The sequence below is a fragment of the Pleurodeles waltl genome, chromosome 9, assembly GCF_031143425.1.
Source record: "Pleurodeles waltl isolate 20211129_DDA chromosome 9, aPleWal1.hap1.20221129, whole genome shotgun sequence".
Lineage (NCBI taxonomy): Eukaryota > Metazoa > Chordata > Amphibia > Caudata > Salamandridae > Pleurodeles > Pleurodeles waltl.
The window spans coordinates 192,639,689-192,711,777 of NC_090448.1; positions in this window are offsets into that span (position 1 = coordinate 192,639,689).

Consider the following 72,089-nt stretch of genomic DNA (forward strand, 5'->3'; position numbering starts at 1 on the left):
ATGTTCTTTTGCTTTTAACGCTATTACTTTGTGTAAAATTTACCCTAGCATCCATTTTGGATGCGAGGAGGCATTTTCCCACTAAGAATTCCTCTTCCCTCATAATTCCACCAAATCTCGCGAAATTTCTTGGTAATTCCACAATTACACTATACAGAATTGGTTATGCCCACCACTAACTCTGATTATTTATGAGGGGGGTGTTTGAGTATGGTGTTGTAGCCATGAATGCAGCAGAGTTGTGTACACAGCAAAAGGATATGTGTTCACCATGTGAACAAACGGATGCATAAACACGCTCAAACGTTTAAATATTATCTGAGGACATTAGCTTGAAAAATATGGAGATTTTAGAGAGGGGCATTTCTTTTTAGAAGGCAGACGAATATTAGAAGGGGGCAGTGTGAAGCCCCCTATAGGAAGGTCAAGTCTGCTAGCACCCTTCCACTGTCTAACAGAGCAAGACAGCTGTATTTACACCATGCTCGAACGAGTGAAGGCAGGGCTTTTGGCTCCCCGCACAACATCTGATCATAAAAAAGGCCCATAATGTGCAAGTTGCGTGATCAGTAGAACTCAAAACAGAAATCCTTTCAAAGATGAAACTTTTTTACACAAGGGAAAGGTCATCTTCATGGCAAGCATAAAAGGGTGGTTAAATAACAGTCAATGCAGCATAGGAAAAACCCCTTAACCGCTTTGGTGCGGGCGTCGGCCACTGGCCGACGCCCACACACCCTCCCTGGTGCGGGTCACGACCAATGGCCGACACCAGGAAGGGCATTAATAAATCCTCGGGTGCGTCGCACCCGAGGATTTTTTTTTTTTTTTTTTTACTCCCCCCGGGAGACACGGAAGCTACTGTGTCTCCCCCTGACCCCCCACCCGCCCCTTTCGGCGCGCTGACGTTTCAAAGGTGTTTTCCCCATCAAAGCAGGAAGCAGCCTTGCGGACGCTTCCTGCTTTGATGGGGGAAAACGGCCTTTTCCACGTTCGGGAAGGCCTCGTAAGAAAGGGGAGAGTCTCCCCTTTCTTACGAGGCCTTCCTGAAAGTGTTTCCTGGCCCCCGATCGCAGCACAGCTGCGATCGGGGGGCCAGGAAACACTTTGAAAAGGCCTCGTAAGAAAGGGGAGACTCTCCCCTTTCTTACGAGGCCTTCTGAAACTGTTTCTGGCCCCCGATCGCAGCTGTGCTGCGATCGGGGGCCAGGAAACACTTTCAGGAAGGCCTCGTAAGAAAGGGGAGACTCTCCGAAGCTACCGTGTCTCCCCCCGCCCCCACCCGCCCCTTTGTGACGTCAGCGCGCCGTGAGGCGCGCTGACATTTCAAAGGTGTTTTCCCCATCAAAGCAGGAAGCAGCCTTGCGGCCGCTTCCTGCTTTGATGGGGGAAAAAGGCCTTTTCCACGTTCGGGAAGGCCTCGTAAGAAAGGGGAGAGTCTCCCCTTTCTTACGAGGCCTTCCTGAAAGTGTTTCCTGGCCCCCGATCGCAGCACCGCTGCGATCGGGGGGCCAGGAAACACTTTGAAAAGGCAATTTTTTTTTAGATGTTGTAGGGCAGGCACCTGTGTTTTTGGTCCTGGATTTGGCGGCCATATAGAGAAACACACTAAACCCAAACATTTCTAGAAACTAGACATTCGGGGGAGTCCACAGAGGTGTGACTTGTGTGGATTCCCCAAAGTTTTCTTACCCAGAATACCCTGCAAAGCTGAAATGTTGAAAAAAAAATAAATTTTTCTCGCATTTCTGTCACACAAACTACAGGAATATGCTGGGATCCACAACATTCCTACCACCCAGTGACTCCTCACCTGTCCTGATAAAAACACTACCCCACTTGAGTGCCTACACCTAGTGCCTGTGTCAGGAATGGATCACCCCAAGGTCAACAGCTGCCTCACGTAAGGACCAACATTGACCGTTGTGTGATCTATTCCTGTCGCAGGCACCAGGCCTAACCACACAAATGAGGTATCATATTTATCGGGAGAATTGGGGGAACGCTGGGTGGAAGGAAATTTGTGGCTCCTCTCAGATTCCAGAACTTTCTGTCACCGAAATGTGAGGAAAACGTGTTATTTTAGCCACATTTTGAGGTTTGCAAAGGATTCTGGGTAACAGAACCTGGTCCGAGCCCCACAAGTCACCTCATCTTGGATTCCCCTGGGTTTCTAGTTTTCAAAAATGTGCTGGTTTGCTAGGTTTCCATAGGTGCCGGCTGAGCTAGAGGCCAAAATCCACAGGTAGGCACTGTTTTCTATGAAAAAATGTGATGTGTCCACGTTCTGTTTTGGTGCATTTCCTGTCGCGGGCGCTAGGCCTACCCACACAAGTGAGGTATCATTTTTATCGGGAGACTTGGGGGAACGCCAGGTGGAAGGAAATTTGTGGCTCCTCTCAGATTCCAGCACTTTCTGTCACCGAAATGTGAGAAAAACTTGTTTTTTTAGCCACTTTTTGAGGTTTGCAAAGGATTCTAGGTAACAGAACCTGGTCCGAGCCCCGCAAGTCACCCCTCCTTGGATTCCCCTAGGTCTCTAGTTTTCAGAAATGCACAGGTTTGGTAGGTTTACCTAGGTGCCGGCTGAGCTAGAGGCCAAAATCTACAGGTAGGCACTTCTCAAAAAACACCTCTGTTTTCTTCCAAAAATCTGGATGTGTCCACGTTGCGCTTTGGGGCGTTTCCTGTCGCAGGCGCTAGGCCTACCCACACAAGTGAGGTATCATTTTTATCAGGAGACTTATGGGAACGCCGGGTGGAAGGAAATTTGTGGCTCCTTTCAGATTCCAGAACTTTCTGTCACCGAAATGTGAGGAAAACTTGTTTTTTTAGCCACTTTTTGAGGTTTGCAAAGGATTCTGGGTAACAGAACCTGGTCCGAGCCCCACAAGTCACCCCTCTTTGGATTCCCCTAGGTCTCTAGTTTTCAGAAATGCACAGGTTTGGTAGGTTTCCCTAGGTGCCGGCTGAGCTAGAGGCCAAAATCTACAGGTAGGCACTTCTCAAAAAACACCTCTGTTTTCTTCAAATAATTTGGATGTGTCCACGTTGCGCTTTGGGGCGTTTCCTGTCGCAGCGCTAGGCCTACCCACACAAGTGAGGTATCATTTTTATCGGGAGACTTGGGGGAACGCCGGGTGGAAGGACATTTGTGGCTCCTCTCAGATTCCAGAACTTTCTGTCACCGAAATGTGAGGAAAACTTGTTTTTTTAGCCACTTTTTGAGGTTTGCAAAGGATTCTGGGTAACAGAACCTGGTCCGAGCCCCGCAAGTCACCCCTCCTTGGATTCCCCTAGGTCTCTAGTTTTCGGAAATGCACAGGTTTGGTAGGTTTCCCTATGTGCCGGCTGAGCTAGAGGCCAAAATCTACAGGTAGGCACTTCGGAAAAAACAGCTGTGTTTTCTATAAAAAAAATAGGATGTGTCCAAGTTGTGTTTTGGGGCATTTCCTGTCGCGGGCACTAGGCCTACCAACACAAGTGAGGTATCATTTTTATCGGGAGACTTGGGGGAACATAGAATAGCAAAACAAGTGTTATTGCCCCTTATCTTTCTCTACATTTTTTCCTTCCAAATATAAGAGAGTGTGTAAAAAAGACGTCTATTTGAGAAATGCCCTGCAATTCAGATGCTAGTATGGGCACCTCGGAATTCAGCGATGTGCAAATAACCACTGCTCCTCAAAACCTTATCTTGATCCCATTTTGGAAATGCAAAGGTTTTCTTGATACCTCTTTTTCACTCTTCATATTTCAGCAAATGAATTGCTGTATACCCAGTATAGAATGAAAACCAACTGCTGGTGCAGCTCATTTATTGGCTCTGGGTACCTAGGGTTCTTGATGAACCTACAAGCCCTTTATATCCCCGCAACCAGAAGAGTCCAGCAGACAAAACGGTATATTGCTTTCAGAAATCTGACATCGCAGGAAAAAGTTACAGAGTAAAACATAAAGAAAAATGGCTGTTGTTTTCAGCTCAATTTCAATATTTTTTTATTTCAGCTGTTATTTTCTGTAGGAACACCTTGTAGGATCTACACAAATGACCCCTTGCTGAATTCAGAATTTTGTCTAGTTTTCAGAAATGTTTAGCATTCCGGGATCCAGCATTGGTTTCACACCCATTCCTGTCACTAACTGGAAGGAGGCTGAAAGCACCAAATATAGTAGAAATGGGGTATGTCCCAGTAAAATGCCAAATTTGTGTGAAAAATTTGGTTTTCTGATTCAAGTCTGCCCGTTCCTGAAAGGTGGGAAGATAGTGATTTCAGCACCAGAAACCCTTTGTTGATGGCATTTTCAGGGAAAAAACCACAAGCCTTCTTCGGCAAAACTAAATTTTCACTGTATTTTGGCTATTTTCTTGGTCTCCTCCAGGGGAAACCACCAACTCTGGGTACCATTAGAATCCCTAGGATGTTGGAAAAAAAGGACGCAAATTTGGCGTGGTTAGCTTATGTGGACAAAACGTTATGAAGCCCTAAGCGCGAACTACCCCAAATAGCCAAAAAAGGGCTCAGCACTGGGGGGGGAAAGGCCCAGCAGCTAAGGGGTTAATGTGAGATCCCGATGATGAACTGTACCAAAAACACAACAATCACAAAAAAAAGATTAAGGGGCATATTTATACTCCGTTTGCGCCAAATGTGCGTCAAAAATTTTGACGCACTTTCAGCGCAAACGTTGCCCCATATTTAAACCCTGACGCCCGATCCGGCGCACCAGGAAAATGGCGCTATGTGCGCCAGTTTTTGGAAGCGGCACCCCGCCCTGCGTTAATGACATGCAGGGTAGGCGTTCCCGTCCAAAAACAGACGCACCTAGCGGTGCGTGGTATTTATGCTCCAGGGCAAAAATCACTCCCGCGCGGCAGGCGGCGCAAAAAAATGGCGCAAAGCACGAATAGCGTGAAATTTTAACGCCTGGGTCAGGGCAGGTGTTAAAATGGGGCAAACACACCTGTACTTAATCAGAACACACAGAACAAACAACAGAGCAGCAGAGCAGCAGAGCAGCAACAGGGAGACATGGAGGTGCTTTTTCTTCAACGTGCACGTAGACGCAGAGCCCTGCAGCAACAACAGCAGACACAACAACAACAGCAGGGACCCCAAAGACAGCGCAGAAGGCAGGAGAGGATATTCCGCCCACGAACAACCCTGCATGGCCTCAGGGAACGAGACATCATCCAGAGGTACCGGTTGAACTGGCAGGCCATTCAGCAGCTGCTGACAAATATTGAACAGCAATTGGCCCCCACTTTAGTGACTCCACGCACTATCCCAACTGAAACAAAGCTGCTTGCCGTACTTCACCTGCTGGCAACTGGCTCGTTTCAGACAACTGGTGCCCTGGTTGGTGGAATCTCACAACCATCTTTCTCCGCATTCCTGCCTAAAGTACTGGATGCCATCATTGGACTGACACCCCGCCACATCTGCTTCCCTAACACAGTGCAGAAGCAGCAGGAAACAAAACAGGGGTTCTACGCCATCAGTGGCTTTCCGCACGTCCTTGGTGCAATCGACTGCACACACGTACGCCTTGTGCCACCTGCTGCAAGTGAACACCTCTACCGCAACAGGAAGCACACACATTCCATCAACGTGCAGGCCATAGTCGATCACCAAGGACTGATCAGCAACATTGTGGCTAAATATCCTGGGAGTGTACATGACGCATTCATCTTCCGTCACTCCACCATCAACCAACACTTCCAGGATGGACGGTATGGCAATGGACTACTTGTTGGTAAGGACAAAAATCTACTTATATACTCACTGCACAGAAACCCTCTAGGATAAACAACACATACACCACAATAGCAACACCTAGACAGGAACACACTGAGGTACTCACATCACTAGCCATGTGTCACAAGTCACCATTGAACCTCTCATACATTTGAATTTACTCCACAGCTTAGTGTGAAGACATTCATGACTGTGGTTCCTAAATGTCACCTTGCAAATTGGAAGTCTCACAATAACCTGTACACTAATACAATGCATAACTTTTAAGGGATGGGATGGCCTGGCTATGTTCATATGAACATTTCTAATACCCTTTCATGTTTCAACTCTGCATGGAACTATCATCACACCCCCAGTGAGGACACACGGACACCTGTGTCACAAGTCACAATGCAAGGGAGGGCACACTGTACTTGAGAAACCAATACATCCTGCTGACAAACAGTTAGACAACAAACACTTGCTCAGCCAAGGAAAAAAAACAATGCCAAAGTTTCCACCAACAACCATAGGTTGTCACATTAGTACACAAAATAATCACAGACAACACAACACAACTACTGCCATCAAAGATACGTACAACAGTGCCTCCAACATCCAATTGATACCATTCTGTGTTTCTCTTTCAGGTGATCAGGGGTATGGCATCCAGCCTTGGCTAATGACACCATATGGGAACCCAAATACTGCTGCTGAGCGGGCATACAATGACGCCACAAGAGGACATGCAGCATTGTGGAGAGGACCTTTGGGATCCTAAAGTCAAGGTTCCGCTGCCTTGACATCACTGGCGGAAGCCTACTATACTCCCCAGAGATGGTCTGCAAAATCATACTCACTTGTGCCATATTACACAATATTTGTGTACAAAGGAACATTCCCCTCCTTGAACCGGACCCAGACATGCCTGAGGATGATGATGAGGAGGATGCTGGCCTGCAACAGGAGGGGGAACAACCTAACACCGCAGCAGGAGTGCGTAGGCGCCAACAGCTTGTGAACAATTTTTTTACTTAAGTTATTATAATCACTTGTATTCCACACTTGTAAATAAACACAGATAACAAACACCACATCATGCTTTGGCCTATTCATTTCTGACCACCTTTAGTTTGAAATAGCTGAAGATGAATTTCGTCTCATTGATCAAGAATGCCATTAAAATTCATCACACCAAAAATAAACATCACAACTGTATGCACAGAGGGTAGGATGTGACATGTTACATTACCATACACAGAGCCCAACAAGAGTACAAATGTGACAATTACACATGCCGGATCCAAACAACTGAAACAGTCTCAGCCGCCATGGGGATTCTGACACCCCCTACCGCCATCCTGTTCCTGGCGGGTCTCCCGCCAGGAACAGGATGGCGGTAGGGGGTGCTGTGGGGCCCCTGGGGGCCCCTGCAGTGCCCATGCCAATGGCATGGGCACTGCAGGGGCCCCCGTAAGAGGGCCCCACAAAGAATTTCAGTGTCTGCTTTGCAGACACTGAAATTCGCGACGGGTGCAGCTGCACCCGTCGCACCTTCCCACTCCGCCGGCTCCATTCTGAGCCGGCGTCCTCGTGGGAAGGGTGTTTCCCGCTGGGCTGGCGGGCGGACTTTCGGCGGTCGCCCGCCAGCCCAGTGGGAAAGCCAGAATGACCGCCGCGGTCTTTCGGCGGGAACCGCTTGGCGGGCGGCGACCGCCAACCGCCGCGGTCAGAATGACCCCCTTAGTCATATGAAAATGGTATGCAACTTAGCTCCAAATCATCATTACTGCAAACGTCAAATGGGCTAATGAGATGAATGAATGGTCAACAGTCATTCATACCATATGGCCTTACATTCGCCCGCTGCTGCAGGTTTGCCAGGATATGATAAAAATACTCCATGGATACAGTAGCTATTCTGGATGGTCAAATCCTAGGGTGCTGGGGGCCTAACTCCACCTCTACCACCCCCAAAACATACAAGAATCATGTACTTGTGAACTAAACACATGCATAAGGCACATGTGTGGCCTCCATGTCACAAGTCCTACACAAATATGAAACACAAAATCATAATGGGACATGGTCAGCCCCATAAAAACTGAAAGTGACTCTCCCACTCCCTGTTAGGACTACAGATAAAAGCATCCCCATCATAAAGGTGGGGACATTTTGGAGACGGAATACATAATGGTATCAAAAACATCATTTCAAAATAGCCATCAGCAATTACACCAAATATGTTGTCAAATATGGTCAATACATTAGTTAACGTATCCCAAACATCACAGTGTGAAGGCCGTCTATACATAAAAGTACGGACATTTGTCATATACAAACACAAATGTGTCTCACATCGCACCGTTTGACCATGACAAATCACCTTTCCAAAGCTAAACACATGAAGACATTTGGATACATTTGCTCCATATTCTACGCATACAGCATGGCCGTCATAATTTGTTCACGTACATGAGTGCACACAATGCAGAGTCAGATACAAATGTATCCAAAAGTGTCTTGATATTTCACCTTCAAATTATTATTTACATCCACAATATTTTTGACTCTGCATCATGTGCACTACTGTACGTGTAAAAAAAAACACGCCCATGATGTATGCGTGGTGAAATTGACGCTACATGGACAATATGTTGGTCATTTCATGTACAGTATTAATTATTAATATTCATATCATATTTTTTCACTCCGCATCATGTGCACCACTGTACGTGTAAAAAAAACGACGCCCATGATGTATGCGTGGTGAAATTGACGCTACATGCAAAATATGTTGGTCATTTCATGTACAGTATTAATTATTAATATTCATATCATATTTTTTCACTCCGCATCATGTCCACCACTTACGTGTAAAAAAAACGACGCCCATGATGTATGCGTGGTGAAATTGACGCTACATGCCAATATGTTGGTCATTTCATGTTCAGTATTAATTATGAATATTCATAACATATTTTTTCACTCCGCATCATGTGCACCACTGTACGTGTAAAAAAAACGACGCCCATGATGTATGCGTGGTGAAATTGACGCTACATGCACAATATATTGGTCATTTCATGTACAGTATTAATTATTAATATTCATATTTTTTCACTCCGCATCATGTGCACTGTAATGCGTCATAAAAAATTGACGCACAACTGTGTATGCGTGAAAATATGACGCATAACGGGAAAATAAAAACGGCGGCCATTTTATGCAGGAAGTGATGTAATAGGATATCCTGTTTACAAAATCTGTACTGGGAGGTAACTTTCACTTTCACTTTGCAGTCTCAGTTTTCTCTAGACTGTGTGGTTGTGTGAAAGGTGTTGTCCTGTGTTTTACTGCTCTAGTGTCCTGTGTGCCTTGTATTTTGTCTTAGTGTCAATCTATTATTGTTGTATCACATTGTCTCAGTCTGTTTAGTGTTATTTTGTCTATACCTGTGATAGTTTGTATTGTCTGTGGGAGTCTGTTGTGGGTAGCATAGTTTGGGGGGTTAGTTGGGCTATTTTTCTACTTCTCCTTTTTCTTTCACACCTCTACCTTTCCCCATTTCCCCCTTTATATTTTATATTTTGTTGGTACATTCTTATCCCTCTCAATATGTCAGGTAGACCTCGCCTGTCCAGGATGGGGGAAGACAAATTGGGGGGGTTCATATGGCTCGTAAGCCATTTCCTCCCACTAATGCTGGAAGCTGGGGGCCGTGTGATACAGGGGTATCACACGGAGGCCAGGAAAATCCGGTGGGAGAAGGTGCGCCATCACCTGGTCCGGGTCTATGGGAGTCTCAGGAATGTACACCAACTCAAGCACCGCTGGGCAGATCTGATCACCAGGGAACAGGACCTGCTGGACCACCTGGGACTCCAGATTGGTGGCCATGTTGGTGAGTAAAAAACAATTACATGGGAATGACAGAAATCGGTGTGTGAACATGTGATGGTTGTTAGCGAATCTGCAAAATAAGTAGCTGAGTGTGTGTAATGCCAGGGAAACCTAGGCCCATGGTTATACACATTAATCCCCATTCTTGCAACACATGTACACGCAATGACAGCTTTATAAATTCAACATCTATTTGTATTATGCTAAGTCGCCCCCTCTCTGCGTCCCAAAATGTTTAAAATGCTGCGCTACAAAGGTATACATATGTGTCCTAATGTGCATTTGTTGCAGAATGTGTATGAAGACCTATGCTACCAGTCCGATGGATCATTTTTGCAACACATACCTGATGCCTGTAGCTGCATGTAATGTAGTGTTGCCTTTGTGTCAGAAAAGCAACACGTGAACGGCTCCATTTGTACTCCACTGGTCATAATGGCCAGTGAGTACGTCATGTAGAAACAACATACCTACAGATGCAGACGCCATAGCTAGACAGAAAATTGGAAACACATGATGATGCTATACATGTGTGTTGCCGTCACGTCACATGAAGTTAGTCATGTTGTTCACACATATGTCACATGTGTGTCTGGTTGCTGTCTGTTGACCCTGTCCAAATAGCCTGTTTAATTGTGAGTGGTCATGCAGTCCTCATGGAACCAGTTTTGGAATGTCTCTCGGGGATGCACATGCTGAGATGTATGGATAACATTATTGTTGGGGCATACTAATGGAGGATTAACTTGGACGACACCTGACTGTCCTGACCACTGCATGAGTGTAGTAGGGTGTGACACTGGAGCAGGAGACTCATCCAATGTTAATGTTGAATACAAAGTGATCCATGCAGGATGAGCATGTGTGAAAGTCTATCATTACCATGTCATTTTCACACAGTGTCATTGTAACAGAAATCTTTTGTCCGTTCACCCAGTCTGAGTATCATCTTTGTTTCATGCTTTACAGGTGGACCAGCCCCGTACACCGTGGGAGAGGTGGCCCATTTTGACGACCCCGATACCTACAGTGAGTGTCGCCTGAGTGCTATTTACATTGTTTGGTAATGACGCATGATGGATTACTGTGTGTTCAAGAGAATTCATGATTTGATGTGCTGGCCGTTCATTGGCTTTGTTCTTTTAGTGTGATATCAAATTAGAATTATGTTTCTGCAAAGCAATACGTAGTCATCTCTCAGATTGAGGGGCTGTAGCCCATTCAATTATGGCGGCAATTGGGAATGGTATGACTCATTTCGAATAGACTGGTCAATGTTATATTTGGTCAGGGACTTGCCATGAACTGAGTCTGCATATCAGACTGACAGTCTCCCAGATAGCTTAGGCACATGGCATTGATGACAAGTGCTTCTTCCTAGTTGAGGATGGACTGTGTACACTGTAGGTTGGATCTTCCATGGGCATGTACTTCCACAAGGTGAACTCGAAGTGTGTGTGACTTGAGTGCAATGCCCTAGGTGTTCAGCTGAATCATGTGAATGGGTGTACTACCTCCCCTGTGTGTGTTGTTAAACATGCCTCACTAATAGTATGTTATGTTGGGCTAAGTCATAACATTTTGACATGTGTGGACCTGGGATGTGACAAGGTTGGGCTGACTACAACGTGTTGCTAGCCCTTCATAGGTGTTGTGTGTGAAGGCACATCATTGTTGCACTTTCTGTACACTCCTGGGTGTGCATTGAACATGGGATTGTTGGTTGTTCTTCCCACACCACCCACAAAGACTGGGATGTTACTGTGAAACAGGGTACCTAGGACTGTAGCAACCAGTATGTTACACGTACTTAACACCTTTTGTGACTTGAGTTAGTACCTTGGGCCAGAGTGAGAAAAATGTCTACACGTTGCAAATGGCATAAATATCTGTGTGGGATTTGCAAACGTCTGTTTCCTAATCCAAAATGTCTTTGGTGGTCATGTACATATGAGTAAAATGCTTTTCAAAATTGATATAATGAAGGGTTTTACCAGACCTACTTGCAAATCACAGTGGTAGGCAATCCCATTTGCAACCGAGTACGTGGTTGCAAAGTGAGTAGCTGTTATCATCCACTTGAAGTGGATGGTAACCACCTTGCTGACTGGAAGGGGTCCTCATTGTAAAGCTTCAGCCTTTGTGAGTGGACTAAAAGAATCCTGCGCAAAAAAGCCAGTGGTTTAAGGGACCAATAATTACCGTGAAAATTTCCAAGTACAATTGTTGTGATTTAAAAATAATTGCAGCTCATTTTTCTTTCCGGTAAACGGCCTACACTTGGGGAGAAATAACTTGCTTAATTTAAAAACAGTCACGTCTATGGAGTTCTGCTGGTCCCAGCAGGCCACCATCCCCGTGAGTGCCCATGTTGCTAAGGTGGGGCAACTTGGAACCCACATCATTGATGTTCATGAGGTGGGTTTTATGGACCCCATAGCGACTCGCAGACGGTGTCAGAGACACCGTTCTGCTTTGCAATTTGCTAGTTGATTTTCCTAAATTCCTACATCTGACACCTAGTGTGGACACATGATTCTGGGCCAGGGGTTCAATCTTAGCACACAACTAATTAAAAATGTTATTGAGTGAGGAGTGTGAGTGTAATCACATAGAATGACATATGTACTGAAGTCAGTATGCGGAAGAGCTGGTGCCATAATGTCAAATGCCTTAGGTATGATTTGGATGAGTAGTTTAGGGTGATGTCATCCATCATGTAGAGACATGGATATGCTAGGTGTGATATGACCTTAGGGATGCATGATTCACATGTACTTCCTCTGAGCATTTCCGTGAACTATGTTGTAACAATTGCTGCATACAATCTATTTCTAGTAATCGACAAATGAGCCATTGTGGGATTCAACCCACTGTAAATTCAATGCTCAATATTTCCCTTTTCTCTTCACAGCTGCAAACCTGAGTGCCGCAGAGCGCAACCATTTTGAGCACAGGGCAATGAGGTACAGGCACATCCTGCAGGTGCAGTGTGGGTATCGGAGGATGGCCCGCAGATACAATTCCGATCGGGCCTCCGGGGCGTGGTATGCCACACCACAGGCTCCACCAACGGTGCCACCTACAACCACCAGGTCTGCCCAAGGGGACCCAGCGACGGACCAGCCATCTTCCTCAAGACCTGGACCCAGCCGTGTGTTGGGAGCAGGGCTGTCCCGTGGCCACTCCACTCCAGCGACAATCTCCACCTCCACCGGCACGCAGACCAGCAGTGACCCTCCAATTGACCCTGCAGCCTTCCAGGCATTGTCTAGGAAACTGGACAGGTTAATTCAAAAGGTGGACAACCTGACGGAGGACATGGCGGAGGTTAAAAAGAAGGTGCGCTCCATCCGGCGCACACTTCAGAGGGCAAATCTTTAGTTATTTTGCCCTCCTGAACTTTTACCCCTCCCCTCTCCCCTCTTTCCTCTTTTCATACTGTTAGTTGGGTTTGGGGGGTTAGTTATAGGATAAGTATAGGTAACTAGCTTAGTTAGTGTTAGGTAACAGGGTGGGGGGTCCTTATACTTTCTATCTAATATTTTTGTGTGGGTGGGTGGGTGGGGGGCAATGTTGGGATTCCTGTTTAATAAAAAAAAATACAAAAAAATATATAAATATAAAAAAAAAAAAATACAAAAAAATATATGTTTGTTTAGGATAGTATAGTATGTGTGTGGGTTAGTAAGTGTTGTCCTGCATGTGTCTTGTCTCTTAATGGTGGGTGGGGGGTTGATGTTTAGATCGTTTCGTTACATGTGTAGAGTAAGTTTCGCTTAGGTTAGTTAGGGACAGTTGTGGGTTAGTAGTAGTCAGGTTAGATTAGTGTAGGTTTACCTTTCTCTTAGTTGCCTCTTTTATTACTACTTTTAAATAAAAAATGTGTTAACCCTTTACCTGATGCGTTAGGTGCTACCTTTTCATGGCCTTGACATCAGTGTAGCAGAAATGTTAAGTATGACATTTGTGTTCCATGCTCCCTATCCCCAGGCTTATGAGGTTTAACATGCCAGCTACCCGTGTGCTAACTTGGTAAGTATCCACCATGTTGGAGAGCCACCATTGGTAGTGTGCATTGATCATCAAGGTTTGGGGTTGGTATGTATCCTACTTCACAAAGAGTGCTTCCAGACTTGTTATTGTAGGTAAATAGATAGGTCGGACAGCATTGTGAAGTTCAGGGAGAGCTTTATAGATGATGATTTGTTCACACTCTTGTCTTGTTGCTATCATTGCTGACCTACATCATGTGTGTACTGATTCAGCATGACTTTCCTTCATGGAAGTATACGCCGTAAGGGTGATTGATGCAGTGTAATTTGTTTATCATTCCTTTCATTCTACAGCATAATTTCTAATTTTAGTATTGCATGGTGCCTACATTTCTCAGCCACCATTAGTTGTGTAGAATAGCTATAGATGGTGCATCATTCTGTCCAACACAGCATGATTGTGTGTGCTTAGTCCCTTCATCAGTTATTTTCCTCAGTATAGTAAAGCTATGATGCAATCCTGGCCACTGCACAGATGATTCAGTATACATGAAATCAGGACAGTAGTATAGAGAATGGACATGGTTTCCACACAGCCACTTTGGAGTTATCTACTGCACAGTTGAATTTTGAAATGACACAGAGACACAATAGGTGTGCAAGTGATATTTATTTATAAGTGGTGTTGTGCAAAATGTCCATTCACCATGTTTGCTGACTCCTTTCTGGTGCATTATTACATGGTGATCCTACAGAAGGGGTGTGGATGATGCTCCTGACATGCTGGGGTGATGTCACAGACAGTGCAGAGGAACATGAAATGCCAAATGGTAGGAGAGAAACATTCACTGGCAAGGTGGACAAGTCATACAGTGGATTGCCGAACAGTCATTGAGGTTAGTTGTAGTGAGACTGGCATGTGTCAAAACGTAGGACCTTGGTCAGAGTAGGGCATGGTGCAGGGACTAGGGCTTCCGGGTACTCTTGCGTGTGAATGTTATCTGTTCCATGTCTTCTTCTTCTGATGTGTGTGTTGCCTGGTGTGTCCTTGTTGTTGTTGGTTGTGAAGGGGCAACACACACCTCAGTGTTAGAAGACATGGAGGCAGACATCCCGGGGGCTGATCCCTGTTGAGTAAGGAAGGGCAGTACTGCAGCAAGGAGGGCCTGCTGGTTTTTCAGAATGGCAGCTACATCCCGATGGTAGGCAGCCAGGTCGGCCCTGAGGGGTTCTATGTTGCATTCGTGCACACGTTGAGTGGCTTGCAGTTTGAGTTGTTGTGTCAACTGGATGACAGCTGTGCCAATTTCCTTCAGTGTTTTTGAAATGTCCTCCAAGAGAAAATTTCTGGCTTGCATTGCAGCTGCCTGATCAGCAGTTGACAACATGCACGAACGCACCCCCTGAAGGCTGGCTGCCATATTTTGCATCCCCACCCGCACCTCCTTGGCCAGCTCCCGCTGGACCCCAACGACAGTTCTTTCGAAGCTGGTGCCAGTGTCGTCAGAGTCCTCAGCTGTGTTGGAGCTGGCAGGTATTACAATTGGGGTGGCGGGGGTTCTCCTGTGGTGGCTGCTTCTTCTGTGCTCCTCCTTGTGACTGAAGGTGGGGTTTGGAGGCTTTCAAGGACCATGTCAATGGTCTCTTGTGGGAGGTTGATGGTGTCGTCATCCATGTCATCAGGGAACTCATGGACAGGCAGATCAGCAGGAGATCCGTGTTCCTCTGCAATGAAACAGGGTACAATTAGTGTGTCTGTGTTGTGACAATTTTGCAGTAAGATACAAGCCTTTGGATGCCTTAACATTGTACTCTGTGTTTGTCTAGGTATCTGCTGTCCGTCATAGGGCATTGTTGTAGGCCTATGGCCCACCTGTGTGTCACATGTTTGATATGGATCTTTCAGACATGTCTGCCAGGTCGCCTCTAGGTGTTGCTTTGTAATTATTTAGGAATAGGTGTTTTTTTCTCCTACTCCTCACTCGGTGTTTCACTATTGTTATGGAGGGACATTTTGTAGGGTGGGCTCTCATTATCCAACATGTGATTCTTGGCTTTCTAGGCAGCAGGATAGCTAATTGTGTGGGGGACTAAGTTTGACCCACTTGAAAATAACTCTGTCACCCAGATATTCAATTTAGCTAAGACTAACTAGCAGTGCCTCTGGTCTCCCACATCAAAGGAATGTTTAGACATCCGAGCGCATGACATCTTTGGAACTTCTCAGGGAAGTGGTGGTCACTCAGGTCCTACACATTTGTATCTTTTCCGGTAGGTTCCCATACACAAATGACATAGACAGTATTAGTTTGATATGAAGTTTCATTGTACAACTGACTTGTAGGAATTTAGGTGTGAGCCCCATTTACACAAACAATACGCACTGTTAGAATTGAAATAGTCCGCAGGAGAGTAATACATTAGTACACAGCTTTCATGGTGCCTAACTGTTTCTACTCTCCCCCTGCATGTTCTATGTATAGCACAGCTTGTTAAGTTTGGAGGTTGCCTGTCAGAATCACAGGGGAGACATCATCCCTCATATCAGAGGAATGGGCTAGGATCTGGTTGTGCATCAGCAGCAAGGCAGACAGCATCTAGTTGTTATTTTCTGTTTGGAAACTCCCCCATGCGTGTCTTGGGACAAGGGAGTGAATGTAAAAGACATATGTCATGGTGATGACAAAGTTTCCCTAAGCAGGAATGCCAAACCTTGACCCCTACCACATCTATCAGCAACGTACCAGACGGTATCCTTGACTGGGGCACAGAGTGAATATGTTCTGGCAAACTCCAGTGCAGAAGTAGGCAAAACAGTGTGATTTGACTAATTGACAACACCTTAGGACTGACTATTTGCTACATTAACTGATAGGAAGGGCAATGAGAATCATTTAGTGCAAATTGCTCTGAGGCACTTAGATGTGAGCAAATGAGTATAAGTACATTCAGGGTAAGATGCACAAAGGCCTCCAGCCTGAGGCTAATGCGCAAAGTATACGTTTCACTTGCCACACTACACTTTGACTGACTGTGGGTGTTGTGACTGCCCTGCCAGCACACTTGCCTCTCAGGCCCTGCCCCATACACTTTTTATTCACATTGCATGATCTGTACATGTAACGTGGCATTACCTATGCATGTCAATGTTAGGATGTGGTATGGATGTAAACATTCTTGATGTTTTGAGATGATGTTGGGTGATGTGTTTTGAATTGGATTGGCCTGTTTATCGTATGAAGGTCCTATTTGTTTGTCCGACTTTGCAGGTGTGTTTCAGTGACCAGTTGCCTGTGTCCCCTCCTCAATGTTGTTGTCTGAGCAGTATGACATTAGTGATGTAGCCTTGTTAGCCAGGCACGTGAGGGACCCTGACGTATGCAGCATGTGTGTATCGTTAGTGCTGTGTGGCTCCTATTGCTGTTTACTTAGGCTTATGTATGTGTCAGTTATGGACATTCGGCATTTGAGTGTACTGGTACCTTTGTCTTATTTCTAGGAGTAATTGCAGATGTCACCCTCACCCCCTAATTTAGCTATGTATGTTCCAGTGTGGGGTTTCTGCCATTTGGTACTATAGCTGCACAGAGATGAGAGGTGTTATTGTCAACTGTGTTTGCAGTTAAGTTACAGTTGATGTATTTGCTACTGCATTACAGATAGGGACCTAGTTGATGTAGAATAGATTTTGCAATACAAGTGCCTGGATGTGGATTTGAGGTAGTGTCCTTCCCACCTGTCACTGCTTTCCCTTGGCTCTCTTGTTGTAATTACAGGATGTCCCCGTGGGACTGTTGTGGTTGCTGTATTTTGTCGTGCCCCAGCTTCGGTCAGTACTGGGCATGCCCCCCTGCCGTGCCCCTTTCCCCATGCCACTTCATATATGTGCTGACTTACATGCATTGTGTAGTAGGTATCCCCCCCCGCTTACAGTCCCCATTATTGTATTATGATTCCCCATGCGACTTACCCTGCATGTGCGTAGTGTCCTGGTAGTCTGCGCTGTCCAGTCCTTGAATCCCTGTGACGATCTCCTCCGGGATGACGGCTGCGACCATCTCCTCCATGTGGTCCAGGGCCTCCTGTTGTGCTGGACTCCCCCCTCCAGTCTGCATTGCTGCCTTCCTGTTCCTGGCCATTTTCTCTTTGGTCCTACGTTTGCAGTCATGCCAGCGTTTCTTACACTCGGTGACTGTCCGGCGTTCTTCAGCCACACTGTTAATCTTGTCCACAATTTGTTTCCAGATGGCCTCTCTCCTACTGAGTGGCAATTTGGAGGTGATGAAAAGTTGGTGCTGGTGTTCCGTCACCTCTTTCACCAGGATTTCCTGCTCCTCTGCACTGAAGCGACACTTTATTTTTTTTTTAAAAATGTCCTGGGTCCTGTATGCTTCCTCCTGGCTGGTTCCTGGTCTGCTCTCATCCTCCTGGGGTCTGTTGGGGCATCTAGGATCCATTTTGGGTCTCCTCTCCTGAAAGGGCAGTTTTCGCGCAAAAATGTGACGCAATTGCGTGAAAAAAAACGGCGTTTTCACGATTGCGCTGTCGTAAATCGACCCACTGTGATGTGCGTCGCATTTACGTTGGTTTCCTTTACGACAGACCGACGCTGTGTGCGTCACGAAATAATGACTCCCACCTGTTGGTTGCGCCGCCGTACGTCAAAGTATAAATTTGACGCCCGCATGGCGCATCCAAATGGCAAATTTTTTTGATGCAAAATTGCGTTAGCGCAATTTTCCGTCAAAAACTATAAATATGGCCCTAAATATTTTCTCCCTAGGGTAGCAGAAGGCGAAGATCTAAAATGGGATTAGTATATTGTGAACAACTATTTTGCTGTCCAAATCGCCCCTTAATTTGAAAATCCAGGCATGAGCAAATCAGGTATATTATTAGTTGTGCTACTAACTCTAATGCTGTTTATTGCTTTAACTTTACATTTATATCTTTGAGGACTTGACTGATGCTTGCGCTTTGCTGCGCAGGGACACAGAAGAGATTTTTTTAGACCTGGTGAGTGCCTAGCTAAGGCGTGACAGTGAATTTAGAAGGGACTTGCTGCTTGGCATGCAATAAATATTCTCCACACGTTTGCAGAAGCAATTTTATTTATAACAATGCGAGTGATATCCCTGGAAGACCTAATAATGTGACGTTCTATACAGTCCTGGTTAGGGTAATTCCAGGCCCTGATTTATGAAAAGTGGCGCTGCACCCAGTGAAGAGCCACATTTCTTATGCCCATTAGTGCCCCCTAATGCCACCATGGTTGTGTCGTATCTAAGATATGGCGCACCATGGCGGTAGTTTGAGGCACTAGCTAAACATTTTTTACGCTACTTCAGAGCTTGGCAGGATTAGCATCAAACATTTTTATGCTAATCCTGCAAACCCATTGAGGCCCATGGAAAACAATGGCATACCTCCTTTTTATGCCTGCTCTAAGCAGACGTTAAAAGTGTTGAAATAAATGATGCAAATAAATCTTTTAGATTTCTTTGAGCCATTGTTTCAGCACCCCTAACGGGGGAATACCCCCTGTTCATACATTGTGCCGGGCACAGGCACAATTTAGTGCAAAGGGTTACAAAGTGGCGTGGCGATTTTGACCTCGTTGGGCCACATTAGCATAAAAAAATGATGGTAATGTGGTGCAAGGAGGTGCTAGGGGTTCTTAGATCAACCCCTTAATTCTTCCTTTTGTATTCTTCCTTGACCTCTCCATTATTTCCTCCCACAGGCATCTTCGATAGAAACAAACACAAGAAACCATAGGTATGTATTCAGAAGTCTTATCCTATGTGCGTTTTTCTTTTTTCTTTATTCTTTCTTTTCTTCTCCTCCCTGCTATTTTCTGAGTTGCGTAGTGTGTTTGTATTCACTCAGAGCTTCTTAGCCTCTATTTCTCAACAGCCTGATCCCTGTCTTACTAGAACTCCAGTCTCTTTGTATTCTTGGGGCTTTTAGCAGCTATGTATTAGACTCAAATGCATAACTTAAAAAGAACTAAATATAAAACACAATAATAAAAGGAAAAATCTCAGTGCTTCCTTCACACACAGTTTCCCTGTTTAATTGAAATAAAAATGCTCTTGGCGACTTCTGGAAAGAACATACTATTCAAGGTATTTTCACACATATGTACCCACTTTTAGAATCCGCTGTTACCTGCTCTTTGTGCCCTCTCCCAGGCCAATGTAGCACCTGCTCATGCACCTGGGTTAGCCACATTCTTCCTGGAACATGGTGGGCCGTTTGCAGGGGGGTACTGTGCAGTCTTGAACGATGTGCTTCCATTGCGGGCTCCTTATGAGTAGGATCGTTGTTCGAATAGGAGTTGGAACAATGCATGCTGGAACCACACATCCATAAACAATGCGATCAGAACGACGACTGCAATGTTACCACGAATGCCTTTACCACGAATGCCTTAACAACAATTTTTTGTTGTAAAGGCATGCGTGAACGGTATGCGTGGTTCCAGCATGCGACTACCCCCACCACTAAAACAATTGTACCCCAACCCCCCACCCCACCCCTAAAAACAATTCTACCACTACTCTAAGCCCCAATTCTAAAACTTAAACTACCCTGCCACTAAAACTACCATGGCACTCCACCCCCCTAAAAATGAAAAATACCCGACCCCTACTACTACCCTGACCCCCACCCCACCCCTCAAAACTAAAAATACCCTGACCCCCACCCCTATAACTACAGCCCCTAAAATTTCCGCTACCCTCACCCCCCTAAAACCTAAACTACCCCGACCCCCACCCTGCCCCTAAAAACAAAAAATAACCCAACCCCCCACCCTGCCCCTAAAACTACAGCGACACCCCCACCCCACCACTAAAACTACTGGGCCCCCACATCCCCTAAAACCTAAACTACCCCAACCCCCAGCCCACCCCACCCCTAAAAATGAACAATTCAACGACCACCGCACCCCTGCCTCAAAACTACTGCGACCCCCCATCCCTCTAAAACATAAACTACCCCGACCACACAAAACTACCTCTAACTACAGCAACCCCCACCCCCACCCTAACACTACTGTGACCCCCAACCCCCTAAAACCTAAACTACCCTGACACCCCACCCCCCTAAAAACTAAAACTACCCCACCCCCACCCGCCCCTAAAACTACAGTGATCCCCCACCCCCACCCCTAAAACTACTGTGACCCCCACACCACTAAAACGTAAACTACCCTGACCCCCACCCCTAAAAACGAAAGCTACCCCGACCCCTCCACCCCGCCCCTAAACCTACAGCAACCCCTCCACCCGCCCCTAAAACTAAAAATGCCCTAACTCCCCACCCCACCCCTAAAACGGCCCCAGCCCCAATTACCTGATTGCATCCTCCAACAAAGCTGACTCCCTTCTGTGCCTTAACCACGCATGTACATTGTTCAGCACATGAATGGTTAAGGCAGAGAACAACGAAGTTGTGGTTAATGAAAGCATTGTTCCGCTTTCGTTGTTCACAACTTCGTTGTTCAGGAGTCATGGTTGGGGATGTTTCCCTCCTTGTCCTTCTACTCTGTTGGCTGGATCCTGCTCTGTCACCAGCCATAACAGCAGAGAGCTTCTTTCTCAGTGAGTCATACAGCATACTTTTTCTGTAGCTTTCTTGGCTTTCCTCAACATCTTCTTTGCTCTTTTCCTCACGTTCATCTTTGTCCTTTTTCTCTGCTGTTCCTCCTTTTTTCCTCTCACAGTCCATCTTCTGTTTTTATTTCCGCTTTCTCTTACTGAAACACAAAAGTCTTTCTTCTCTTTTCTTTTTCAGGTGACTGTGGTTTGGAAGACACACAATTGAACCCAGGCAAGTCATCTAGGCTCTCTTGCTCATTCATCCCTCCCAAGAGAATACCACTGTTCCAAGTTAGTATTCCAGTTTATGACATCCCTCAACATTCACAAACACAGCCTAGATTCATAATAACAACCATGATGATCTCATGTCAATATAGAGAGCTAATTGACAGACAAGCCTGCCTCCTCATTTCAAGATATATAACCACATTTTCAGTCCCCACTGTAGTACTCAATAACTCTGCCCCCAGAGGTACCAGTGACCCTTGTGTAAGTAGGTCCAGGGGGAGTTACCAAGCATTACGTGAGACATCCTGATGGTCCCTGGGAAGTTAGGAATTACATGGGGAATCAGTAACTCCAATTCAGATTCCCAAGGCTATTCCTCATTTCTCTAAGTCAAAGACAAAAGGTCCATTTGTTATTATTTTAAATGAGGACAGTATCTCCCATTACCAGTCCCATTTGGATTACATGGGAGAGAAGGGAAGGTAAGGCATCCATAGTATACAAATATAATTTTTCAACATCTGGCATTCTGCTCTATCAAAGCAGACTTGCAAAATAATAAGAGCATGCAATGATCTATCCCTCAACAATGCACCAGTCCAATTCTAGCATAACATGAACACTTCTCCACCAATTTCTCTTCTCACATCTTCATATTAAACCACCCATGGATAGCTGGTACAAAATTCAGGATAGAAGGTTTAGCCATTCCTACACCTATTTAACAATGTGTTCCTCTGCTCAAACGTACAACATATACCACTGTTTGGCTATTCTACTATAACTTTACAGGTAGTAGAGATCGATTTTTTCTGATACAAAAATAATGAATGTCTCCATAATATTGCTACAAAACAGTCCTGGCAAAAAGAGATAGAGAAAAAAAGTGCCTATTAAAAATTGTATGCAAGACTTATTGTTGTGGGACTCACAAACATTACATATACCACTAATCTCCACCCTTGTGGGTACCCAACAGTTTGATCACTGTCATATTTGATAATATTGCCTAAAAAATACTAGCCATCTGTCCTAGCTCTATTTCTGCCTTAAGTGGTGTTGAATGAAAGAACACAGGCTAGTCTTTAATGCTAATAATACAGAAGTTGTGTTACTTGGATTAGAAGCTAGTGTTCTTATGTTAGGGGTAGAGAGCAAAAGAAAATATTTAGGTGGACATATGGATTCTCCATAGTATTAGACTGTCACAAGAAGTTTGAATGATTGGCATTTGTTTATGATAAAAGTTTATTCATTGGTGGGCTGATGAAACACCTGAAAAAAATATTTGAGTTTGATATTCACACAAAATGCAGCCTTTTTTCGAGAAAAAATGAAAGGGAAACTGTGAAGGCATCTATCAATTTGTATCTTGACAACAGGACTGCCTTATATGTTGGAACCCTACAAGTGTTTTGAGTTGGGGAAAGATTCAGAATGACACAGCAAAGTTGATAGGGCATTTTAAGAACTGAAACAATAAAGCACAGTCATTGGAGAGACTCCACTGGCCTCCATTGTGAAAAAGGTTAAGTTGAAAGCTATGGCTACAATGTATGAAGAGATCTGTCAGGAGAGCCAAGGTCATTGGCAAAGAAGATTAAGAGATTGCACTACAAAACAAAACCCACGGACCACGCCCACTCTTAAAAAATGAAACTTTTAGTTGTCTTTTTGTAATGCCTCCCATTTTTCTTTAAGGAAAACAAGCTGCTTTACAAAAACAATGTTTTATTTAAAAAGCAGTCGTGTACATGGTGGTGGTACATGATGGTGGTACCGTGCGGGCCACCATACCTTTGAGTGCTGGCCATTCCCAATGGGTAGCAAATTGTGACCTGCCTCATGAATATTGATGATGCAGGTCCTTTGCAACCCAGTTGGGAATCTCAAACAGTGATAAACATGATGTTGTACATCACAGTTTGTATTTTCCTAATTGTGAATCGCAAAGGAAATCGTAAACTGGATTCTTCGCATATCTGGCCCTAAGAAAGTTCTTTTGGGTGCAGATTACCTAATTTATTCATCACGTGTTTTTCCAAACAGCAAGCAAAAAATAGCTTTTTTAAATCTGGCCAGCAGCTACCTACTAAGTTCACACTTTGATGTGCAACTTTTGATGTTAAAATGAATTGGGCTACTGCACACTCTTTTGCCATCAAGTTATAGGTGTCAGGTCACAAGGCACATTATGATGGGGAATGCAGAAAATATGGCAAAAACACAGTGGAAAATACATACATACCCCTAAATCTAACTTTCCAAGACTTATATGAAAAGTCCCAGCTACAAGAGGAGGACTAGCATAATCGCACCCTTTTTTGTCAATAGTGACAAACCAGATATTTAGACCATACGTTATGGAATTCCTTTGTCTGGAAGCCTTGGTTGTTGTGACTCTTCTCTGTTAGCTTTAGTTCACCATTGGCTTGTAAGAACCCTTCACCTTTGTTGTTTTCTCCCTTGCACAGTCCCCTTAGTTCCTCTAGTTTCTTTGCCTGCCTGTATTTTGTAACTTACTTTATTATATTTTTGTAGGCTTGTCTCCTTGTCCAGGCTTCCTTCCTCCTGTTGTTGCATTGGGATTTCATTTTGGGCTCCTTTGTTTGCATTGGGTATGTCCTGAACTCTGGTTACCTTTACATTTAATTCCTTTCCTATTGTATCATGCCTTTAATAATTATAGTTCTCTCATCTGTTGTTGGAGTACTTGGTGTTCATAGTTTGGCATTGAGACACTGTGACCCTGGAATCCAGTCTGCGTTTTCTGAATACAATCGTTCAGGGGTGTCTCTCATGCCATCCTTTGTTATTATTCTATATCCTTATAGGTAAATTAATGCTGTTGGTAGGCACTTGGAATCATTTCACAATTGTGTGCCCCCTTTTGGCAGTTAAATGAGGACTTGAATCTTTGTCCCTCCAATTCTTAGGGTAACAAAGTATTCCCCAGAGGATTTTTGTGTCCCTCTTGACCTTCACACAGAGCCCTGTGCTGAACAATCACACTGGGTTGCTGCTTAGATAAGGAAGCAATAACTTTCAAAAAGATGTTAGATAAAGGGGTGAGCATTTGTTTCCAAGATAACCCGAAGGGAAAGAAGCAAATAAGGTACCCAACACCACTTAAGTTTAGGAACACATTGCCCCATGTAAAATAACACTACGGCATCACATGTCCTTTGAGTGAGTTGCGAAGATAAGGATTTTCTGCAGGAAAATTATTTGCCTGTGGATAAAAGGAAAAATGCATATTTGCTAGGAATATTTAGTGGGACCCCCCACACTTCTGCCTGGGTACAGTCTGCCCACTATGGAAGCTCCTGGAAATCAATTCCTAGATTTTCAATAACACACCGTTCATTCTTTGTAAATTGGCTAAACAATGGACAGCTAAGACTGTGTGGATGTTCATACCCTAACAGATGTGTAATATTGCAGTATGGTATATAACTGCAGTAGTGACATTTGTTACATTGATTTCAGGTATGTACAAATAGCGAATTTCTGCTAGACGAAATCTTAAGCATTTCCTCACTGTGTGTAAATTGCTTTCTGTACGTGTGTTCATATTAATATTTCATACTGTAACCAAGTTACAGCAGAAAATGTGACTCAGCGCTCCACAGAAATGAAGAATATAGAAATCTATACATTACAACAATGTTCTAAGTTAGAAAGTTAGCTCATGCTGGGAGACTGCGCAGGGCAAAAAAGGCACCCTCTATTTTCACCTCTTGATAAGGATAAAGCGACTACAGAGAATGACATTTTGTTTCAGAGCGATTGGATTCAGTCTTAGTGCTGACAGTAGGTGCAGGTGCTTGCGAGCTTTTAGATTTCTCATGATGTATGGCCAGGCAATTCCTGCAAGATATCAAATATGATACATGGGTCAATCTCCTCTTCTGAAATACATCTTTATCTTACAGCCTGGACAGTCCAAACTGTTTTAAAAAAAAAAAAACTTTCTATGCTATTCTCGTTGCCTGATGGTTTATTCTGCAATGAACTGTAGAGTGCTAGTTGGCAACTTCCATTTTATCTAGGGGAGGGATTATGACATTAAACATTGATACTGTAGATTTCGATGCTTCTTATTTTCAAAACGTTTCTACATTTTGAGGTTGTGTTTCCGACATTTATGTCAAAAGTACATTTAGAATTATGAACATTTGTCTGTAGAAATCACAAACGTGTTTGCATTACGTTGTTCGGCATAATGCCGTCATCTTTGGAAATAATGCCGGATTTGCAGAAATAAAAATACTATACTGGAGGTTATAGAGATGTGCCTGCATCTTGCTAGTCCATTAAAACGCAATGTAACCAGACATTTTATTTGGAGAGAAACAACATGGTATTTTTTAATAGTAATGAAAGTAATACATGTTTATTTTGAATTTGTTAGTATTTCCTTTATTTTTGTCTGTAATTTGCAAAATTTCTAAACAATGAAATCAGTTGACATTTTTGTTGCACATGTAATATATGTGCATATTTTAGAGTGTAATCATATCACGGAAACCTCAGAGGCTTTAAAAGATGATGCCACCTGGCCCCATTTTGCTACTTCTGCAAGTCTCAGCGCCTCGGAGGGCATATATTTCTCGCTGAATTAACTGTGAGGTATTTTCGCTCGGTGCGGTGCGAATCCCTTGGCACCCTACTTACCCAGGCCAATGCATTGAAGAAAGCATAATGTAATGTAGTAAGCCACACCAGAAAATATGTGTCAGAACCTCGTGTTAGGTTGGAATTGTTGTTCTTCCGCCACGTCGAGGTCCTAAATATTATGTATCTTCCTCTTTTTAAATTGTGACAATAAATTGCATTTATTATTCACAAAGGCATTTCAGAGGGATGTTTGGTGTGTGACCACCCCCAAATAAAAGTATTCTGGCAGGTAGTTGGGTGGCAGGTGCCGGGGTCCTGAGTAAGGTCTGCTGTCTGTTTTTCTGTGTGAGGAAGAATAAAAAACAAAACAGTGATTGATATAAACGACAGAGCGAGAGAGAGCCCGACTTGGTGGCTGAATTTCAAAATGTGAAACCAGATAACCTGTCCAGACTGTGTGATCCTAGACCCATATTTCATTTCACAGAACCCTTTTTAGGGTCGAGCCTGCGTTGCATGCGCTCGCACATGCGTATCGCAGCAAGACGCTTTAGGGTTTAGAAAAGGGCTCGGAGCCCTGTCGACGTCACGTCAGTGTTTTTCATTGGTTAGTGGGCTTGCCTATTAACATCTGCTTGCTTTTATTAGTCGAAGGCATGCATACGTCATGCTTTTTCCAGTGGCTAGCCCTCCTCGAGCGCATCGACCAAGTACAGAAAACATGCGAGGCTCGCTGTTTTCTGTCCGGCTCGTGGACTACTCTTTCTCTAATTTACTAGCGTGATTTCGCTTGGTAGAAGTCGAGCGCTTTACATAGTTAAATGCACTTTTTCGGCTTACGTACATAAATGCACTTTTGCCGATAGGTGAAAAGTCGGGTTAGGAGTTTACAACGCTATCAGCTCGAACATGAGCAAACGCGAGACCCATTGCATTGCAAATGCTTGTTTCACTTATTTTCACATATGAGCGCACTTTTAAATGCTTGAGTTTAGGATGTGAGCTGTACAAGCATGTTTATGGTTTACATGATATTTTGCTTTCACTAATGACCCAGCTGACAAAAATCTCTCGAATGAAATTCTCAGTTCAAAGAAGACATTTATTATTTCACTACCAGGTTCCTAAAAAGGAGTTTAGCATATTGAAAGCACACGTTTAAAAATAGTCACAGCAATGAAAGGAAAATGTACCAAAATGATTCTCAACTGCAATGCAGTGAATAAATGTATTTATAATTATATTATGCAAAACAAATAATGAAGTAAAAATTCATAACCGTAGGGCCTGGTACATTCTTATTGTGCTGACTGCCTAACTCCCCCAAAATATGTCCTAGCTCTTCGGTGAGAAAGAGCACGAAAACAAGCACAGTTTACAACGTGGAAAAATACGGTCAGCCTTTAACATGACAGTGTCTAATGCTACAATAAAGTCAATAGGCAGCTAAACTGAATACAAAATTTGGTCTGGAACTGGTGAACACTGGACAACTAATCCAGGTGCAAAGTGGTGCAACACAAAGTCAGTGGTCAAAAACACATATTTCACTACATTCCACACTTTGATCAATGACTTTGTGTACTTCTCTATTATTTTTTTCTTTAAAAACAAGAAAACATTATAAGCCATTGTACACAGAACCATAATGAAATGATAAAAGCAATCACTATAAAGTAAACAATGGAAGTGGATTAACTTATTGATATTATAAATGTTTAAACCATACACACCTATAATGAAAAAACTGAAGCTTGTATATTCTGATTGGGATAAAAACTGTTTGACTAGTGTCTATAGGATAGCAGGCTGGTATAGAATTAGATGGAAACATCATGAGTTCTAATCTTGTAAAGGTACACGGTCCACCTGGAAGGTTTGCTGGAATATAAGTGTTCCCATAGGAGAATAGTCAGCCAACTGGCAAGTTAAGCATGCTTAATGAGACTGGCAGCAGTCATCAGATGATAACTAGCCATGGGTTAGTTACAGTGGAAAAATGTACTCAAACAAGTTGACAGAACATCCATGGTACTCTGTATTGTTCCCATGCAGAATCTGTGAAGCACAATTAGCGTTAAATGGATCTATAGTTTTGTACTTTAAAAACAGCAGGAGCATTGCACAAAGGTGATCACTCAAGTTCAAGTTGGGGGTGCGGTCCCTCACCCGTTCCCACACACAAAAGCATGAAGGGAGACCAAACATCACACTCATGGTCAGTGGCAATTCGTAGTAAGATCTGTAAATGAAACAAGTATGATTTTTCTTGCAAATAACATTTGTCATCTGAAATGTGCTGTCCTTTTTCCTTTCCTTGTTTTATAATCAGCAGGATGTTATCGGGGACCTTTGCTATAATTTCTGCAGGCACTGGCAGGCCATTTGGCGATTCAACCCACACCTTAGCACTGAGGTTTTTATCTGCTGAATCACAGCTTCCCTTTCCTTGCACTGTCAGAAGGGCTGGGGCATTCCCCTTCCTCACCAATCCTTCATACACTGAATTTCTGACAGGTTGGGTAATCCTGTCTCCAATCTGTATGAATAAATAATCTTTTCCACTATTTAACAGAATATCTTTGAGTTCTATCAGTCCTGGTAACTTTCCTCTATCCAATTGACCTTTGACTGTTTGTGGGACAGATCTCTGTTGTGTGCGCTGACTAATAGGACATTGCAAAATCACAGTTTGTATCAAATCTAGGGGAATGTGCATCCCTTTAATCCCTGCCCACCTGTAAGTGGCTTTTTCTCCCGGGTGTCCACATTTCTGGTGCGCCTACTTAGCCATCCCCACCAAGTCAGAATTCTGGGTTGACACTTCTGCCTCTGACCTTTTGTCTTTGTCGTCTACAAGGGAATTGAACCAGCATTCTAGTGAGTCAAATTTCCTGCCACAACTCTTTGCTCCACACCTCCTTTGAATGAATGAACCAGTTATGTGCATGCCATGTAGGAAGCCAAATAGCTAATCCATTGGTATTGGACCAAGAATCAGTGTAGAAATGAGAAGTCCCAGGCAGCTCTTACTTTAGAGCCTGACACACTGTGTACAACTCTGCATATTGGCTACTTTTTCCTTCTCCTGTGGTGGTCAACAACTTTTTGGTAACTGGATTTTATGACACTGCTTTCCAATGTCTTTTGGTACCTACATATATGAATGAATCATTAATAAACCAAACATGCTTCCTATCCTCAGAGGACAAGAATGCAAATGGTGCACTCCATTTCACTGGTGTCTCTTTTACCTGTGGTACCTTCTGCACTCTCTCTTCATCCTGTACAGGCGCTTGTGACACCTGTTCATGTAGGGCCACAGTGCCTGCTGGTCCTACTTGAGTTCTGTCTTGTATGTACCAGATCCAGTGTATGATACTAGCCTCTTGTGCATGTCCTATACGGTGAGATTTAGGTGAACTCATCACCCACTGCATGATTGGTATTTCAGGTCTCAGAATTACATTGTGACCTAGTGTTATTTGCTCAGTATCCACTAGAGCCCAATAATAGACCAAAAGCTGTTTTTCAAAAGGAATATAGCGCTCCCTAGAGTCTGGTAGGTTTCTTGTCCAAAACCCCAGGGGTACCTTTGTCCTCCCCAGTTTTTGCCACATACTCCAACTTACATATTATCCCTGAACAGTTACATGTAACTTACTGTATCCCTCTTGTACTGGCCACAAATTTAAAGTCTCTTAAATTATTTCATTTGCCAAATCAAAATCACACTGCAGCTGTTCACCCCATTCAAACTCATGTTTTTTCCTGGTTACTTTGTACCAAAGGGTTAAGATTTTACTCAGATGAGGGTTATGTTGTTTCCAAAAATCAAACAATCCCATGAAACTCTGTGTCTCTTGCTTAGTGCAAAGAGTGAGAAACTCCAACTTCTTTTGTTTTAACTTTAACAACATCTTTCTATGTTCTGGATTCCACTGAATTCCCAGAAACTGCACATTTTTGTGACAGAACCTTTGTCTTGTCTGAATTAATTGTACACATCGTAATCTGCAAAAGTTGTCTGAATATACCGGTGGCATCGTCAACTTCTTGCTGAGTGTAATCTTTTAAAGAATGCATTTCAACTCCTGCCAAAGACTGTGGGCTACTCGGCGCACAAACTATGTTCTGCTCATGCAGCTCACACTGTCCCCAACCTTTTTCAACCTCCTTATTACTGAAATGTGAAAAGCCAGATTCTCCTGTAACAGCTTGGTAGATTTCCGTTTTATCCTGTAATAATTTGTTCTGACTAACTTGCTCTTTTAATTTCTTATTTTCATATTCTAACTGTTTACATCTCTCCTACATATTTCTGTAAGCAGACAAAAGTATCCAAACCCTCCTGTCAAGAACAAAAGGGATATCATTCTGTTTAAAAAGCATCTTTTCTAAACGTGAAAATACATTCAATACTTTTGTTTTATCCAAACACCCATCCCAAAATTTAGAAAGTCCTGATAAACAAGAAAACACATGTGCCAAGACATCATAAGCCATTTTAATTTCACATGCATTTTCAAACATGGTTTGTGGTGCTTCCTTTAACTCTCTGAAAAAAACATATTTACACTTTGAAATTGTGCACTCTCAACCTCCAACCTCTCTTTGTTAGACTGTCTGACCTACGCCAAAATGTTTTGCTTTCACTAATGACCGAGGTGACAAAAATCTCAGGAATGCACTTCCCAGTTCAAAGAAGACATTTATTATTATTTCACCACAAGGTTCCTAAAATGGAGTTTAGCATGTTGAAAGCACACTTTTAAAAATAGTCACAGCAATGAAAGGAAAAGATACCAAAATGATTTTCAACTGCAATGGACACAGCCAATACATGTGTATATAATTATATTATGCAAAGCAAATAATGAAGTAAAAATCCATCTTCGTAGGGCCTGCCAAGCTCTTCATCTTCCTCATGCCAGCATGTTGATGATCCCTTTCAATTGCAAAAGAGAAAGAGATAACCACCCTCACAGGACAGGTATCAGGCATCTGACTTCAAGAGTCCTGATTGAGGCCACTCCCACTCTCTCGCTGTCACACTTGGGGCCAGATGTAGGTAGGTGGCAAATTGCGAGTTGCAATTTGTGAGTCCGAGCGACTCGCAAATTGCAACTCGCAATTTGCCATGCAGAAAGGTGTCTCAGACACCTTCTGCGACTCGCAATGGGGTCGCAAAGACCCACCTCATTAATATTAATGAGGTGGGTCGCAGTTTGCGACCCCATTGCGAGTCTGGGCACTCACAGGGATGGTGGCCTGCTGGAGACAGCAGACCACCATGTCCGTGACTGCTTTTAAATAAAGCAGTTTTCTTTTTTTCCATCTGCAGCCCGTTTTCCTTAAATGAAAACGAGCTGCACTTGGAAAAAAATACCGAAACCTTTTGTTTCTGATTTTTTCAGAGCAGGTAGTGGTCCATAGGACCACTACCTGCTCTGAAAAAATATTTTTGTGAACATTCACAAAGGGGGAGGGTTCCCATGGGGACCCCTTCCCGTTTGTGAATGAGTTACCATCCACTTCAAGTGGATGGTAACTGCGAGTTGATTTGTGACTGCTTTTGCGGTCGCAAATCAACTTACATCGCGTCGTGAGTCGCAAATAGGAAGGGAACACCCCTTCCTATTTGCGAGTCGGAAACGCATTTTGCAAGTCGGTTCCGACTCGCAAAATGCGTTTCTGCATAGCGTGAGGGCTTTTGCGCCTCACAAACGGCATTTTTTGCCGTTTGCGAGGCGCAAAAGCCTTGCTACATCTGGCCCTTGGTCTTTCATATATTAAAGAACCAGAAGGAGCTTTCTGGAAAGAAAAAAAAAAACATAATTTAGCAATTCAAACATGCTGGCTAAAGTAAGTCAGAGTTGAAAGAAACAGATTGGAACGAGCCAGTTTCCCAAGTTGTCTCTCCCAAGTCCAAGCCGTTCCTTGCCTGCACTCTAAACATCATTCTAATACAATCTTATTGTGCTGACTGCCTAATTCCCTCATAATATGTCCTAACTCTTTAGTGAAAAGGACACGAAAACAAGCACAGTTTACAAAGTGGAAAAATACAGTCAGCCTTTAACATGGCAGTGTCTAATGCTACGATAAAGTCAATAGGCAGCTAAAATGAATACAAAATGTAGTCTGCAACTGGTGAACAATGGACAGCTAATCCAGGTGCAAAGTGGTGCAACACAAAGTCAGTGATCAAAAACACATATTTCACTACACATGACTACCGAATTCCCTCTTAGTTTACTAATGCCATTGTTGTTGGGGGGCAAGCCATGAATGTTTCTAAAAAATATTGCTAAATGAATGCGTCGATGCAGTGATAACATTTTCGTTTGTTGCAAAATAAACATACCAAACGCTTTCCTGTCTCGGCTCATTCACAGACTATTAGAGTAAAACCAGACTCGTAGCTTGGTTCTGGCTTGGCCCATCCTATTAATTTGCCTGCATTCTCTCCTCTATTTGTAACTTAGGCTTAGTACATGTGGCAGTTAGGGGATCAGTATGACCCCAGCGGTCAGTGCAAATATGGCAGTAGTACCGCCAACAGGCTGGCGGTACATACCGCCACATTATGACATTGGCGGGTTGGCTGAAGCCAACCTGCCATTGTACCACACTGACTGCCATGGTGGTAGCAGCCGCCAGGATGGAGACAATAATCTCCAACCGAGCGGCTGCTACTGTTCCGCTGGCAGCATTATGACCATGCCTACCGCCATGGTTTTCATGGCGTTCGTAATGCCACGAAAACCGCGGTAGGCCCTACTAGTGACAGGGAATGCCTTCCCTATCACTGGTAGCAGGCCCACCCCCCCAACACTCCCCTCCATCCATGTTCCCCCTTCCAATCCAGCCCCCATACACGCACACATGAAGGCACACACCACGCATTCACATACTCACTCACACAGGCATACACGCATTCATGCACGCATGCATCCATTCATTCATGCACACATCCGTACACACATCCAAATGTACATGCAGACACGCATTCACTTTTCCATTCATACATGCATTCTCACACATGCACACACACATGCACGCAACACTGCACACTCATGCGCATGCATGCACACACTCACACATTCATGCACACACACCCCCACCCACCTCTCCTGTCGGAAACCCGACTTACCTGAATCCAGGGGGTCTTCCCGCAGGGGACGTAATGGGGCACTGCTACCGCAAGCAGCACCTGGCAGCAGAACACCGCCAGTCCGTATTATTTTTCATAATATAGCTGGCAGCGGTCTACTGGCTTGGCGCTGCTGGTGGTAGCAGCGCCACCTTGGCACCATCCGCCAGTATGGCCACAGCTGTATTTACTCCCTTCTTGTGGCGGAAATCTGGCTGTGGTCATAATATGGCTGACGGATGTTAGCCGTGGCGACGGTCTTTTGGCTGCCGTCGCCGTGGTGGTAGGCGGCACTTACCACCAATCTTTTAATGAGGGCCTTAGTCACTTGATAAAACATTTTGAAAAAGACTGGACTAGAAACATAAAACCCTGCCACCATGCACTGATTTGACAACTCTTCCCTCAAGGCTTATTCCAGAGGCTAAGAAGAGTGCATGTCGTGAAAATACATTTAAAATAATTGGTAGGATCCAGGCAATTGTGTTATATGTTACCGTAAAACATAACTGCCAGCCATAAGTGGGAAGTGCAGGGGCATATCTTCAGTGGACGTGTTTGGGGTGTGTGTGCCCTCATTTGCATTTTTGGCTTGGTAGTCAGGTTTGGAAGCACTGAGTTGGGTCTGCAAAGTCTGTGACTGTTTTTCTTGTCATTTCCGTTTCACAAAGAGATTTTAACTTGTTCATTTTTTGGGTCACACTCTTAAATATATATAGACCAGTTTAACAAAAATGTACAAAATCTATACCCATAGAAGTACTCTTTGAATGGGTGCAAATTCACTGCTTTTGGAATTCACAAACATTGACAGTAGTAGACTTGGAATGATGTGGCAGTCTCAAGTGTGCAGGCATACTGCTAGCAATCAAACACCCAAAAGGAGATGGGCCAAATGTCTGCAAATAGTCTAATCAGTAGAAATTCTTTGGGGTAGCATTCAAACTCATCATTTTGTGCCCACTGTGCTTCTCTAGACAGAGGCCTACCTAATGCAAATCAGTACTGACCTTGTTCATCATAAAATCAGTCCATCCCAAACCATGGTCATGTCATCCCTCCACTCTGCAGTGCAATTCTTTTTTATCTGAGAAATTTGGGATTCACACCCTCTATTCTCACTAAGTTGCACCCTGATTATTCACGTCTTTTAATTACATTTTTACTTGTATCTTTTACAGTGTGTTTGCAGTGAAGATGGTCCAAAGTTTAAGGTGAAAGACACATATTCAGTTGTGTGTGATATTGGCCATTCCACATAAACAGGTGTGAGGTGGTTGCATTTAAATGCATTGTTATTAAACGTTATCAACTATATTTTATTGCATCACCAGTAAATTACACAGTGCCCTGTCCTTTTCTCTCTATGCTAAGTAAGATGCCCATTACAATGTAAGGGGGGGGTTTGGATGCAAGGCCTGGCATTGTGCTGCCCCCACCCGAGCTTGCTGCTCCTGAACTCGCTCCGCCGTGCAATCCATTGTCCAAGTTCATGTCCTTGCTCCCTCATTACAGCCCTGTGTGTTTTTTCTGCCACTGCCCTTCTCAGGTGCCCTGAACAGTTAGGTTGCTACCCCATCTACCTCCTCCATACCATCTGTTGTCCGAGTTCATGCACCAGCCCTGCCTGGTCCTATGTGCTGCTACTGTCCTCCATTTAGCTTAATGTTCCCGCCCAGGCCTCATGCCCTTTGTTGCCCAATTCTATACCCCATAATTTCCCTCCTTCTTAGCCTCTGTACTTAGCTTGCTGCCCCAAACTTCCTTCCCTTGCCTTCCTATGTATGTGTACATGCCCCTGATCCCTCCTTTTTTCTCACCATGTTCTATAGACCTGCCCCTGCTCCTCTTAACTACACTAAGTACCCTGTTGAGCTGCCACTGCCCCTCCCACCTGTTTAGCATTGTCAGATGGCTGTCGCCTGTCCCTGCCACCTCTACCCTGCCTGTCTGAGTTCCATGCCCATATCCTCTCCCTTCTGGGCTCCATGGTCTGGTCCATTTTACTGCCACTCCCGCCTGCCCTTCATTCTCTGTTGTGCTGCAACTGCTCCTACTACCTGCCCAACATGGTCTGTTGAGAAGTCCCTCCCCCTGGTCTCTCTTGTCTGTGTCCAGCACCTACCCCTCCTTTCTGTCATCCATGGTATTTTGTGCATGCCCTTGTTGGCTCCCTCTTGCCCATTATGGCAGTTGTGCTGACACTATCCCTCCTGCTTGCCATGCATGGTTTTCTGTGCGACCACAGTCCCTCCCATCTGCCAGAATGCTGCCCCTGACTCACTCCCACCTTCTTCCATTGTTTGTGTGCATGCAATTGTAATCTCACTTTTGCTTTCCAAGGTGTGTTTGCTCCCTCAGTGCCCATCCCGCTTGCCCGCCATCATCAGCTGGCTGCTCCTGCCCTCATCTCCCTTGCCCTCCATTTTCCATGTGCATGACCGTATCCCCTCCCTCCCGCCTTGCCTGTTCCATTCTCCTGCCCTGCACTCTCCCTCCTGCCCTTCATGGTCTGTTATTCTACAGCTGTCCCTCCTGTCTGTCCGGTATGGTCAGCTTGCTGCCGTTAACTTTGTTCTCTGGTGTCCATGTGCATGGCCCTTTCCCCTCCGTTTGCTTTCCATGGTTTGTTGTGCTGAACTGCCATCCCGCTTGCCCTGTGTAGTGCATTGTGCTACTGCAACCCCTGCCATGTGAGGCTAGTTTGTTGCCCCTGCCCTTCTCCCTCCTGCCCTCTGCCATCCAACTCCATGTCCTCACCCCATTCCTCCTGCCTTCCATGATCCAATCAATACTTGCCAACATTTTGAACTTGGTAAGAAGGAGATGTTGAAAAATAAACCTGGGGAATTGATTTTCCCCTTTGACTTACACTGAAAAAGAGGAAATTGTAGGCAGGAGATAGATAAAATAAAGCCCTTTTGGGCTGAAAAACATTGGGGTCTCCTGCCTGAATCAGGTCTGTTGGCATGTATTGTTGTCCTGCCACTGCCTCCTCCTTCTGCCCTCAATTTTCTGTTATATTGCAATATGCTCTCTTGCCTATTCTGCATAGATGGTTTGCTGCCCCTGCCCCAGTTCCCAATCCCCCTTTCCTCCTTGGTCCATTGTGGTGCTACTGCCCCTCCTGCCTGCCCATCTTGGTCAACTTGTTGCCTCTACACTCTCTTCCCTACCCTCAATTATTGTAGTCCATGACAACAACCTCTGCGTCCCCACAGTATTCTAATGAACAACTAGATTGCTAAAATTCTATATTTATTACAAAAGTGTGGCACGTCTCACGTCATCTTGATGTAATCAATTATTTCTAGTGCTCTAAAAAAACAAAAATTAAGAAATATTACCTGGGATCCCAAATAGCATCAAAGCACTTTCAAATTATTTATTATCTTAATGTTTTTTTTTTTATTCAGTTGATCACTTGATTATATGTTTCACTAAGGTTAGAGGATGTGGCTCTATGGCCAGAGCTGCAGATTTTCAACTGGGGAACCAGATTCGAGTTTCAGTGTCACCCCGACATCCTGTCATTCTGGGCAAAACACTTCCTCCCCTGGCCTAAACCAGAGTGAATGTGTACTTGTGTAATGTAACTGATGCTCATGTAAAGCACTCCAGTACCTTTGGGTCAGGTCTGAGCTATATAAAACTGCAAAAATGCAAAAGACATTAAGGGACTGATTTAGATGTTGGTAGTAACAGTCCTGCCGTTGGTTTTCCAACTGAAAACCCATCTGCTGCCATGATGATCCGCCCATCAGATTTGAATGTTTTCAGTCCCATAGACGATAACTCGCCCGATTCCCACCGACTTAGCCACCACGACAGCACCATTGCAAAGAGTTGCTGATGGTGGGACTCCAGCCACACCTTCCTCCAAGTAGATTTAAAAGTGCCTTACCGCCAAGCAAAGAGTGTTAGTCTGAACTTCACTTCTGAGGTGGCAGATTGTGGGTAAAGAGGGTGAAAACTCACCTTTTCTCCTGATTCCAGTTCAGTTTCCAACTAGACATGACTGTTGCCCTAAGACCAAGGAGATAACATGCCCCCCCCCAATTGCTGGACATGAAGGTAGGCTACTCGCATTGGCTGCGTATATTGGGGGGTTCACTACACATGAACTATTGCCCCTGCAGACATATACATGTCACAATAATGGCATGAATTAATCAGTGCTTGATGCAGTCATGCCTTGACGAATTACCATGCTGTAAAGAAGAGCACCAAGCAAACCAACAAATGGTGAGCGTTAGGCAGGCTTCAAACCCTTTACTAAATACAACAGACTCTCACAGGCATAGATAGCTTTCAGATAGCAGTACAAATTTTCAGATCACTCTTGTGATTATGTTCCTGCTAGAGAAAGAGATCAGGCTTTTGTCTGGTGGCAGCATCATGCCATAAAGAAGTGCAGAGGGTTTCCATGCCTGCTGCAAAGAACACATCTGTATTATATAGGAGTAGTTGAGTGGATTAATAAAGTTAGACGTTATCTGGGTGTTGGAAAGTGGATTATTGGTAAGGCCAAGTAAGTACCTACACCTAGCAATAGGCCACTAACCCCCACTTAGGTCCAGTTAGGTATCAATAAATTAAACACCCGCTCAAGCCTTGGTAGCTTGGCAACAAGTGAGAAAGCTTAACTTAGGAGACACGTATGTAAAGCATTTAAAAATAACAAAACAGGGAATAAGTAAAACACAAAACACAATAAAAATCCAACACCAATTTATAAAAATAGATTATATGTTATCTTCAAAATTACATCAAAATCATTAAAATCGAATAAAGGGAACAGGAGATATGGATTTTTCAAGAATGAATGTTTTCTAGCACAAAGAAGCAACTAGTGCTCACAGGGTTAAAAAAAAAAAAGGTGACACAGGGAAGGGACAAAGTGTTTCTTGACTCAGGAAAGTGGTCCACAGCACCAGCCAAGGGTTTACAGGCTCTAGGCTGTCTCTAGGGGTCTGGGACTACAACTCCCACAATGCACCTCTTCAACTTTTGGAGTTGCTCCAAACGTCTTCAAAGTACTGGATGTTCTTCCAGATGTCCTTTTTGGGTCCTTGAAGCTTATAAAAATAAATTATATTTTTATCTTTAAAATGGCACCAAAACAATTAAAGTCAGATAAGGGGAACCATTTCAATTCCATTCCATTCCATTTTTATTTGTTGTCAGCCTATCTGGCCATGACAATTACACACAATAAATACCAATCCATCGTAACACTGTAAAAATCACATTAGCTAAAACATCTCAATAAAAAAACTACACTTGGCATCTTTGGTTTGACGTGTGCCAAAGTGCACCGAATTTACCCTGCATTATCATGAACATGATTTATAACAATGATTTACATAGCACACTTAACATATTCTAAAAAGACATTATAAATCTAAAAATTAGATAACTTATTCTGGCACTAATTATTTGGGGCCTTACAGTGCCAACCACCAGTTTGATGGCGACCCAAGACCTATCCCCATTTTACAGCAACCTGCACCAGCTTCCCAAGCAGGTAGCAGCTATGTGATGACGCAAGCAATTATACCGGTGCCAGCTGTAGGTGCATTGATAAACGTAACTTCCAAGCCTCCAGTATGTAAGTTGAGACCTTCATCACAATATGTTTTTCATCTGATCGCATACATAACACTTCCGCTTCTTTGCACTTCCTGACTCAGTATGATCTAAAAAGTGGACGTAAGTACCATTTGCGGAGTTTAAGCGTGAAGTGACATAATAAAAGGAAGTGGGATAATGTTTGTTGGCCACCATGAAGACATGGACAGCAATCTAATCTACCCGGGGGGACGGGTTGCCATCTATTGGTCACCGCTATCACCGGTAGTGTGCCCATACGAAATGTAAAATAGAGAGCCCTTTTTTCTTCCGGATAAATACTATCTATAAAAACAGCTGGTTTGAGCTCTTGATTAAATAAAATGTAACGCTTAAATAAAGGACTAAGGGCCTCATTCTGAGGCCGGCGGGCGGCGGTTGCCGCCCGCCTGGCGAGAACCGCCATATGGCCGCTCCGCGGTCGAAAGACCGCGGAGGCCATTCTGGCTTTCCCGCTGGGCTGGCGGGCGACCGCCAGAAGGCCGCCCGCCAGCCCAGCGGGAAACCCTTTCCCACGAGGAAGCCGGCTCCGAATGGAGCCGGCGGAGTGGGAAGGGTGCGACGGGTGCAGTAGCACCCGTCGCGAATTTCAGTGTCTGCTAAGCAGACACTGAAATTCAAAGTGGGGCCCTCTTACGGGGGCCCCTGCAGTGCCCATGCCACTGGCATGGGCACTGCAGGGGCCACCAGGGGCCCCACGACACCCCTCACCGCCATCCTGTTCCTGGCGGTCGGAACCGCCAGGAACAGGATGGCGGTGAGGGGGTCGGAATCCCCCATGGCGGCGCAGCAAGCCCTTGACCGCCGGGGTCGGAATGACCCCCTAAGTGTCTCACACATGCTCTGTGTCTTTTGTTCCCAGTATGCCTTTTTTTATAACAAATGGACTAGGCCTTCTGATTTTTTCTGGATGGAGCCAGAGATCTTCCTGGCCTATAGCAGCCAGGATGGTTGAGATGTGTTTGAACCAGGGCAATTTCTGATGACTTTGTAGCTTCATAATGTCCATCAATGCATCTCTATATGGTTTAAGTTCCTCTTTTGCCCAAATACGGATCCAGAATCTTATTGGAGCCAATGCAATGTAATCCTCAATCTTCCTCATTTGTAGATCTATTCTTATTGCGTTCATCGGTGTGGCATTGTCTAAGCAAAGTAATCGGCGTAAAAATTTATTCTTGGTTACTTGTAGTGATGGAGTCTTTCTGAATCCCCAGATCTCTGCGCCATATAGTGCTGCAGCCCTTGCTTTTGTTTTATATGCAAGCAGTGCAGAACTCACAGAGTGATTGCCTGTACCTTCTGGGGAACCAGAGATATGAATTTTTAAAGAACAAATGTAATTCTAGTTCTTAGAAGCAAATAGCGCTCAAAGGGTTAAAAAAAAGTCACACTGGACAGGGTCAAAGTCTAAAGTTAAGGCCACCCTCAATGTAAACTGTTACACTTACTTTCAGAAGTGTTTTTTGATTCAGGAAAGTGGTCCACAGCGCAGCCATGGTTTCAGAGTCTCTGGTTTGCCTCTTGTGGTCTAGGACTACATCTCCCACAATTCAGCTCTTCAGCTTGTGGAGCGATTTACAACAGTTCTCCAAATGTCTCCTACCTTCTGAGTCTTCTTTCAGAGGTCCTTATTGGGTCCTTGAAGTGTCCACAATTTGATCCAAGGTTCCAGAAGCTCTGAGTTGCTCCTTGGGAGTTGGGATTACAACTCCCAAAATGTCCCTGGTCAGAATCCTCAAATGGCCACTGGATGCTGGTCAACTGGGCTCTTATTGCAGAACTTGATACAGGGGACTCTGTACAGCTCCTTTGTACCTGTAGCTTAGAGGGAGTCCCCTCCTCGAGTGGCAGAAGCAAGGAAAAGTCCTTTCTTGCTGAAGCCCAAAATGTGCAGGTGGTGCAGTCCTTGTGAGTGCAGTGTCCAGGTGCAGACTAGGGGTCCAGCAGGGCAGTCCTTCTTCTCCAGTATCTTCTTCCAGCAGGGATTTGATGTGTAGGTGCATCTCTGCCAAATGTATCTTTGCTCCCAGGTCGAAAAGTGGGGGCGAAGGGGCAACTGTCCAGTCACAAACAGGCAGGAAGTGTAGCAAAAATCAATCCTAGGGAGCAACATTTATTAAAAGTCAAAAATGGCTGCTCTCCCACCATCCTGTTTCACCATCTGCTGAGACAGATCGCCTCCCCCAGGCACTTCCTTTTTGTTCAGCCCAGTCTACTTCACAGCTCATCAAGGCAGCCTGGCCAGGCTGCCAGAGGCTGACCAACCAGAGAAGGGCACTAGAGAGCTTAAGTTGACAACTTTCAGGTAGAGTTCTAAAACTCTTTCCCTGAACTATTAATATTAAATCCAACAATGGTAAGTTGTGGGATTTATTATAACAATCAGTTTGATACCAAACTTGAAATACTTGGCTCCTATTGGGACTATATTAATTAAAATAAATTCTCCTCATTTAGCCTATGGAACCCATTCACTACAGGCAGGGAAACATTAATTTGGCTATTTTCCCTCACCAGGGTGTATAAAACACATTTTATAAGATCCCTGCTTATAGTTACATAGCACCCAGCCCTAGGGCCTCTTAGGGCACACCCTAGGGGTGACTTATATGTAAAAATGAGGTTGTTTCAGACTTTGGAAGTACTTTCATTCCAAAGCTGAAGTTGCATATAACTTTAGATTAAAAGCAGCCAGCAAGGAATGCCTGCTTTTAAAATGGCACTAGGCACCTTAGCAGTGCACCTATGGGGTCACTACCTATGCTGGGGTCCCTAAACAGACATGCCCTACCATGTACTAGGGACTTATAGGTAGGCTGATACTGCAAATTATAATTAGCCTTATTTGGGGGCTCATTTTTATCAGAGCACAGGCCCTGGGACTGGTTAACAGGGCACCCAGGGTACCATCGGAGTCAGGAAAACACCAGAAAAAAGCGAAAAATGGGGGCAAAAAGTTAGAGGGCTTCTGCAATCAGCCCAGTTTTCTCACACTGTGATTATAAACAAATGAAATGTATGTGCAAGGGAGCTATGGAGAGATGAAGGGCACTTTTGCTTGGTGGCAGTGAGGGAATACAAGGATGAGGTCATGGGACTGGAGCGCCAAAAATGATTGTCGCACTGGGCGCTACTAGCACTAAAAGCTGTGATGATGGGTATAGGTGAAGTAATAGTGTGTTTTTTTCAGTGCCTTCAGAGAAACTGCTGATTCAGAGAAGAAACAAAGGTAAGATGACTGACATTTACTGTTGTAGACATCCCCCAGTCACACCCAGTCAGTACCCGAGATGGTGTTTCATTGAATGACTGCTGCTGAAGCTGTAACTCAGGTTATGGCAGACAGCTCTGAGGCAGGATCAGAAACTCAGACAGCAGATACTGAGACAGCATTTGAGGGAGAGGACCATTGAGCAGCCTCTGGGAGTAATTTTACAGTTGGAGGAGTCCCATCTGAAAACTCCTCTTCCAGTGATTCTGAGGGAGGCGATGAGGATAGTTGTGCTGTCCCTTCGCAAACAGAATCTGTGCAGCAGGACAGCAGTGGGTTAGCCCAACCCAGAGAGCAGGTGAGTGCAGTGCAAAGCGCAGACAAAGTGCTCTCTTTGCAGCTCCCCATTTAGTTTAGCCCCAAATTCCACCTTTTACTTGTGACGCTGGATGTAAAGTTGATACAGCCAACTTTTTTCCAGTCTACAACGTCCATCACTTTTTGGATGTTGACTTCCTTCAGCAAGTTGTGCAACAAACAAATTTGAGTGCAGAACAATTTCTGAGGGAGCTTGGAGGAACTCTAGGAGCCTGTTCTAGGAAACACCAGTGGACTCCCACATTGCTGGTGGCCTTGAATATATTTTTGGGCCTTACACTCAAAATGGGTTAGTGCAGAAACCCACCTTGCAGTCCTACTGGACGACTTGCACAGTTTGGGTATTCCTCATCTTCGCACATGGCCACAACAGGGAGGACCCAAATCGTATTGTGGAGACATCAAAATTATCTATCACAAAACAACCCTGTTTTGTAAGGTATGCACCTGCGATTTTGTTCCTGTGCTCGGCGGCCACATAGAGAAACCTACCAAACCCAGATATTTCGGAAAACTATAGACCCGGGGAGTCCACGTAGGTGTGGCTTGTGTGGATTCCTCAAAGTTTTATTACCCAGAATGCCTTGCATAATTGAAACGTGGAATAAAAACTCTATTTTTCCTTGAATGTCTGTCATGCAACCTACATAAATATTCAGGGAACCACAGATTCCTACCACCTAGAGCTTGCCCACTTGACCTGATAAAAATGCTACCCCACCTGTGTGCCTGTACCAAGTGCCTGCATCAGGAATGGATCACCACAGAGTCAACAGTTGCCCTCATGGAAGGACTACCATTGACAGTTGTGCAATCCATTCCTGTCACAGGAACTAGGCCTACCCACACAAGTGAGGTACCGTTTTCATTAGGTGACTTGGGGAAATGTTGGTGGAAGTAAGTTTGTGGCTCTCTTCAGATTCCAGACCTTTCCATCACCAAAATGTGAGGAAAAAGTGCTTTTGTTGCAAATTTTTGATGTTTGCAAAGGACTCTGGGAAATAGAACGTTGTGAGAGCCTCAGACGTCACCCCCATCCTGGATTCCCCTCGGTGTCTAGTTTAAAAAAATTTACTGGTTTGGTAGGTTTCCCTAGGTGTCGGCTGAGCTAGATGCCAAAATCCACAGCTAGGCACTTTGAAAAAAAAACACCTCAGTTTTCATTGAAAAAAATGTGATGTCTCCATGTTATGATTTGGAGCATTTCTTGACGTGGGGACTAGGCCTATCCACACAAGTAAGGTATAATTTTTATTGGGAGACTTGAGGGAATACTAGGTGGAGGGAAGTTTGTGGCTCCCCTCCGATTCCAGAACTTTCCATAGCCGAAATTTGAGGAAAAAGGTGAGTTTTTTTAGCCCAATTGTGAGGTTTGCAAAGGATTCAGGTAGGCAGAACCTAGTGAGAGCCCCACAAGTCACCCATTCCTGGATTTCCCTACGTGTTTAGTTTGCAAAAATATATTGGTTTGGTAGGTTTCCTAGGTGTTGGCTGAGGCAGAGGCCATAATACATAGCTAGGCACTTTGTAAAACACATGTCCATTTTCATTGGAAAAATGTGATGTGTCCACATTGTGCTTTGGGACATTTCCTGTTGCAGGCCCTAGGCCATCCAACACAAGTTAAGTACCATTTTTATCAAGAGACTTGAGGGAATGCAGGGTGGCAGGAAGTTTGTGGCTCGCCTCCGATTCCAGAGGAATTCCATGTGAGGAAATAGTGTTTTTTTTTTTTTGCCACATTTTGAGATTCGCAAATAATTTTGGGTAATAGAATCTAGTGAGAGTCCCATGAGTTACCCCATCCTGAATTTCCCTAGGTGTCTATTTTTCAAAAAAGTATAGATTTTCTAAGTTTTCCTATGTGCTGGCTCAGTTAGGTGCCAAAATCCACAGCTAGGTACTTTGCAAAAACGTGTCATTTTCATTAGAAAAATGTGATGTGTTCATGTTGTGGTTTGGCGCTTTTTGCTGTCACAAGCACTATGCCTACTTACACAAGTGAGGTACCATTTTTATCAAGAGGTATAGGAGAATGCTGGGTGAAAGGAAGTTTGTGGCCCCCTTCTGATTCCTGAACTTTCCATCACCGAAATGTGAAGAAAAGTGTTTTTTTGCCAAACTTTGAGATGTGCAAAGGATTCTGGGTAACAGAACCTGGTGAGAGCCCCAGAAGTCACATAATCCTGAATTTCCCTAGGTCTCTAGTTTTAAAAAATGTATAGGTTTGGTAGGTTCCCCTTAGGGGCCAGCTGATCTAGAGGCCAAAATCCACAGATAAACACTTTGCAAAAAACACATCAGTTTTCAATGGAAACATGTGATGTGTCCATGTGGTGTTTTGGGGCATTTCCTGTCACGCGCACTAGGCCTACCCACACAAGTGAGGTACCATTTGTATTGGAAGACTTGGGGGAACACAGAATAGAACAACAAGAGTTATTACCAATTGTCTTTCTCTACATTTTTGATTTCCAGTATGTAAGAAAGTAATCATTTTGATGCATGTCCTGTAATTCACATGCTAGTACCTACCTACAAGCCCTATGCATCCCCGCAAACATAAGGGTCCAGCAAATGTAACCGTATATTGCTTTAAAAAATCTGCCATAGTTAGAAAAAGTTACAAATGGCTGTTTTTTTCAACTCAATTTCAATATTTTTTTTTTATTTTAACTGTTACTTTCTATGGGAAAACCGTGAAGGATCTACGCAAATGACCCCTTGATGAATTCAGAATTTTGTCTACTTCTCAGAAATGTTTAGCTGTCTGGAATCCACCATTGTTTTCATACCCATTTCTGTCACTATCTGGAAGGAAGCTGAAAGCACAAAAAATAGTAACAATGGAATATGTCCCAGAAAAATGCCAAAATTGTTGAAAATGTGGTTTTCTGATTTAAGTTCACCTGTTCCTGAAAGGTGGGAAGATGGTGATTTTATCACCGCAAACCCTTTGTTGATCCCATTTTCAGAGAAAAAAACATGCTTTCTTCTGCAGCACTTTTTTGCCATTTGTCCCCAACAAAACAGTATTTAGCTGAATTTTAGCTAATTTTTCAGTCTCTTCCAGGGGAACCCACAAATTCTGGTTACCTTTAGAATCCCCAGGATGTTGGAAAAAAAAGTACTCAAATTTGGCCTGTTTAGCTTATGTGGACAAAATGTTATGAGGGCTATGCGCAAACTACCCCAAATAGCCAAAAGAATGCTCAGCAGTGGGGAGGAAAGGCCCAGCAGCTAAGTTAAATTGATCTGGAGTTGAGACTCAAAATTTTCTATAAAAAATGTAAACTATTTTTTTCAGGAAATTAATTGCAGTTAAGAATGTAGGGTGGCTCCAAGACAAGCCTTTGTGTTAATTGTTTGCAGAAGATTAATAGAGAGGAGAGCGGATGCAGAGTTTGAAGTTACTCAGAAGCACCCTGTTGCCTTCACTTGTAAAGTGCACCCCATGACATCTATATAATGCTGGCATGTCAAAGCGTAGATTAGTATTATACGTACAGCCAATCTTATTGTCTCTGAGATATCCTGAAACAGTTTTGTTAACATGTTTCCTAGCTTTGTCAATCTGTGGACAAAATATTGTTGACCACTTCTATTTCTGTCTCTGGCATATATTTGAAAGCACAAATGTGTAACAGTAAAGTGCCATTAATTGACTAAAGATATCTTTCATTGAGATTTCCAGTCCTACACCAGTGAGTGTGCGTAGGTCATTACCACCGCAGGGTACGATCCTGAGGTGAAGTGGTTGGCAATCTCTACTGTTTTCAACAAATGGAAGCAACTGATGCCACTTTAACCATATCTGGCCAAACCAATTGATATCCACATTAGGCAAACACAGGTCCCTATTAATGCTACTCTTTCTAGCATACTCACTTACCCAGTACACATAGCTGTGCCCTACCATCCACACTCTCAGCATTTTGAATAGTAGAATTGGGAGCACGGAAGAGAAGGCTTCAGTTGACTGAAGGAGTTTTGAAAATGTGAGGTGGTAAAAATGGAGGGAAGCAGTACATAAAAAAAAAAAAAAAGATAATTGGATGTTAAAAATAGTTGAGTAGATAAAATAGCTTGTAATTTAGAGCATGAAGTTACTGCATCTGTGATTGGATGACATTTTGTTGAAAAAATATACAGGGTTTTGGATATGCTTAGATTTGAGAACAGTCAACCACACCTTGTATAGAACAAATTGAAAACTAGTATGTTCCTTGCGATAGTGCTGTGAATTTTTGACCTGCTGGTTCAGCAGTGGAGTGTTGCTAACAAGGTTCCTATGGCAGCTGAAGCAGTACACTATGTGGGATGGAAGAAAAGGGCAGTGGAATAGAACAATAAAAATTGACTTTTACAAGTGCTAACTTATAATAGGATATTCCTGTGACTGTGCATTACATCCGATAGAGAAAAAAAGGAAAGGATTTGTTATTAAAGTTTTGTAGCCTTGTTCAGAGTCGCGAATCAATGGTGGTTTTACACAAAGGCCGCGCAGGGGGACCTGAAGGATTGGTGACTCCACTAGTATTGTATAGCACATTAGGCTTCTTTATGGGATGCAAACAAGGTGTTAACAGATATTAACCATTCAGATCTTGGGTGATAGAAGATACATATGAAACACACCTTTTGACTTCTCAAGCAATACAATACTAGTTAGAGCAGTCGTCAGTCGGTTGTCATCTTCCATAAAGAACTACCCCCACAACATTATGACGCACGAATTACCACGGCGGATATTCAATGGCGGTAAACCATTGGCGGTACATACAGCCACGTTCAAAATACACACACACAAACAAAACAACACCACATTGGTCAAATCAAACTACATACACCTGACACACATACACACACCCACACTGATATAAAACACACACCCACATTACCCACAACCCTTTACGACTACAAATAATTGCCAACAGAGAGAGACAGCAAGAACACTCACACAACCAGAGCCACATACCACCATCACCTATACACCACCCACGCACTTTACATCACACACCTCAGCACATCACCCCACAGACCCTCCCCCACACCACTCACACTACACCCATGGCACCACAACAACACTCCCGATTATCTGAGAAGGAGCTAAGGGTCATGGTGGAGGAAATCATCTGGGTAGTGCTACAGCTATTTGGATAACAGGTGCAGCAGATATCCATTGCCAGGAAGAAGACGCTCTGGTGGAGAATCGTGGACAAGGTCAAGGCTGTGGGATAGCACTCAAGAACAAGGGATGATATCAGGAAGAGGTGGAACGACCTACAGGGGAAGGTGCGTTCCTTTGCAGCAAGACACCAGCTCGCTGTACAGAGGACTGGTGGTGGACCCCCTCCTTCTTCCCCACAACTAACAACATGGGAGGAGCACATCTTGGCAATCATGCATTCCTAGGGAGTGGCAGGAGTAGGAGGAGGACTGGACTCTGGTAAGTCAACTCTATACTATTATCACCACCCTACCTGCATGCCATCACATACCCCCACCCTACCCTCACTCCATCACTCCACCACCATCCACACACCCCACCATCACAACCCACTCATCCCAATGCCAAGCCCTGCTTGCACCACCAAGGCATGGACACCACTCACAGACCTGCATGGACACCTATCACTAAAGCATTCACACTAGAGACAATCAGCTCACCCACCAAATGACAACTCACACAAGGCAAAGCTGCCAGGGCAATTACAACCAAAGAAGGCAACTCACCCATGCAAAATATGTCACAAACAGAAACAATAAGACTGCATTTACATCCCCAGCCAATGTCACCGGAGAAGAGGTGCCAGCAACATCCAGTCCCCCCACAGAAGAGGCCCACAGTGATGACAGCAGCTCTGGTCACCTGGATCTAGATGAGCAACCTGGCCCATCAGGGACCTCCGGACAGTCAGTTACCCAGGCACAGTCTCACACCATCACAGAGCATCCCCCCTCAGGAAACACCACCATAGCACCCACCCAGCGTACCCATACCTCTGTCCCCAGGACAGGTCAATCAGCAGTGTGTCCACCACTATGGGGACCCCAGAGCTCACCTCATACCTAAGACAATCAGGGACCTGGGGTCAGTGGCAGTGGGCACACGGTTCAGGGAACAGAGGCACTGGACAACAGTGACACTGGGAGGACTGCTGTGCGTCAGGGGGAGGACAGGCCCAGGGAACCTAATCTCCAGGAGGCACTCACTGCGATCCTGGGAGTGTACCAACATTCCCAGAATACTCTGGGCCAGATCCTGGACAAGTTGCAGGAGAACATGTGGCTGCAGGAGGGACAGTACCTGGGGATCAGGGAGAACTAACACCACCTTGGTCTCCATTGTAGGGGTGCTGGCAGACATGGCCAACAATATGAGAGAGGCAGTGTCACACCAGCAGGCCCCTGCCACTAGCCTGACTACTGAACAGCCTTCCACTTCCTCTGCCACTAGTGGACAGGAGCCACCCCCCACAGGACCAACAGGCCACCAGCACCCCTCCCCCTGCAGAAGGAGAACCAACCTGCAAATGTTCCTTGCGATCTAGGCAGAATCCAGAGACTATTGCCAAGACCCCTGCCAAGAAATGAGACTATCCTGATTGTCACCCTTGCAACCCACTCTACCACCCTGTCCACCTTGAAGTGCCATTGCACCCCTTCCTATGCCCCCTTGGACATTGCACCCGTGCTACAAATAGACTGGACTCTAACCTGGACTTTCCTCCATCATCCCCCCAGCCCATTGCACTTCCCCCTTTTCGTCAGAAAACTGCAATAAACACACTTTGAAAAAAATACAAGTATGGCGTATGTCAAATGATTTAAGTATGTATATGTATAACAAGGTTTAAGCAATACAATTAAACTATACAGTAATGTTAACATAGGAAAGTCCTGTAGTTGGCTGCAGTGTACACACAAGGAGCAATAGTGGGGCACCAACATCTGCAAAATGAGATGCCAAAGGGTAGAGTGAGTGGGCATAGAAGTAGGAATTCACAGCCTGCCAGAGACAATGTCAAACATTAAACTGTCAATGAAATGTAAAGTTACACTGTCTTACCTGCCTGTGTGTCATTGGAAGTATTGGTGAATCACTGCAGTTCTGTTGTCCTGATCCTCATCCTTTGCCTCCTCATCTTCACTGCCCCAGGGTCCACTGCTGCCACACGGCCATCTCCAGCCTCCTCCTCCAGCAGAAAAAGTACATGGCGTCTCAAGGCAAGGTTGTGCAGCATACAGCATACCATGATGATCTGGCAGACCTTCTTGGGTGAGTAGCACATGGATCCACTTGTTAGATGAAGGCACCGAAACCTGGCCTTCAGGAGGCCAAATGTACGTTCAATTATCCTTCTTGTTCGCCCATGTGCCTCTTTGTAACGTTCCTCTGTCCTTGTCCTGGGATTCCTCACAGGGGTCAGTATCCATGATAGGTTGGGATAATCAGAGTCACCTGCAAATATCGAGGGACAATTGTTAGCCACACACTAACCCTTATGGCCCACACCATACCCATACACCAACATCCACTGGGTGGGAAGCAGGGCTCACCTATTAGCCACACTCTGTGCCTTTGGAGTTGGGCCATCACATTTGGGATGCTGCTATTCGTCAGGATAAAGGCATCATGCACCGATCCTTGATACTTAGCATTGACATGGGAGATGTACTCGTCCGCCAAACACACCATCTGCATATTTATTGAGTGAAAACCTTTTCGATTTCTGAAGACCTGTTAATTTTGCCGGGGTGGACAAATGCAATATGTGCACCATCAATAGCCCCAATAATGTTGGTGATATGTCCTATTGCATAGACGTCAGCCTTCACTGTGGCCAAATCCTCCACCTGGGGGAAAACGATGTAGCTGCACATGTGTTTAATCAGGGCAGACAACACTCCGGTCAGCACTACTGAGAACATTGGCTGTGACATTCCTGCTGCCAAGCCCACTGTCACTTGGAAAGAACCAGTTGCAAGAAATGGAGCACTGATAGTACTTGCACAAGAGGGGGGGATCCCAGTGGGGTGAAGGATGACAGATGTTAGGCCACGCTCCAATTTGGCACACAGCTCTGTGATAGTGACCCTGTCAAGTCTATAGGTGAGGATAATGTGCCTGTTCTCCATTGTTGCCAAGTCCACCAGGGGTTCGTACATGGGGATATGTGCCCATCTCCTATTCATCCGCAGTACTTGCAATTTATGGAGCAAAAGAGTGAGCAGCTGGTCATTATCTATACATTCAAACCACTACAGTTCAATGCAGAATGTAATTGTAACATTATTGTGTTGAAGATGTCCAAGTAGTGCATTTGTGTACTGTCATGCAGTTAGGAGCCATGGCCTGCCCCCCCCTGAAATGCCGTCATCCTTTCGTGTATGGATGGACAGGTGGAAGTGAGGTAATTCCGCTGACGTTGTGTGCCGTTGCGGGAGGCGGTCGGAAACCGCAGTGCAACTCCTCATTGGTTATCATTGTGCCCTATGGGGTACAGTGGCCAGTGGTGAAGTACGCCGGCAGTGACGTTATGCACCTCCGCGGACGTTACAGCCATTTTCTAGCTGTTCACTCACTTGCTACCTGACCTTCAACAGGAGAGGACCTACACTGCATGTGCTGCTGTGACCTGTGTCTGGAACTGACTGTGGCTAATGTGACTGGGAAAAGGGCCCCTGTCTTCACCTCAGTGGAGTTGGAGAGACTGGTGAACGGGGTTCTACCCCAGTAGAGACTGCTGTGTGGGCCTCCAGACCAACAGGTGAGTAGACTGTGAGCACGATGCATGGGGCATGAATGCATGGAGTAGTGTGTGTGAAGGCCTCTTGTAGGGGGAGTTGGTGGATGGGCCCTGAGCAGTGTGCAGCATGCATGCTGGGCCATGTCTGTGCGTAAGGGGATGGGAAGGGATATGGTGGGCCATGAGTGTAACAAGCAGGATGGTCTGACTAATACCTTTCCCTGTGTATATTTCCTCTGCAGGTCAGCGCCCATCAAAAGAAGGGTATATGGAGTGCCATCACCAAGGAAGTGCACACCGTGGGGGTCTACGGCAGGTGGAGCACCCACTGTTGGAAACGGTGGGAGGGCCTGAGACGCTGGGCACAGAAGACAGTGGTGGCCGAGCTGGGGATGGCCTCCCAACAAGGAAGGGGTGCCCGTCGAACCCTGACCACCTGGTAGCCCGCATACTGGCGGTGGCCTATCCGGAGCTGGATGGGCACTTGGAGGCATCACAGCAGCAACAAGGGGGTGAGTACAGTGCCCATCATTACTACATACGCCTGGTGGGGTGGGGTGGTATCCGGGTGGAGGATGTGTGCCTGTTGGTGCCCCTAGGCAAGGCCTGACATTGCAGAGTAGGTCCCATGCACTCGTACACCCAGTCACTCATTTTACAGCCACTCACATACCCAGACATTCACCCATTCACACACTGACATACTCAGATACACATTCATTCAGCCACTCAGACACCCACTCACTCACCCATATAACTAGTCATGCTACCAGAATCTCAGCAATAAAGCCACTCACATGCCCAGTCACTGAACCATGCAGATACTCACACAGGCCGTTGTTCACTTATACAGCCTTTCATATACTAAATCACTCACTAATACCAACACTGATTCACACTGTCACTCAGCTCCTCACCCACACACATGCCCAGATACTCACCCATTTACACACTCACATACCCAGAAACGTATCCAATCACACACACAGACACCTTCTCATCCACCCATACAGTTATTCATACACCTAGTGATGGTACCACTCACTCCTACATGCACTCATGCTGAAGACAGCAACCTATAAAACCACTCACATACTCAGTCAATCACCCATACACGCATTCACACACCCAGTCACTCACTCATAGAAGCACTGATACATCCAGATACTTAATCATACAGTTACTGATGCAAACTGTCACTCACCTGCACAGACACTGTAACAGATACAAATAACAAACAAACATGTAACAGGTAGCTATTCTTTTTTTTACCAGTATATCGGTTCGGAAAGGAACCATTTGCACAACACTCTGCAGAGACTGTTTACCCATACACAAAGTATGTTTTCACTTTATACAGCACTGCTGAACCACAACAAAGTCTGGTATTCTTACAGCAAAACTTCAAGGTACACCAGATCCAAAGGACGTTCCTGCTTCTGGATCTTGACTTGCAGCATTCCCTTCAGCAAGATCTCTCTCCCTTTGCACAAGTGCTAAAAGAGCACTATGCATGCTTTTTAAGTGCTTCTTCAAGGACAATGTTCCACATGAATATTTCTTGTCAGACCCGCATGACAAGACTTTCTTGCACAGACTACAAGTCACTTTCTTTGTATTCACCTCATTTTCACCCTCAGGTATGGTAAAGAAGGTCCACACAATGCTCTCCTTTCTTTTTCTCTGAGCCTCTTCATCCTAAGAGTGACTGCTGTGGTTGTTATCTGCAAGAGAAGCAGCTGCCATCCTGGTGAATTTAAAAACTGCTGCAAGAAAACAAAAACAAATAACCAAAATGGAACTCCTGCAACTGCCTGAGAAAAAACAGGTGTGGCCTTCCTGTGCAAGTAATGTGAAATGTCTTCAATCAATCAAACAAATAGGTTTGGGTCACACGGTATCCGTGACACCATCGCACATGCACCACACTTCCTTCGTGGCTCCACAAAATAAGACAAAAAGATGATATTATTCCCATGTATTATTAATATTTATAATACTTTTTCTGCTATCACAGTATTTCCAGAAGTTCAGAATAAAATATAAACGTCTAGATATATTGAAATTCATAATGTTTAAGAAATGATAAATTTGCATCTCCATCACGGCTCCGGAAGTACGTCGCACTGGGGTTGCGTATCTATCATGACTCCACGAAAAGTAGAAGAAATACAAAAAACATCATTTTCTATTGACTATTACATTTAGTTAGTATTGCCAAAGAAATGCCTGGGTCACAATTACACTTGAAAAGGTGTTTTATATGTTTTAGCAATACGGAAAAAGAAAATACCATAAACTTGCGTCTGAAATGAAAAACCATAACCATTTAATGAAAAAAACAAAGGTCACAGGGACGTTATAGTTAGGAAGAAAAAAAAACATAGAAATTCACCTAAAACCCAAGTTTACAGAGACGTTATAGTTCGGCTGACATTTTCTATGCACAAACCTACAGAAAGTAAGCAGTTATAGTTACCTTGGTTAACTATAAATTGTACCCCCGAATGCATGGCTTATAACCCCACAGCTTACATAACCTATGACATGGTCAGTGACATCACTGATGACATCACTGATTACAACTCAAATGACATCACTGATGACATCTCAAATGACATTACTGATGATGACGAGCTAATGGGTCAGAGTGCCCCTACCCTAGCCCTTTTCTTTTTTTAATCTTTTTATCAAGGTGTTCAACTGAAGCTGAGTCCCAAGATTGCTGCCAACCCTTCCTTGTTAAAGTGTTGGCAGCCAATCAGATCTGTGCATGAGATTGGGAAGGTTTGCAGAGCATTTGTCTCCATATCTATAAAAATGTGAATTTTTTAATTAATATCTCAAATTCAATTCAACAGATTTCCATCAATTAACAAAAAGGACTCTTTGGGGGTGATTCTAACCCTGGCGGTCGGTGTTAAAGCGGCGGCCAACCCGCCAACAGGCTGGCGGTCAAAACAATGGAATTCTGACCCTGGCGGGAACCGCCAACACAGACAGCCACTTTAACACTCCGACCGCCACGACGGTACAAACAAACAGCGCGGCGGTCACCGCCAACAGCCAGGCGGCAGACAATGTACCGCCCACACTATCACAACTCACCAATCCGCCACCTTTTCCGGGGCGAGAGCACCGCCGATAAAAACACGGCGGAAACAGACTACGAACGGGAAAACGCACACCACTACGCACTCCAGGAGGAAGGAGGACAGCATGGAACCCGAATTAAACATCCTACCTGCTCTCGTCTACCTTCTCATCTACCACGAGTACGAAGTCCGGCGCAGACGACAACGGTGAGTACTGCACCTACGACACACGGGAGGGGGGAGGACGAAAGGTTACGGGCACACACATATGCGACCCCCCCCCCAACTATGTACACACCAATGCAGAGCAACAAGTCACAGTGACACCACCCAAACACCCCTGAAAAATGCTATGACATAATCAAATTTGGAATAAATATTTATGTACCAAAAAGCTCCTGAAAATTATCGTACAACCATGAAAGATATTTACAAGAAAACAAATGATATACACATCAGTGTATAACTGAAGTAACAAGTCCTGCACATCCTACGAATTCATCATGTCCGTGGGCCAAAGTTTTGAGAAACAAGGGCAAAGCCCACACAGGAGACCTGAGTCCTTTGGAGAGAACACTGCAGGGGCATCAGATGTAAAAACTACAGGCACCTCAGGGGGAAGGGAAGGGGGAGGCACCACAGCCACATGAGTCCACAACGCCAGATCCACGAGGAGCCACCATGCCCACTGTACCATCCTGGGGAGTGCAAAGCCACAGTCTCTCAATGTCTCTACAGTGGGTGGGCTGCCCACTGTACCATCCTGGGGAGTGCAAAGCCACAGTCTCTCAATGTCTCTACAGTGGGTGGGCTGCCCACTGTACCATCCTGGGGAGTGCAAAGCCACAGTCTCTCAATGTCTCTACAGTGGGTGGGCTGCCCACTGTACCATCCTGGGGAGTGCAAAGCCACAGTCCATCAGGTGGATGACAGTCTCCACTGGTCAAGGAGGAGGCATGGTGGGCACAGTGAACCATAAACAGTGCTTGAGACGGCGGTGCCCAGCGGAGCGGTGCTTGAGAAGAAGGGCACAGCGGAGCGGTGCTTGAGAAGAAGGGCCCAGCGGAGCGGTGCTTGAGACGGCGGTGCCCAGCGGAGCGGTGCTTGAGATGAAGGGCCCAGCGGAGCGGTGCTTGAGATGGCGGGGCCCAGCGGAGCGGTGCTTGAGATGAAGGGCCCAGCGGAGCGGTGCTTGAGAAGAAGGGCCCAGCGGAGCGGTGCTTGAGACGGCGGTGCCCAGCGGAGCGGTGCTTGAGATGAAGGGCCCAGCGGAGCGGTGCTTGAGACGGCGGTGCCCAGCGGAGTGGTGCTTGAGAAGAAGGGCCCAGCGGAGCGGTGCTTGAGAAGAAGGGCCCAGTGGAGCGGTGCTTGAGACGGTGGTGCCCAGCGGAGCGGTGCTTGAGACGGCGGTGCCCAGCGGAGCGGTGCTTGAGAAGAAGGGCCCAGCGGAGCGGTGCTTGAGATGAAGGGCCCAGCGGAGCGGTGCTTGAGACGGCGGTGCCCAGCGGAGCGGTGCTTGAGAAGAAGGGCCCAGCGGAGCGGTGCTTGAGATGAAGGGCCCAGCGGAGCGGTGCTTGAGACGGCGGTGCCCAGCGGAGCGGTGCTTGAGACGGCGGTGCCCAGCGGAGCGGTGCTTGAGATGGCGGGGCCCTCTTCAGCGGTGCCTATCTTCACGGCGGGGCCCTCTTCAGCAGTGCCTATCTTCACGGCGGGGCCCTGTTCAGCGGTGCTCTTCTGTACCGCGGGCCCTGTTCAGCGGTGCCTATCTTCACGGCGGGGCCCTCTTCAGCGGTGCCTATCTTCACGGCGGGGCCCTCTTCAGCGGTGCCTATCTTCACGGCGGGGCCCTCTTCAGCGGTGCTCTTCTGCACGGCGGGGCCGTCTTCAGCGGTGCCTATCTTCACGGCGGGGCCATGTTCAGCGGTGCTCTTCTCCACGGCGGGCCATGTTCAGCGGTGCTCTTCTGCACCGCGGGCCCTGTTCAGCGGTGCTCTTCTCCACGGCGGGCCCTGTTCAGCGGTGCTCTTCTGCACCGCGGGCCCTGTTCAGCGGTGCTCTTCTCCACGGCGGGCCCTGTTCAGCGGTGCCTATCTTCACGGCGGGGCCCTGTTCAGCGGTGCTCTTCTGCACCGCGGGCCCTGTTCAGCGGTGCTCTTCTCCACGGCGGGCCCTGTTCAGCGGTGCTCATCCAGCAGGTCAAGGGAGCCAGACCTGGCCTGGACTCCCTCCTGACGTTTCTGGACCCTTCGGGGACGGACTCCTGGCCTCTTTAGTGTCCTCCTTCCCAGCTGGGATGTGACATGTGGGGTCCACCTTCTCCGCGCTCCTGCTGCCCTTCCGCTCCTTTGATGGGGCTCTCGGGCCCTTGCCTCCCCTAGATGGTGTGGCTGGTGAAGTGGCCGCACATTGCTCCTTGGGGGCAGCCCTGTCAGTCCTCGCACGGCGGCCCTTGTTTTTGCGGGTCCTCTTGCCGGGGGGGGGCTGGACGTGTCCTTGCTGCTGATCGATGTGTCACTGCTGGCAAAGGGTGGACTCCAGAACCCATGCACAACAGTGACACTCGAAGCTGGGCTGGTGGTGGCTGCTTTGCTCTTGGGACTCTTTGCAGATGGAGGGGGGAGCTCATCAGAGGGAAAGAGGTCAAGATTAGCCAGGAAAAGCTTTTTAGGTCCAAGGTAAAGGGTAGGAGAAGTGGTGATGGGAGTGGAGGAAGAGGATGTGGTTGTAGGAGAGTCAGGTGTGCTGTCATTGGGTGAAGGTGCTGGTGCTGTAGGCTGACGTGAGGTGGATGGCTGTTGGGTGGGTGTCTGCCTGCGTTTGTGTGTCTTGGAAGAGGGGGTGACAGACACAGTGGGAGAGGACACAGGGGACGTGTAAATGGCAGTGGGGGTGGTGACTGCACAAGTGTGGACTGTACTGGAGGGTGAGGTGGTGATGGAAGCACTGGCTGATGTTGGGGTGCATGCAGGTGTGAGTGTAGACGTCACAGGGAGGGAGGAGGGAGGCGAGGAGGAGGGGGACACAGAGGTGATTGTGACTGCTGGAATGTCTGCATCTGGGTGTTGCTTGGGTGAGTGTTTGTGGGATCTGTAGTGCTTGTGTCTGGATGAGCTGCTCTTGGGTGTTGAGGTGTGTGCAGGCTGGTCTGATGGTGTGGATGGGATAGGCTGAGGAACAGGAGACAGAGACAGGCAGGAGGCAGTAAGAAGAGGGAGGCTGGAAACAGGGACAATGGCTGCCGTCAGTGCTGAGGCCAGAGCAGTGAACGCTCGTTGATGGGCAGCCTGACCCGAATGAATGCCCTCCAGGTACGCATTGCTCTGTTGCACCTCCCTTTGCACACCCTGGATGTCATTCAAAAGGGTCGTCTGCCCAACAATGAGCGTCCTCACCAGGTCAATGAGCTTCGCACTGAGGGCAGCAGGGGCAACAGGGGCAGGGGCTGAGGTGCCTGGGGCGAAGGAGACGCGCGCCTTCCTGGGCGAGCGGGCACGGAGCGTAGGCTGAGGGGCTGCTGGGAGGGCGGTGCTGGTGCGCTGGGTGGCGGCTGTACCTGTAGAGGCGGGGGGCCCGGATGTTGCCGCCACCGCTAGGGAGCTCCCATCCGAGTACGTGTCGCTGTCGCTGCTCTCACCAGCGGTCCCCGTCGTGGTGCTCCCCTCGCCCTCCGGATCACTGGTACCCTCGGTGTCTGTTCCTGGGCCCACCGGGGCCTTGTGTCCTGCAGCTCCCTCGTGCTCCGATGCCAAATCTCCTCCGCCTGATGATGCTAATGCACACATGCACAAGAAGATGAAGAGAAAGGGTGGGGGGAGAAAAAAGAAGACCAGGTTGAGTGCATGCAATGTCAACACCGTTGGCGGAGAGGACAGACACAGGAGCCTCATGCACTAAGCCGCGCATTCGGGGTACACTACTCAGTACTACTGACTAGGACAACAGGCCAAGAGACGTCAAACGTGCACATGGGTGATGCTGGACCATCAATGGCTGTACTTGTCACCCTACAGAGGTGGGGGCCGGGGGCACAGGGCCATGCCTAAGGCAGAGGACTACACTACAGAAAGCGCCCTGGCCTAATGTCACCCACAGCCCTCCTCCCCCACTCAGACGCCTCCACTGCGCAGAAAGATAGGAGAATGTGTTGATACTCACCACCTTGTGTCTGCTGTGATGTCTTAAAGCGCCCATCCAATTCAGGGTAGGCCACCGCCAGGATCCGGGACATCAGGGGGGTCATGGTGCGACTGGCACCCCTCCTAGGTTGGGAGGCCATCCCCAGCAGTGTTTCTGCGGTCTTCCTTGTTCCGCGGCGGATGTCCTCCCACCTCTTGCGGCAGTGGGTGCCCCGTCTGTTGTGGACCCCCAAGTTCCGGACTTCCACGCCAAATCTCGATCTTCTGATGGGCGCTGACCTATTTGACATGTACAGGGTGGAAAGGAGGAAATCATCAATGACCTGCATGTTAGATGTGATTGCCCCCCCCCCACCAACTTTGCCATATGGCACATGCTCTCATCTGTCGTGCGTTGCACTCCTCATTCGCCCCCCACCCCACCAACTTACATCCACCCCAATCCACACAGGCATAGCCCATTCCATGTGCACCCGGTGTACTCACTTGTTGGTCTGGAGGACCGTAGAGTAGCGCATACTGGGGGAGGACCCCATCCACGAGCTTCTCCAACTCTTCAGACGTGAAGGCAGGGGCCCTTTCCCCAGTCGCAGCAGCCATTGTCACTTCCAGACCGAGGTCACAGCAGCACTTGCAGTATAGGTCCTCTCCTGTGGATGATCAGGTCTCGAGTGATCAATCAGCTAGGAAATGGCGGTCACGCCCGCGGCGGTGCGTACCGCGGCGGTGCGTACCGCGACCGCCGGCGCACATCGTCATTGGCTCCTGAAACCCATAGGGTTCAATGTTAACCAATGCGCGTTTGCGCCGCGGTCTTCGACCGCCTACCGCCACGGTGTGCCCCGCCAGCGCATTGACCTCACATCCCATTGTCCCACTTCACAGGTCAGGCAGCCGCCATTTCAAGGGCCTACATGACTTAATTTTGACTGCGACACACAGGCCTAGGCCTTGCATTGCCACACATACACGCCTTTCAACCCATTGCCATTCTTTAACTGTGCAAGCTGTCTGTACGTACCTGTGGTTTGCCTGACTCTGTGCTCCATGTTGTCCTTCCTAGGCACCGTCCGCTGGGACTTGCGAGGAGAAGGACGAATCCTCGCGTGTACCGACCGCTGGTGGACCTGTCGACAATGGAAGAATGCCATATAATACTTCGATACAGACTTGACCGTGCCACTATCCATGAACTGTGTGCCCAGCTGGAGCCAGCCCTGATGTCCCCCATCCGCCACCCACAGGGATTCCCCCTCTGGTGCAGGTTTTGTCAGTCCTCCATTTTTTGGCAAGTGGGTCATTCCAGACAACAGTGGCCATGTCATCTGGAATGTCTCAGCCTATGTTTTCTAAGATTTTGAGCAGAGTGTTGTCTGCCCTGATGAAACTCATGCGGAGCTACATCATTTTCCCAGAGGAGGGTGACTTGCCAACAGTGAAGGGTGATTTCTATGCCCTTGGACATATCCCCAACATCATTGGTGCCATTGATGGGACCCATGTGGCTTTGGTACCCCCAAAAGACGATGAGCAGGTGTACAGAAACAGAAAAAGTTATCATTCGATGAATGTCCAGGTGGTCTGTTTGGCTGACCAGTACATCTCCCATGTAAATGCCAAGTTCCTAGGGTCAGTGCATGACGCGTATGTTATGCGAAATAGCAGCATCCCCTATGTGATGGAGCAGCTACAGAGACAACGTGTGTGGCTAATATGTGACTCTGGTTACCCCAACCTGCCTTGGCTACTGACCCCAGTGAGCAATCCCAGGACCAGGGCAGAGGAACGGTACAATGAGGCCCATGGGCGAACTAGGAGGATCATCGAAAGGACCTTTGGCCTCCTGAAGGCCAGGTTTAGGTGCCTGCATATGACAGGGGGATCCCTGATGTACTCACCAAAGAAGGTGTGCCACATCATCGTGGCCTTCTGTATGCTTCACAATCTGGCATTGCGACGTCAGGTTCCTTTCCTGCAGGAGGATGGTGCAGATGGTGGTGTTGAAGCAGCTGTGGAGCCTGCGGAGAGTGAAGAGGAGGAAGACTCAGAGGACGACACAGACAACAGGGACAGAGTAATAGAACAGTATTTCCAGTAGCACACAGGTAATAATCACCCATGCCATTTTACATTTCCTGAAAGCCTCCTGCATCTCAACTTTGTCGATTTCCCACCAGAACTATAAACATGATGTTTGATTTTCCCTTCCCTTTTCTGTGCTGTATGAGCCACTGCGTGACCTCGGCTTGGTTGGCCCATGGACTAATGCTAAGTTACCTCAGTATGTGTAATTCACAATGTTAAAAATACGTAATTGATATGTAATGTGTCATACATTTGTAAATAAGACAGGCTGAGTCCTGATTGATTTCAGTGCAATGTGTGATTTATTATTAGTGCATAGATATTGGTACATGATAGTGAAACAGTGATGGGTGGGGGTGGAGTAATGTCCATGGCAGAGTCTAGTTCTCAGTCTCACAGGTGCATTGTCCATATGCCTGTGGTAGGATGGAGCAGGGGCAGTTCAAGGTTTGACAGGGTGGCAATGTGGAACAGTGGGAGGACTTCAGGGGGTATGTGATGCTGGCGGGGGTCTTGACATCCTACTCTGTCGTTTTTTTTTATCTCAGGCTCCTTTTGCGGGGTGGTTGTTGTTCAGCAGGAGGTGGGGTTCTGGTGGGCTGTCGCTGTGGTGGGGCCTCCTGTCCACTAGCGCCGGCGGAGGTGGTTGGCTGTTCCTGTTCCTGGCTAGTGACAGGGGCCCTGTGTGATGCCACATGGTCCCAAAACGTGTCCTCTATACGGTTCAGGGCCTGGACTATGCTCCCCATAGCGGTTGAGATGTTGGTGAGTTGGTCGCTGAACCCCATGTAGCGTTGCTCCTGCTGTGCCTGGATCTCCTGGAACCTGGCCAGTACCGTCGCCATCGTCTCTTGTGAGTGGTGGTAGGCTGCCATGATGGTGGTGAGGGCCTCTTGGAGAGTGGGTTCCCTGGGTCTCTCCTCCCCCCCCTGTCGCACAGCAGCCCTCCGAGTTGCCCTGTTTCCCTGGGCCTCTGTCCCCTGGACGGTGTGCCCACTCCCACTGCCCCCAGGTCCCTGTTGTTGTTGGGTTGGTGGGTGACCCTGGGGGCCCTGTAGTGGTAGACACACCGCTGCTTGACCTGTCCTAGAGACAGAGGCATGGGCCCGCTGGGTGGGAACTGTGCTGTTGTTCCCAGAGGGGGTTGGGTCTGCAGTGGCCTGTGTCTGGGTGAGGGGAACCGACTGCCCAGAGGTCCCCGATGGTCCGGGCTGGTCGTCAGGTTCCAGGTCGACAGAGCTGCTGTCATCACTAGGGGCCTGTTCCGGGGGTGGGATGGACATTTCTGGTCCCTCCTGACCGGTGTGTTGTCGTTCGGGTCCTGCATGGGGTAAGAGGGTATGGTTATTGTTTCTGTGTGTGCATTAGCTTGCGTTTTATGGGTGCCCTTGTCCCCCAGTGCTGGCATTCCCTTGGGGGAGGTGTTGTGAGGGTGTTTTGTGGGTGGGGGGATGGGTATGTGCAGTGGTCATGCTTAGGTGATGGGTGTCCATAGTTTGGGGATGGCATGCAGGGGTTGGTGTTGGGTGGGTTGTGCTGGAGAGACATTCTCAGGGAGGATGTGTGCTGGGGGTTGGGGGTGAGGGTGGGGGTTAGCATGCTGGGGGGGGTGAAGTGGTTGGCCTTGTACTTACCAGAGTCCATTCCTCCGTGTACTCCAGCGAGGCCATCAGGATGTAGGATGTTTAGTACCTCTTGCTCCCATGTTGTGAATTCGGGTGGAGTGGGTGGGGGTCCCCCGCCAGTCTTCTGCACTGCGATGTTGTGTCGCGAGACCATCGAGCGCACCTTCCCCCGTAGGTCGTTCCATCGTTTGCGGATGTCCTCTCGATTTCTGGGATGCTGTCCCACCGCGTTGACCCTGTCCTCGATCCGCTGCCAGAGCTCCGCCTTCCTTGCTATGGTGGTGTGCTGAACCTGTGAGCCGAAGAGCTGGGGTTCCACTCTTATGATTTCCTCCACCATGACCCTGAGTTCTTGGTCCGAAAAGCGTGGGTGCCTTTGTGGTGCCATGGGGTGGTGTGTATGAGGTGTGGGGTGGTGTATGTGATGATGTGTGTTTTGGTGTGTGGTGCTTTGTGCTTCTATGTGGTGTGTGTGATGTTGTGGTGTGCCTCTGTGTGTCTGGCTATCTATTCTCTGATGTGTCTGTCTCTCCTTCGTCTCTGGTTTTTGTTGGTAGGGGTTTGTGGGTGATGTGGGTGTGTGTTTTATATGGTATTGGATGTGTGGGAGTGGTGTGTGTATGTGTTTCAGGTGTGTGCCTTTCAAATTGTCCAATGTGGTAGGGGTTTGTAAAGGTGTGTGTATTTTGACCGCAGCGGTGTGTACCGCCAATGGAATACCGCGGTTGAATGACCGCCGCGTGGATTTGCGGGTCATAATGGGATGGGCGTATTTCTGTTGGCGTGGCGGTGGAGGTTTGGTCTTCTCCAGTTTACCGCTGGCCGCTGATGTGGCGGACTGCAGTGGAGGGCGGAATTTTGGAGGTTTTGCAGTTGTGGGTCAGAATGTCCGTGGCGGCTGACCGCGGCCGCGGCGGTATTGTGGCGGCCTTCTGACCGGCGGTAAGCGGCTTTTACCGCCGAGGTCAGAATGACCCCCTTTGTTGTGTAATTCTGTCCAGCGGTTCGGCTTCTATTCCTGTTCAAAATCCACGGGGAAAACCTCTTTTTTGGGACTTCTCCTTTTTTTCTGCCCTAGCTTGGAATCATATATTTTCAGAAACTTTTGTGAAGATTCATCAACCGGAGCCAAAGATATAGGCAAATAAAAGAGTGATTTTTCTGAAGAAACGAGGGATGGACCTTCCCTTGTTTTATTTTTAAACAAAAATTGATCATATGCCACACTCCAGGAAAGTTCACATAGTTGTATTTCCATATTAGTTCATCACCTATACCACTACCGACGCGTTTCGACTCCCACGGTTCATGAATGCATTTTCTATGTCTCTTATTTATATAGTCTCATTCATTGCCACAATGAGACATTATGGGATCTGTAGTGCTGTTAAATATAAAACATTCTTAAAACTTCATACCCCAGATTTAATACTAATTGTGAGGATACCTATTCCTTTAATGTAGGCTCTAAGGGGGTTACCCTGAAAGCGAAAGGCTTTCCTAGCTTAAGCTAGCATCCTCTACAAACTATTGCTTGCAAAGAAATCATCTAATATGGACACATTGATCTTTAGCCATAAGCTAGATGCAGAACTCTTGGTAACATAACAGCTGGCATATACAGAGCAGGGTCACCCTCACAAATGGGGCCTAGCTAATTAGGATTGTTTAATGCACAATTAGGAGCACATAGAGAACCTCAAAGGATATTTTTGTCCTTCTGCTTTTGTTTTCTCCCCTATTCTTCAATTATAGTTGACTGTGACCACCACTTAAAGTCATATATGTCAAATTTAGAAAGTATGTCTGAAATGAGCCCTAGTTGTCTGTGATCACTATTTAACCTTTACACTCATGCATGCTAAATAAAGAAAGCATTTTCAAATGTTTAATATTGTCCTTTATTCAACTAAACAATCCTAACTATGAAGAGCCCGTGTAATTGCATCATCCTTATCCGACGGTTCTCAATGGCTGCCAGAATTGTGTCTTAGGCTAGGATAAACCTATGTGTTTTTATTTTTTCTATTTCTTCCTTTTATGGGTAAATGTGTTATTTGTTATTCATTTGTTTTTCTGGATCTCTGTGTGCTTATTCTATCCTTTCTTCTTTTAATGCATTTTCCAATTTCATCAATTATTTCTAAATATAATTTTCTTTGTTTCTTGTTGGAAAGTGGTTAATTAGTTAGGGAAGGTAGGTACCTAGACTTATTTTTTATTTTTTATTTAAGTTCATTCGGTCTAAAAATTTTGACCATTGAAAATTTTAAATGGAAAAATAACAATCTTACATAATGGTTTAAAATCATTTCAAATCACAATAACTCGTCCTAATTCATAATAACAATCATACAAATTGCTAGAAAGGTCTAATAACCAACTGACATATAAAATGTTACAGTAAAACCCTCAAAACTGAGGCTGTGATCAGACTTAAAATCCAGTGATTAAAACATACTGTAGATAAGATGAGAAGCTATAAAAAAATAACTTGTGGCTGTCGTGCAAATATAAACCGCTATTAGCTTCCATGTAGCTATACTTCAGATTTTTTAGCCAATTTAAGAACAAATAAAATTTGTTCCCTTACAATAGAAAATAAATAATTAGTCAGGTGGCGTGGCAAGTTTCACATAAAAGAACATCTCTATAAACTTGTACGATCTCTATTACTCGTATAAAAGGCCGTGAGTTCCTACTAAAATACAAGAAGATGCCACATATAGGTTAAAAGATTCACAGTAATAACAGGGTGCATAGCACGTCTGAAGGATAAGAGGAAGAATAGAGAAATATGTATCTTATTGAAATCCCCCTCTATAAACAAGAGCTTAACCAACTAAAGGGCCCTTAACAGAAATGTGCCTACGACGGATACACCAAGCCTCTGATAGAAATTTAGTGACTGAGGAAGCTACCAGTGTAGATGTATCATATTTACATATTCTGGTGGCATTGGCTCTGTCCTGCAATAATAAGTTTTTGCAAAGGGGGATTATCCACTTTCCTCTGGGGCTCTTGTATAAAGGACAAAAAAACAGGATATGCTCAATTGTTTCTTTACAATAATGGCAAGATATGCATCTGTCAGTTAAAAGGTTGCTTGATGACCAATGAGCCGTATAATTGTTAATAGGCAGGGAACCATATCTAAGCTGGAGATATAGGGCACGAGCAAATGGTGGCATAGGAAGATTCATGAAAGTCTCGGGCCAGGGTTCATGTTTGAATTGGAGGAATTCTGTTGTTAACCTGCCCATCCCGTTTTGACGCAGTATATCTTCATTGACTTTCTCCCAATATCTTCTTTTGACAAGTTGCCTTGCATTGTTGGGAATCAACTCCGGGTGTTCCCAATATTGGGGAAGTTCTATTTTAACCCAGGCAGATTTCATCTCCTGCAACCAAAGGATTTTAGTCGTGCCCTGTGGAGAAGCTATAAATTCTCTTACCGCCACCCTGAATGGTTCAAGTTCGGCAGTTTTCCATAGGCGGATCCAATAGGAGAGTGGTCTCAGGGCCGCTATGGTTTTGATGCTATTTCATCCTAAATCGAGACTGAGAGGGATCATTGGAGTGCCCATCCCTAACCGGGAGACCTGTCTAAGAAAATTGTTTTCTTTTGTTTGTAAAATTTCCAATCTTCTGTGCAGTCCCCAAAGTTTCGCTCCGTACAGGGCCGCCGCATGGATTTGGGCATTGTAGATCTCCGCGATTGTGATCAAGGGGGGACTCGGAGCCTTTCTAGACCTGCGTACTAGGGCCCCACCTCTTCGACTTATAATAAGTGCCCTTTTATCAATAGCTGCCTCCCATTTTCCTGTGGTCGATAATCTGATGCCCAGATAATCAAACTCTTCCACTTTCTCCAGCGGGATTGAATTCATTTTGATTCTGGCATGTGGTCGTTTCCTTAAAGTACTGTATATCATACGTTTCGTTTTCTTAGCATTAACGTCAAGCCCATAATCCCTACAAAAGGCACAGAATTGGTTGACCAGGTTTTGAATTCCCATGGGTGATTTAGCTAACAAGATTGTATCATCTGCATACAACAAACACAGGATTTTCTTTCCAGCCAATTTGGGCGAGTTGTTTATGCAGTTCTCTAGATAACGAATACAGTTATTTATGTAAAGCAAGAAAAGAGTGGGAGCCAGGATGCACCCCCGCCTGACTCCTCTGTTAATAGCTACGGGATCTGTCAGCTCACCCTCCTTCCCGCATCTAATTTGAGCATAGGTGTTATCATGAAGTCGGGTGATAAGATTCAGAAGGCCTGAAGGAACCCCCATACTGGAGAGTGTTGACCATAGCTTATTCCTGGGGATCAAATCAAATGCAGCTCTAAGGTCTATGAAGACCATAAACAGATTCCCCCCTCCTAGGTTCACATTCTTCCATTTGATTGCCAAGAATACATTTTTTGAAAATTGTCCAGGAGACTGATCGGTCGGTAGTTAGCGGGATTGTTGGGGCTACCTTTTTTAAAGATGGGAACTATCTCAGCCCCTTTCCATGAAGGAGGGGCATGGGCTCCCGCTGCAATTGCGTTGCAGATTCGGTTGAGATAAGGAGCCCATATATGAGGTCTTGTCTTATATAAATCACCCGGAATCTTATCAGGGCCTGGAGCCTTTCCCCAATTCAATGAATCTATTGCGGCACTTGTTTCAGCTAAGGTGAATATGATCGGGGTAGCTTCTTGAATTATTAGAGCATCAGGGGTCCTAAGGGATACCTCCTGTGGACCTGCATATAATTGGACAAAGTGCTCAACCCAAGCTACAGGAATGATTGATGTACCAGGTACAGAGGCAGAGTCTCTACAGTCATCTGCTATTAATTTCCAGAACCTGGAAGTATCATTTGATTTGGCGGTCTCCAGGATAGCAGCCCATCTAGCCTCTTCCCAACTTCTACGTGCCTTGGTGCATTCATTCTTATAATCTTTTCTGGCTCTTCTTATAGATTCAACTTGGCCTGCTTTTAAAGCTTTCAATAGAGTGAGCTGTGCTTCCCTACATAAGTTGTTGAACCACCGTGCCCGGCACTTTTTCTTAGAGTTACTAGTAATCTCTTTTGTAAAAAGATGCTTTAAAGAATCAAACAATTTATTATGAGCTACTAAAAGCCTATCACCCTCGCCATCCTCCTTATGTTGAAGCATACGCTCCATTTGATTGGCTAACAGGTTGTATATTAATTAAAGATGTTCAGGGGATGTGGTGACAGACTCCCATTTTATATTATGTCTATTGTTTGATAGAGCGAGCTGTTGGGCATAGGCCTTAGAATGAGGTGCTTCAAGTGAAGGGAATAGGCCTCTGGTCAATAGAATCAATGGATCATGGTCACTCTCTTCATGCTCTTGTACCCTCATGTCAGACATATGGTCCCACAATCGGATATCGAGAAGTATGTAATCAATCTGGCTCCTGTACCCTCCACGTTTAAAAGTGGGGTGCAAATTTATGTCAGAACAGGAGCAACCATTACAAGCTCGAAGGCCGTGCGTTAATGTAATGTCAGCCACTAAGCGCGCTGTTTTATTCAGTCTCGGTCTTTTATTAGAAACTAGCTGTGGAATCCCCCAATGGGCATCCTCTTCTTGATATATCTCTTGGACCAGGGGGTTGGGCTCAAATGTAACATTAAAGTCCCCTCCAATCAAAATAAAATGGGATAAATTATTTTTAAGAAAGCTGTCCAATAAGGACCTAGACTTAGTAATAGGGCTACAATCATAAATAAGCTTGAGTCAAGTTCTCAATAAATGAATCCCTGCTCAACCTTTGGTAGCTCGACCCATGAGCATTTTTATCATCAAAATGACACCAAACTGGCAAAAATCCAAAGTGGGGAACCAGCTATTTGAATTTTTTAATTTTAATTGTAAAAATGTACTTTCTAGTACTTAAAAGCAAAATGAAGCAACCACAGACATCTGGTTGTGCCTCACCACGTCAAGGTCAAAGTTTGAGGCTAACCACAATGGAGTCCAAGCTGGATACACTGAGTGGTATGCCTTAGGATATATGCTTTAATTCTGGGCTTCTTCCCTCAACTCCCCTTAAGGCCTACTTGCAATTCGAAAATGGCAGCTTGGCTCAGTGCAAAGTCCCCTCAACTCATAGAGGTCTTGCAATGGCAAAAATCTCTGGAGCTTCAGTAGAACGAACCTGAAATTGAGGCCGGGTTGCACTTTGACATTGCCGGCTTGACTCTCAATGACAGGTTTGTCACCTTTGGAGATTTTTTCCAAAAGTGCTCCAAACTTCTCCAAACACCTGGATTTTCTTCAAGAAGGCCTTTTTAGGGTCTTGCATTGTCCACAAACTTGGTCTAAGATTCCAGAAGCTCTGATTTGCTCCTCAGGAGTTGGGACTACAATTCTCACAAAGCGCCTGGTCAATCCTTAAAAGTCCACTGGACGCTGATATTGCTACTTCCAAGGTTGATTTCGAAAAAGTTGAGTCGGCTGAAAGCTTTATTGTTTCAAAAGCATGTGGCCCTTACATCTGCTAGTGAGACCTACGCACTTCAAGTGGCAAGGTCATCGGCGGAGATACAGTCCCTTTTGAATACTAACTTTCCGAGTCACTTCGGTGAACTTGTGGGGCGTATATTTAATGGATCCAGCACTGCTGGTATTGCTCATTTTTTCAAAGCCGTTGGTGTTGGTTTCGTTCACACCTTCTCTTCCATATTCGGTTTGATACCTTCAGCTATACACTCTATTTTCGGAAGCATTTTTGGGGGTTTCCCGATTACTTTGGCTTTATTGGCTGGAGTTTTGCTGTTGTTGCTATTTTTTCGCAATGGCTGTCCCGCCGCAACGAGATCCTGTATTGCTGCTCCCGTCAGCACAGCTGTGTCGTGAACGCATGATGCAGCGTTTTGGAGCAACACTCCTGGCTCATCTGGAGTGTGACTGGTCTTTGTCATTCCGACCGGTTTTGGATTGTGTGCAACCCGTGTTTCGATGCCTTTGGTGCTCGTTTGAACATGCACTGGCTTTCTGTCTCTCACTGCAGCGCTCTCCAGTGGTTGATCTTGATCTGTTGATGTTCCCGATTAGGGCTCATTCCCAGACTTGTGCACTACGGTTGCGTTTGCTTCATGAAGCGGATTATGAGATTCCCTTCCTGGAGGAAGATGGTTTTGCCTCTTTTCTTGGCACTACACGGGGTGCCGCCCTGAATGGTTTTGGGGCTTTGGAACGCACCTGCTCCATGGTACTTTGTGGCGCGGCTCTTCCGATATTGACCTATCTCGAAGTGGAGGAGCTTCTACGTTCTATTGCTTCTGTCTGACAATTGGATTTTTTTTCTCTCTCTCCCGACTAAATTGACACTATATTGCAATTCGCTCTATCGTCACATGTTTCCTAAATTTATGACTTTGTTGTCTTCTCATCTTGTCGAAATGTTGGGTTTAAATTTAGGTCATGTTTTTTTTTTATGTTGTTAGAACCACTTGCTATCAACAAGGGGAGGGTGTAGTGTGGTCAGTTTTACGTATATTTTGCGCATTAGCTTCAGGCCTTAGGCCTCTGTGCACTTTGCCCTAAATCATTTGCTAACAGCTTAGAGCCTCTGTGCACTTTACTCTAAATGCTTTCTATTAGGCTTCGTACTGTTATTTTACAGAATAGCCAGTTCTACGGTGTTGTTTTTTATTCATATCACACTGTTTTGCCTACTTCAGCACTGGAGTTCTTCATAACATATTCACTCTGTGCTTTAGTCAAGGATACAGTCTGGTACATTGCCGATAGACGTGGTAGGAGTCTAGACTTGCCATTCCTGCGTAGCAACATTTTGTGATCACGATGACATGTTAGTTATAAAATCACTTCCTTGTCCCAATACATGCAGGAGGGAGATTCCGACCAGGGAACCACAACTAGACGCTGACTGCCTTGTTGCAGATGCTGAACCAGATCACAGGCCTTTGCTCAGGTATGAGTGTGTCCGTCTCCCTAGTGATACAGAAAGGCAAGCTGAAAGCTTAACATGCTGTGCTCTAAATAGAACAAGCAGAGGGAGAGTAGAAACGGTTAGGAATTATGATAGCTTTATTTCTATGTTTTACTCTCCTGGTTACTATATCAATCCTACTATGTTGTATTGTTCTGGTTATTGCGGCTCACGCCTTAATATCTAAAATACAGTCGTTTTATTAAAACATTATATAAAACTTATACTGTCTTTGTCATTTGTATATGAGACCATATTGTGAATGAGAGAGTTGGTTTGGATCTGAGTGACCACGACTTCCCTGAGAAGTTCCGAAGATGTCATGCGCTCGGCTGCCCAATCATTTCTTCCCCGTGGGAGAAATGAGGCACTGCTAGTTAGCCGGAGCAACAACCGGATTTAGGGTGACAGAGTTCCTTACACGTGGGTCAGACTCAGTCCCCCACACCGTTATCGATCCTGCTGCCTAGAAATCCAGTAGTCTCATTTAGGATAATGAGAGCCCACGCGACATCTTCTTCCAGGACTTGATTCAGGACACACTTGGTAGCTACCTTGTAGCTGTTACTTACATGTAGCTCACTCCTGAGTTTTGAGAAGAAAGGCAAAGTCATTTTTGTGGTGATGCCCAGAGTGTATAGCAGATGCAGTCCTTCAGGTGCAGTCCTTCTTGGTGCAGACCAGGAGTTCAGCAGGACAGTCCTTTTTCTTTTGATTTCTTCCAGCAGGGATCTGAGTTGGGGACAGCTCTTCCATATTTATGCAGATTTCTAGGTTGGCAAACAAGGGGGCAGGGTACCACCTGTTGTGATTACCACTTCCTGGAATGTGTGGCACATTTCAATCACAGAAAGCACTGTTTCTTCAAAAAAGAAGATGGAGAAAATCTCTCCTGGACGTGTAGGTCTGGTTAAGCCCACTCACAGGTGTGGCTAACTTTCCCCTACACTCACTTTCCAGTCCCTCTCCTAATCTAATTATAGGGATTCCCATCTGGTTCGGGTGCAGGACATGGAGGAGGTCTGGTTTCTGTCCCAACTATCTCTCCCTCATTTGAAGACCGGTTTTGCCACCCAGCCCCCTTCCTGCTCTGCCATCTGCTGTTGCAGTTCTCTACCCACCAGATGCTACCCAAAGTTCTAAAACTCCTTCCCTGTAATAGTTATATTAAATCTAATATTAGCAAGTTGTTGGATTTATCCTCACAATTAATTTGATATCTTAAATGAAACTTCTAGGTCACTCCTATCAAAAGTAAAACTTTATTAATATAAAATAAAGCTTTCCCATGTTAGCCTATGGAGCTAATGCACTGCAATGGGGAAAACTAAATTGTCAGTTTTTCCTTACCAGGGTTTATAAAACAACTTTTATAATGCCCCTACTTATAATTACACTGCACCCTACCCTTGAGGCACCTAGGGCAGATCATAGGGGTGACACACGGAAAAATAAGGTTGTTTAAGACGTTGGAAGAACTTTTAATTCCATAGTTGAATTTGGGCATAATTTAATTTTAAAAGCAAACAGCAAGACAGGGCTACCATTAAAATCACATCAGACACCATAGCAGTGCGCCATAGGTGCTGTAACTCCACTGCATCTTTTTGGGGACGGCATTCCCTAAACCTACATACCTTACTATATACTAGGTACTTACAGGTAGGTTGTCAGAGCCAATTATAATTATAAACTAATTACCATATACCTTTTAAACAGATTACTGGCCCTCAGCCGGGGTAGCAGAGGCCAGGGCACAGCCAGAGTCAGTAACCCACAGTATAAGTAAAAAAATAGGGGTCATCAGGGACAAAAGAATGACTTTCTCACACACACACATATATATATATATATGTATATATTTTAAACAAAAGCGTCCTCTCTGTGAAAGCGCACTCCCACCAGGTTAATTTAGGAAAATCGAAATTCAGCAACTCACA